Genomic DNA, 72,089 nt, shown 5'->3' with positions numbered 1-72,089 from the left:
AACTAAGCCTTTGTGATTCTTTGGAATGCCCAGGGGCTTCTCAACATAGATGAATAGTTTGGTGATCTTCCAAATAATTATTCTGGATTTCTCCAGAGTCATTGAAGGCACTTTCTTCCCTAAGGGAAAAAATCTCTAATATATACAAAAACCAGAATCCCAAGATTTTTTTTAAAAAGCCATTATTTTGCTATGTGAATCAAGTGCCTGAGATCCTTTCATTGATTTTTGTCCTTGCAAGTTTTCTTTTTTCTTTCTTTCTTTCTTTCTTTCTTTCTTTCTTTCTTTCTTTCTTTCTTTCTTTCTTTCTTTCTTTCTTTCTTTCTTTCTTTCTTTCCTTCTTTCTTTCTCTCTTTCTTTCTTTCTCCCTCTTTTTTATACCCCCCTTTTCTCCCCAGTGGGGCTCCAAAGCAGCTTACAATGTTCTTGTCTCCACTCTTTTATCCTCATAATAACCCTGTGAGGTAGGTTAGGCTGAGAGAATCTGACTTATCCAAGGTCAACATCTAGCTTCCATGGCATGACTGGGGAGCTTAACCTGGGTCTCCAACACCATTAATCACTGCACCACACTGGCATTTTAAAATGCATTTTTCCCATTTTACATAACCAGAGTGGTTACATAACAAACCACCAGTTCCAGGGACAGAAAGCAATGAAAATCACTATTACATTTTTTACAAAAGAGAGAGAGAGAGAGAGAGAGAAGGATTTTTCATCAACACAAAATAAGGATAATTTGATCCATGCATATTTGAACAATCAAGAGAATTTGACTGCAATAAACAATAAACAAATTACAAAGATCAGAAAGGGAAGATTTACACACACACACACCCTTTATAGGCTTTTGCTTTTCTGAAGTCTCTGCTACTTTGTTCATCTCCAGTGTTAAAAACAAAAGCCCTGTTCCAGCTAGGAGTCAAAAACGTGCTTCTGTGTATTGTGTGCTGTGTATTGTTCCCTAGAGCTAGTTCAAGACCTATTCCCTGTTGCAAAGACAATACTCAGGCCAGGGAATTTATGCATCCACTCCTTAGGAGACAACCAATAGCCTGAGACAATATTTAGTGTTCTATATTTTAATCTTTAAGCATCCTGAGTAGCCACACTAGCATGACCTTGTCAGAGCTGGGAAGCAAAGGAGGGTGTACCATGGTTAGTACTTAGATGGGAGACCACCAAGGAATGCCCAGGATGATATGCAGAGGCAGGCCATGGCAAACCACCTCTGCTCATCTCTTGCCTTGAAAACCTCAAGATGGGTTTCATTTCATTTTATTTAGTTTATATTGGATTGCCGTGAGTTGGTTGCTACCTGACAAGTCATTATTATTATTATTCTTTTCATAGTTGGTTTTTAAAAACTCACTTTGGATGCCTTGACAGTAAAGCAGTGTGCCAGTGCATTCAATCAACTATATGCAGACTGTGAACTGCTTGTACAAATGGTGCTGTGTATGAGGACCCTGGCCCTGCTTCAGCTTCTAGGACTATACTTGCACAGTAGACAATCAGAGACAGCACAAGTCACCTTTTCAAGGCAGGCTCTGGATTTAGCTACTTGCTTTTCCCACTCTGCATCGCACAGCTGACCTGAGGCCTTGGTTGACAAGGCTGAAGACATACTGCCCCAGCTGATGGAGGTACAAACAGTTGTATCAGAACTGTTGGCCACACTCTAGAAAGCTGAAATCCTGTGTATGCTTTCTTGGGTGTAAGCCCCACTGAACACGGTTGTACTTTTAAAGTATAAAGGCACAGGTTCAGCAATCTATCCGATTGAAAGCTACAGAAAGGAATGTGCTTGTCACTATGCTCCATCATTTTTAGGGGGATATAGTCATTACTGGTCATGATTTGTCTATTTTAACCGAGGTGAGAGAGCTTTCTGCAATCACAGTCCTCACTCTAACCCTGGGGTGCCAAACATGTGGCCCGGGGGGCCAAATCAAGCCTGGAGGGCTCCTATCAGCCCCCCCAAACAACTGACTGTCATCTGCTTCCTTCTCCCTCTCTCTTGCTTCCTTTTGCATCACAGCTTGCTTTGTCAGGCTTGCTCAATCCCACGGGAGCTACAGAGCAAAGCCTCTATTTTCTCCATTGGCTGAGGCTCCTCCCTTGGGGAGAAAGGGGGGGAGGGAGAGTTTCCTTTGCCAGGCTCTCTCAACCTCACAGCAGAGCTACTGAGCCAAGCATCTATTTCTTCTACTGGCTGAGGCTCCTCCCCCTCCTGGTCCCCTGGGGAAGGAAGGAAAGAGCCAGAGCTTCCTTTGCCTAGTTCCCTGGATCCCATGGGAGAAATACAAAGAAAGCACCTTTAAGACCGAGTGCTTATGTTTTAAGCATGTTTTAAGCATGTTTTTTTTAAAAAGTGTTTTTTTTAAAAGTGTATTTATGTCCTTTATAAAGTTTATATCTCAGCTATCTAATCTTAAATAGGTTCACACATGGCCTGGCCTGACATGGCATGGCCCGGCTCGATAAGGTCTCATTTAAGTCTGATCTGGCCCCCAATACAAATGAGTTCGACCCCTGATTAAGCAGGCAGCTTGTAATCATGCTGATGCATTAAGCCTTTAAAAAAATCAAAGGAGGATAACCAGTGATTCTTTGGATAACTGGAATCCAGTTATATCCTCTATAACCCATTCACTGTTTCTTTCTAAACTAGAAGAACTTTGCTTTGCTTCCTGATTCACTGCAATGTAAAGGACAAATCAATCCAAAGCCATTGCCTCAAAGCAAGCACGTTCCAAGGAGGGCCAGCATTTCCAGGAAAGCTGAGGAATTCTTGGCAGCCTTCCATCGATGAAAGCGTGACATTTAGTCCTGTACTTTGAAATATGTTTAAGCTGCCACATGGCACAAAGACCCCGAGGGAACCTGGGAGCTAAATGAGAATTTGATGTCACGGGTAGTCACAACCTTTTCTTCACCGTATCGGCTTAAATACAGAGCAAACAAGTTTGCATTATAGAGTCACGTCAAAGCAAAGTTTCAAAAATAAATCATAATATAGACTTAGGGCTACCCTGAGGGATGTTTCTCATACTTGCATGTGTTTGTAAAAGAAAAGTCTCTTTTTTCTGTGGGATATTTCTCTGCTACTCAGAACCTTTGTTGGCTAGGCAGACTGATGTTTTTCTTGGCTTTAAAGGGAACTTGATGGATGACAGTTCCATCAGTGCTACTAAATTAAATTACTACTATAGTATCATCAGTGGCTATTAGCTGTGATAAATGGAACCTCCTTGGTCAGCAGCAGCATACCTGTGGAAACCAGTTACCAGAATAAAGCAATATTACTGATGGTAAGGGACAAAAAAAAGGGGACTCTTTGTTTCTTTTCTTATAGGCCTTCTGGAGAATACAGTTGGAGAAAGGATGTGGAACTAGATGGACCTTTAGCCTGATCCAGCAGGGCTTTTCCTCTGGTTTACTTTGAAAATATCCATGCTACCTCTTCAGAAAACCTGCTCAAGGAGGCTTGAAAAGTAAAATACAATAAAAACATATAACACCATAGAATTATTAAAAATGAACACACTATTATAACCCAAGCATTAAAAACACAGCCAGACCATAAAATAGCATAAAACATTAATCAGCTTCAAACAAGTCTCAGGCATGACAAATGACACATAAAAGAAAACTTCTTCACCGAAAAGGTGATTAACACATGGAATTCACTGCCACAGGAGGTGGTGGCAGCTACATGCATAGATGGCTTCAAGAGGGGACTGGATAAGCATATGGAACAGAGGTCCATCAGTGGCTATTACCCACAGGGCATAGATGGAACTCTCTGTCTGGGGCAGTGATGCTCTGTATTCTTGGTGCTTGGTGCAGTGGGAGGACTTCTAGTGTCCTGGCCCCACTAGTGGACCTCCTGATGGCATCAGGTGTTTTTTTGTGACAGTGTTGGACTGGATGGGCCATTGGCCTGATCCAACATGGCTTCTCTTATGTTCTTATGATGTACAAGGATCAATTCCTTAATTAAAAGTGTAAGTAAAAATATATGCTTTGGCTTGGCACCTGAAAGATAGTAAGGCAGATACCAGGTGAGCCTCAAGGGGAAAGTCATTCCAAAGGCTTGGTGGCACCACCAAAAAAGCTTGTCTCTGCTCACCACCTGCCTCATTTCTGAAGGCAGAGGGCACAACAAGCAGGGCTAAACTTGTGGGCTGGACAAGTTTATATGTCTTTCATATAAATTCCACAAAATAAAAGCCAAAACTCCTGATTTTTTTCAGGAACTTTTGGAGGCCTGTTGGAAAATCTCACTCTTTCCCAACAATTTTTCAGCACTCCTTGAAAACAAAATTTGCCTGTTCCTTTAAACTACCCCTTTCACTCTCAGTTGATTTCATTTGTCCACAGTGGCATCATTATTTAGCTAAATTTGAATGCTGAATGGAGTGACGTGGAGTGTAATTACATCACCCCTTCCACTGTAGGATCCCTGATTGTTTGGGATCACCCAGGAAAATAATCTAGGAAGGACAAAAACTGCCACACCCTGGGAAGAATGGCACCAAAGCTATGATCACTAGGAAAAGTAAGAACGCAGAAGAAGATTGGGGGGCAGATTTCTCTCTCTCTCCAAAATGGCTACTTTTGGTCCCACAATTTTCAGCACAACCTATTTATTTATTTATTTCCTGCCCTCCTTGCCAAAGCAGGCTCACCAACAATCCAGTGGGTATAACAACTGAGTTGTCAATGCTGGACTTAGTGATACAGAGCAAATAAAACAACTGTGTGACAAAGGCGAATAAATTCTGTTGTAGAACTAAAGTCTCTTGTGATGTATTCAAAGTCAAAATCCACAACACGAACATAAAAGTACATGTTTACACTATGTCAGGAACCTCAAATGAATTATACACAATACCTTCACCAGTGTCAATAGTACTTGTCAGAAATCATAGATGAAACTCCATGAAGGATTTCATTTTTCACAATCAGAGGCTTGCTTTCAAAGTGGTCCAACAACAATGCGTTTTCATCCAGAACATCAATATACAATGCTCTCTCAATGCTAGCTTAGGGACAGCCACGTTTCACACCGCTTTTTCAAGATAGGCTATTGCGGCATTCTGTGATGTCCTAAGACTTGCTTACAGATAGAGAATTCTTTCCAATAGGCATAGTAATACAGGCTACTGTGCCTTGGGATCTCCTTGCCACTCCTCTCCTTGACCTAGGTTTTGAGCTAGAAAAGAAAGCAAATGGATAGGGGGTTTTTTATTTACACATCTGGTAATTTTTTTTGTCTCCAGAAGGCACATGGAATGCCCTGTGCTGGCCTGATTTTTCTGGTTTCCTAGTAAAGAATAGTTACCATCTTCCTGAACAGAAACATCCATTGTTTTTTGGCTGTCCTAACAGCTGTTTCTGAAGGGCTGGGCTGTAAGTCTTGGAGCTGAAAAAACATGGTGCAATTGGAAGATGAATGAAGATCTGTAATGGCAAAGGGGGTGTCTCTGCTGTCCTTGAAAAGGTTAGGCTCATGTGGATTTAACTTTCGCATTGTAAGCTACTGTTTTGCCCTGATGCGGTCAGGAACATGCTTTGAATATAGAAAGTTTCAATTGCGGACTGTGGCATCTCTGATTAAAGGGTGCCCTGACACCAAAATCAGATTTCTGTAGTTGGTTCAGAATGAGCTCTCCTTTCTAAACACTGCGGGCAGCAGCATCTAGATGTGATCATTTTATTTCATTATTTCCTTAGGGTACAGACCTGTCTTCTTGTCACCCATCAAGCACTACACACACTGATGGCACCATCTAAACAAAGAATAAATGCCCATCATGGAGTTGCCAATGAAAGTGGCAGTCACATAAGCCATGATCAAGTTCTCCCTCCTTTCCAAAAATGTGTAAACAAAAAAAAAATCACTTGGGAACCAGAGTGGTATACCAGTGAGAGTGTTAGATATGGAGTGTGGAATTCAAATTCCCACTGTAATGAAACTAACTGGGCAACTTTGAGCCAGTCAGTCTTTCGCAGAGTCACTTGACCTTACAGGGTTGTTGCATAGAGAACACAGGCAAAAACACATGTGTGCTGGCCTGGGGACAGACACAGCCATGTATGCCTCTTTAAGTTTCTTGAGGAACAGGGATGGGGAAGGGATAACAAGGTCTTGTACTGTCCAGAATGCGGCAAAAGACCTTTCATGGTGGTACAGCTGTGCCATGATGCCCACATCTGAACTGGCTTGATAAGGAGTGGGGGAGGCATCTGAGAACAGCTGATGCCTTATGATTCTTTGACTAGTAGCCGAGTACTTGAAAGGTGGGAAAGCCAGAGAGAAAAACTCAACTATCCCAGACAGGATGCTAATTGTTGAACTTGGCATCCAAAAGATTACTCACAAAGCAATTGGCCTGAGGTGTAACGTCTGGTGGGAGGTGTGTTATGGGCCATTGACTTCCTGTCAAAAGGTATTCTGCACCCATTAATTGTTAAATGACATGTGGAAAGCAAAAAAGAAATGTGAAAATAACAGGGAGGCAAGTATCCTTTTGATTGTCCAGCTGGTTAAGAGGATGACAGAGAAGGGTGGGCTGTCAGGTCAGTGCCAGAGGCTACAATGGATTCTCTCTTGAGAAGCCCCCCCTTGGGAAGAGTCTCCTGCCCACAGGGCTGGGATAGTCATTGCAGACTTAGGGGTCAGCAGAGCTGTCTGTGCTGCACTCATTTCTTTTAAAGAAAATATTCTGAAATTATCTGAAATTTAATCTAGAACAAATTATGAAGCGAATGTTAAGGGTCCTTCCTTTGGCAAACCAGAGGACAAATTCGGAGGGCTCCCCAAAGAAAGCCAGTTTGGTGTAATGGTTAAGAGCAGTGGCTCTAATCTGGGAGAGCTGGGTTAGATTCCCCACTCCTCCACAAGCAGCCAGTTGGGTGACCTTGGATCAGTCACAGTTCTCTCAGAGCTGTTCTCTAAAGAGCAGTTCTCTCAGAGCTCTCTCAGCCCCACCTACCTCACAGGGTGTCTGTTGTGGGGAGAGGAAGGGAAGGAGATTGTAAGCCACTCTGAGACTCTGGGTGAAGGGCAGGATATAAATCCAAAGCTGCTTCTAATTCTTTCGACAAGACTAGGTTTAGGATGCATTGGATCATGGATTCTGAAGCTTTAAAGGCATATGAATCTTTTATCCTTGCACATGCATAATATACCCCAGGTCATATCAGCTATTGTTTGCTATCATCAGTTTCCAGATGATGAAGTGTCACAAGTAATTTACAAGCATACAACTGATTTGGTGTGAATATTTTAAAAATATTGTGGGAATACAGGTACCGCAGGAGTGTGTGATGCTTATAGCTTGGCAGCAATAAATGCTTCTTCCTTCTTCAGAGTTAATGAGCAATGCATTCACTGGACAGCTGGTGAGTGTTAACATGGCTGCCAGAATATTTTTGGAGCAAGACTTGGAGGTACTACAAGAGGTCAAGTGGGAATGTGACCATACAGATATGTCTTGAAGGTTGCAAAAGAAGTGATAAAACTTCCTGGCTTGCTTCCTTCCGGGCTGCAGGTGAGAAAATCACATGACTTTGTGTAAACATGCTTGGCTGCCTTAAATCAAGTCAGGCCATTGGTCCATCTAGTTAAGCTTCATCTGTTCTGGCTTCCAGTGGCTCTTGTGCAAAGAAAGGTCTTCTCCAGCACCACTTACCTGAGATAATTTAACTGGAGATGCGAAAGTCCAGTCCCCACACCAGAAATTCATCCCTTTAAATGTGTGCAAACCCTGCAACTATGAGTGGAGCTTGTGCACTGAGTAGGGCTTCCATTGTATATGGCAATTTGCCTGTGGAGCTGTCCTAGGTCCTGAAGAGTTTGACCTTGGCTATCTATCATATATTTTGTCCTCCTCCAAGGAACTTACAGCAAACAGCATACATACTGTATTTCACTGTCTTCCATTTTATCTTCCCAACAACCCTATGAGTTAGGCTAAACTGAGAGTGAGGAAGCTTTGAGGTTGAGTGGGGATTTAAAGCTAGGTATCCCCATTCCTAGGCTGCTAATCCAAAGGGGGGGGGAGGACCCAGCTACAGTAGCTGAAGCTGCTAGCAACATGAATAGGTACCAGCTACTTGATGGGCCAGGCTAGCCAGATCTTGTCAGTTCTTGGAAGCTAAGCAAGGTCAGCCCTGTTTGGTATTGGGTGGGAGACCACCAAGGAAGTTCAGGGTTGCTATGCAGAGGCATGCACTGGCACGCTGCCTCTGTTCAGCTCTTGACTTCAAAACCCCACCGTGGTCACCATGAGCTGACCACAACATGACAGGACGTTCCACCAGCACACTTTTTTCAGAGTTCCCCAAACAGGGTAGTCACCTGTAGGCCTTCTTCAGCCTTTTAGGGGCTTTCAGCTTCCTACGATGAATAAAAAGTTCCTATGTGAACATAATAAGGGGAACACATATTGCCTTCCCACTCTAGAAGGAGAAAGAGGAGGGCTCATTAAACAGTAGATTAAAGCTTTGTTGAGAATGTTTCCTTCATTGATTTCCACAGCCTACTCCTTTGATCCAGCCCTGACTGACAATAATATTTTAAGAAATTCTGAGGAGAGAGGAATAGAATTCTTGCATCTCATGGCTTTCTGTCCCACTCTTGAAGACCTGGATCTACCCTGCACCAAATCAAAAGAGAGGTCCATCTAGCATAGTATCATTTACTGTAATTGGCAGCAACTCTCAGTTTTTCCCAATATCTCTGACCTGAGATCCTTTAATTGAGAATGCCAATAATAGAACCTGTGACCCTTTTTCCTCCTTTCATGCCTTGCATGGTGGTATCCAAATAATCTCTGTTCTCCTCAGCATCGTAGAGGTAAAAAAGAAAAGAAGAACTAGCAATTCATTGAAATAACCCCAGCAAAGAGCCTTAAAATTATACTGATGCTGAGGGGGAGGGGATCGATAAATATATAAGATAGGGGTAATGTATGAGTTGAATGTCTTCTTGGAAGCTAATGACAAATATCTTGCTTAAAGGGAAGATCAAAACATCGAGTAAAAATGAGATTAAATGGTTATGAATGTCCCTGAGGAGAATACATTTTGGAAAAGAACTCCCAATGGGAGTTTGGGAAATTGGCAATTATCCTTCCAACTGGAAAGATGGGGGCTTCACAAAAAAAGTTTCCATTGTTACCTCAGCATTGCTGAAACATGAGAATGGGTGGGTGCCACTTTTGACTATGTTTATGGAAACAGATGAGGACTTATTAGCAATCTCCCTATATAAACACCAGCTAAGATATTCAGCAGAAGTTCTGCATTCCCCTCCCACCTGCCTTCAGAGGTGAGGTGAATTATTACTTTTCAGTTATGATCTTTCACCCCTGGAAGCAAATGGCCAACTGATCTTCAACCAGGCTGGGAGCCAGTTTGGTGTAGTGGTTAAGCCAGTTTGGTGTAGCGGTTAACTCTTATCTGGGAGAACCCGGTTTGATTCCCCACTCCTCCACTTGCAGCTGCTGAAATGACCTTGGGTTAGCCATAGCTATCACAGGAGTTGTCCTTGAAAGGGCAGCTGCTGTGTGAGCCCTCTCAGCCCACCCACCTCACAGGGTGTCTGTTGTGAGGGGAGAAGATATAGGAGATTGTAAACTGCTCTGAGTCTCTGATTCAGAGAGAAGGGAGGGGTATAAATCTGCAGTCATCATCTTCTAGGCACTTGTGGCCACTTGGGTTTATGGTAGATTTTGGCTGGTTAGGTTGAAAGTCAGAGGTTGAGGGAACTTTACATTGGTCTCCTTTTGGCTGCCAGCGGCTCTTGACTTGATCATTTTTAACCGATTGTTCACTGATGTTTGTTGAATCTGTGGTGATTTTTACTGGTTATTTTACTGATTGCAATTAATTAGTTTTATTAGTTGTTTTAATTGATGGTTGTTTCGTTACTGGTTAGGGTAAGCTACCCTCTGAGGTCTTGGGCTAAGAGTTTGTGTAGAATATGAGTTTTTAAGTGAGTAAATATTGAGACATGTTTCTAGAAGCAAAACAAAAAGGGAAAGCATCTCAGAATTTAAAATGACAAGAACAAAAATCATGAAAGGGCTAGCATGTTTGTATTAAAATCTTCTTCAGGTGCAACTGTTATATAGTAATACACATACCTAATATTTTTAAAACTATAAAATCCATTGTTATTTGTCATTAAACTAGGCATACATTAAACTAGGCACACATTTATGGCAGGGTTGGGATCTGCACTTGCAATTTCAAATTCTCAACAAGTCGTTTCATTGAACACTGTAATTGTTACATTTCATTTCATCATTTATTTGTAGAAATGAAAAATGAGATATGCATAAATATTCCCACCGGTGATAATAATTAAATTAGAGCTTGGTTCTTTTTAAAAGTTACCAGCAACCAAGGATAGCCTGGTTAGTTCATACTGACATACTGACATCTGAAATTTGCACTGAATAGATAGAATGTTGGTGAACATTCCATGATATCACAACAGCTTGAACAACAGGAAAGGGGGGAATGTCTTTTGTGGGCACCGGGCAATGGAAAAGATAGGATAAGAAAACAGAAGAAAAACAGGATTCTTGGGACAGAAAAGTCCTGTTCTGGGGGACAGTGTTCTGCAGATTAAATTACCACTGAATCCCAAAAAGGTCATTTTCCCCCTCCCTACTCAGGGTATCCTTTTTACTTCTCTGTTCACTGACATAAATCTTCTAACAGCAACTGTGAGGCAACGCCTCCAATGTCGTCTTTGTTTGTAAGCAGAGCTGGCTCAATCCATCTCTCCCCACCCTTCTTCTGACTTATTTTAGGGTCCCAAATTTGAAATGTGTCGCGTTATGCTGCCGCCAATAAAGTTGCGCATGCCATGTTGTGACACATGGAATATTATTAATTGTCAATCACCAACTGCCATCCTTGTCAAGATGCTCTCTTTCAAACAGGCTGCTTTAGGACCTGAAGAGATTTTTAATCAAATGTTAATAACGCAGCATCTGTCAGTGGACTGTCGACATAGAGCTATAATAAAAAGTTAACATATGACATGGCAGGTTTTTTTTAACACTCTTATTTGGGGTCCTCTGCACTCAACTGCAGAACTTCTGCCAGTATGAATACATGGGGGTAGGGAGAGATACCTTGGTTATCGCCAAGATAATAATGATGGTATCTGCTCGCACATAACAAAGTGGGATTTCATTGCTTCTCCAGGAGAATGATGTTCCCCAGCCCCTCTAAGGTATGATTTCAGACCAAGACAGAAATTGTTAGAATGACCATTTTGCTATCCTTCCTCCTTCAGCTCTTAGCACCACCATACTTCTAAAGAACATAGAAAGAAATCTTCCTCAACTTCTAGCAGTCACCCATCAAGTGACTGGCTGCAAGGTTGACTTCAGGCAGGGCCTTTTTTTGTAGCAGGAACTCCTTTGCATATTAGGCTACACCCCCTGGTGTAGCCAATCCTCCTGGAGCTTACAGTAGGTCCTGTAAGAAGAGCCCTGTAACTTCTATGAAGATTGGCTACATCAGGGGGGTGTAGCCTAATATGCTAAGGAGTTCCTGCTACAAAAAAACCCCTGACAGGTATGATTTTGAGAGAATTTGTTCACTGTCCCTCAGACTGTTGGAGGGCCGGACTGCCGTTACTGTACAAGACGGTGGGCCGTCAGTTCTCCGTCTTCTGCATCTCTCTCCCTTCCCCACACCACACACCCCGGCCTGGGAACTCACCTCACCTCGGTATCACCTCACACTCTGTCTCCGCCGCCTCAGCCCAGTGCCGGAAGTGTGCGTTGCTAATGCGAGTTTAGGTCGAACGTCACTTCCGGTCTGATTTTGCCATAACCCGGCGGGCCGCATAAACGTCCTCAGTGGGCCGCATTTGGCCCATGGGCCGTAGTTTGAGGACCCCTGGTTTAGGCAGACATTGCATTCCTCTGAGCAACAGCAGAGTAAAATTCTGAATTTTTGCAGAACCTCCTGTCCTGCTCCTCCTCTCATAGTAGTTCTCTTTAATGAAAATGGAAATGCTGAGAAACATACTCTGAATTCCTAAAACTAGAAATGGAATGCTGGATTCAGGGAGAAACTGGGTAAAGAGAATTTAAGAGCATTTCTCCAAACAATATTAGAATGAAATTATACAAGGGTGCACCATTCCACTCCCCAAAGCATGTTCCCCACAACACTAAATCCCTCCCTTGCACTGAGTAGTTCATCACAACACTCTGCGGCTTGCACTTGCCTGCTCTATACATTCAATTTGAGTCTCGAGTCAGAGTTTGAATGGATTTATTGTATTGAAATGCAATTCCACAGACATAACCTCCGCTCTGACCCGTCATTACTTATAATGCTAAACTTTGCTATGTTAATTCTGCCTTATGTTTTTAGATATTTTACGACACTTGGCTTAAACATTTTTAATCTACATATCTGTTTATGTCCACCTAAATTATCATTGCTTCCGGGGGACCTTGCACACACCAGAGTGGGCAATTCATTATGCCACTCCTTTGCTTAAATGGATTTCGAAAATTTAATAAAGTTTCTAGCTCTCGCTTGCATTGTGTTCAATCAGGCTGCTGCAAACACTCATCCAGGGTGATCGGATCTTAAGCCAAGGAATGCCCTGACCTGAATAGCCCAGGCAAGCCGGATCTTGTCAGATCTCAGAAGCTAAGCAGGGTCGACTGTAGTTAGTACTTGGATGGTAGACTGTCCTTGAAATACCCAATCAGGAGTCAGGGGTAGGCTTATTCAGCCCACCTCCCTCAATATCGTTCAGGCCCCCAGTAGGCGTCAGTCACCATAGGTCAACATGACTTCAAGGTGCGCACGCACACATACACAGTCAAGGAATAAGGTTAACTTCAGAACAGAACAACCACAGTACAAAACTTCTAGAATTGTTATCTTTTATTAAAAATTTTCCTAACATCAAAATCATTCCCGTTATCACCCTTCTTCTCATTGCTGATTTGCAAAGTACAGGTCTCTCTCTGCAGATTTTTTTACCATTCAAATTTTCTTTCGTGTTTGTGATATCTCAGGCAGGCTATACTATGCTGGGAGTGAGGTGATACAACAAACATCACATTTATGAACACTCCCTTATACTTTTTTTTTTTTAAGCCTCTCTGCAAATAGAAAACTAGCAAATCAGGAACAAGTGTTTGAATCCAGTTCTTCAACCTGTTGTGCTCATTTTCTACTTGAGGAATGTACAAAAATGTGGTACAGTTTGAAGTGATGCAGTTCATTCCCCCATTCAACCTCCTTCCTTGGCCTAGACCAAGCTTTAGCTGTAACCATGGTGATTGAGCATCATGGTAGTGACATCACTGAAGCAGCCCTCCATCAGACTAGAGATGGCAAGCATATTTTCTTTTTAGAAGGTTACAGTTTTCCACTAATCCCAATACATTCCCAACTTGAATGCCCCAACACAATGTGGTCACCAGCAAGTTGGAAATATAAGAGCAGCAAAACTGTGACTGATTCGCCTGCTTTGGGTGGATCAGCCCCAGAGGCTTTTCTATTACTGTAGCAGTTCCTCAGACCAGTTGTGGCTTAGTGGAGTCTGAATCTGAGGAGGAAGGCAGGGATACCTTCCCAGGTAAAAGGGCATTCACCTTTCTGGACTTTGAGTGGGACTTCTTCCTGCCCTTTGGGGTTGTTCTAAGACTCTTTTCAGAAGCTTCAAATTCTCCCCATGATGCAGAGGAACTGATGCCCTGGTCTTTGACAACCCCTTTTAGAAGTATGCAGATGTCTAGAGGGGACAAATCACAGGGAGGGCTGTCTAGTGTGGCAGGGGAATTACACTATGGCCCAAATTCAGAGGGACTTGGGCCCAGCTTATGATGAGGTGTGGATTTCTGATCTGTGGAGGAGGTGTTCTGAATACCTCAATTCCAAAATTTGCCTCCAACACTACTACTAATACATCCCCGGTTCTCCAGCGTTAGAAGAAGAAGTCCTGTCCAAGGAAGAGTGAGCAACCCAATAACCATAACACAGGGCAGCAGTGATTGTGCTGGAAGGTGGCTTTCAATTTCAGATGCAGTTGGGACAGGGGGAAGGACTAAACTATGGGCTTGGCTGAAAGCTTGAACAGGGAGTTGATATAATAGATAGGGATTGGTGTGAACTGGTTCATGAACTGAAGTTCATAATGAATTTTGGCTGGTTCATGATTTGTGAAGTTCAACTGGCATGAACCAGAATGAACTTTCCATGAACTTTCCAACTGTTCATGGTGGATTGTGGTGATTTGTGAATGGATTTTCAGACAGACAATCTCAACTCAATCTAAATGTTTGCCAAACTTCATAGCAACACGGGGACAGCACTTGGAGGGCATTTAGAGGAGGATCTGGGAAAGAGCCTCTGCAACTTTGATACACTCTTGAAGCCCTCACCTGTCAAAATGAGCCTGACCCTCCTGAACCTGTGCCTGTCAAAACTGTGGTGGTCATTTAACAGGCTCAGGTTCAGGAGGTTCAAGAGTGCATAAAATGGATCCTATACAAGCTAGAGACACCAAACTGGTGGTCATTTATCCAGAAAGCACTTTCCTGCAGGCATCTTCTTTAGGGGCCATAATTCAGATGCCATAAATCCAATTCTTGCCAAACGCAGAGGGCAAGCAGAGGAGTGTCAGCCAGAGATCCCCTATGAGTTTGTTGTCTCTATCATGGCAGGGGGCATTCTACAAACCTCACAAACCAAACTGAACAGATTAATTTAGCACCTAAAAGTTTGTGATGGTTTATGGTTTGCAAACTGGTTTATGATTTGCAAACTGGGCATGTTACGAGCTATGAACCATGAACAGAACTGCATTTTCCCAGTTTATGTCCATCCCAAATAATGGATTATATAAAGATGAATTCACTGGGAATATAATCTGCACATGAGTTAAAACCAAATTACAGTGGTCATCATTTAACTTTGTGTTTTGCCCAAAGCAAAACATGGATGGATAATTTGACATGAAAAAACCACATTCCCAACTCAAATGCCTTTAAGTATTCTGAAGCAAAAGCTGGGGGAACTGAAATAATTCTTTCTTTATTTACAAGATTTGCACCTTTCTTTTCCACTGTCAAAGTCTTCTGACACCTGTCAATCAAAGCCTTCTGGCACCTGACAATCAGAACTTAACAGCACCACCATCATTTCAAAAAATGACTCAAAATCCAAAAAACAGGGGGATACATAGAGCAAAAGTGTAGAAACAATAATGCAGTGAATGTTAGTCGCTATTCAGAGCTCTAGTTGAAAGGATGACTGGGCTGGTATTATCATTACATATCATATTTCGTTATACCTGCCAGAGAGGAAGAACTTGTTGTCCTTGGTATTTATTTATTTACTATATTTATAGTCTACCATTCTCACTGAGACTGAAAGTGGATTATACTGTGTAAATCAATACAATGTCTCTTAAAAGACATCTAATAAGCAATGTACTAGGGCTAGGTTTATAGAAATCTGAATAAGCAAAGTATATTAGACAAAATAACATTGTATGGATACAATGCAGAAAAATGGTATTACAAGAAGAGGAGGAAGAGATTGAATTGAATTGGCTTTTACACTCTGCTTTTCTCTGCCCTAAGGAGTTTCAAAGCAGCTTACAAACTCCTTCCCTTCTACCCACAGAAAATCACCTTGTGAGGTAGCTGGGACTAAGAGAGTTCTGAGAGAGCTGAGACCTGCCCAAGGTTACCTAGCAGGCTTCATGTGAAGCAGTGGGGAATCAAAGCTATTTCTCCAAATTGGAGTTCATCACTCCTAACCACTATATCCCACTGGCTCTCATCAAGAGGCATTACCAGCAGAGGGCCCAGAATGCTGGATCCATGATTGTCAGCAGTCGGCCATTTTTGCTTGCAGTCAGCATTTTTAAAACAACAGTGAGAGGAGTTAGGAACATAGGATGGTGAGTGGAATTGCCAAATATGAGCAAAAGGAAGGAAAGCTTGGTTGTACAGACTAGCCTGACCTTCAGTGGAGGTGAAGGATGTAATTGCAACACCTACCCATTGTTTGGTTCCCATCCATCCTACTACCTCTTTCCTTCCGACTTTTCCCCTTTCGTTCTTCCATTTCCTATTTCTTTTCTTTGCAACAATGTCATGGATTTTTTCATCCTTGATGAACTTCAAAGTCTTATAATGACTCTTCATAAAAAAAATCTGAGGGGGGGCAAAGTTGAGCAAAGGAGATGATTAAAGGACCTTATTAAACGCAACCTTGTAGAATTCTCCACATGAAAGCGGGCGCCATTATGAAGGCTTATCCTTATAAATGACACTCCGCTTTTGCGAACACGCCGAAACCTGATTGGAGTGGCAACTACTGAGTGATACCACAAACCTGTTAATAACATGAAAATTAGAAGAGGCTCATGCAAAGAAGGGAGATTAATTTAGCCCGAGAACATCTCGCACAAATTGCAAAGTTGTGAATATGTTCCCGGATAATGAGCCTTCCCAACCATCAAGTCGCTTGTCATTTTCTGTAATTAATGTTAAGGAAGACTCCTTCCTGATGGTTCGTATTACTCATATACCAAGAAAATTTCTTCAGAGAAATAATTTACATTTATTATCATCGGTCTGTTTGTGTGCTTTATTTTGCGGTGGAGTAATTTATTGCGGTGCCGTTTCACTCGTGTTGATTAGTCACTTGTCAGCCTGAAATGTAATTTTTTTTCTCTCTCTCTCTCGTTCCTGATGGCGATGTCTAGGAATTGACAGCAATGCAATTCTCTCTCTCTTTTTAATCCAGGGATGTGTTTTCTTAACTTAAATAAACTTTGGGTCTGAAGAACCAGAACACTTCATGCACTGATTCCTCTGATGCTTATTTTTTTGTTTACATCTCACTTTTCTTCCTAGTAAGGACTCAAAGCAACTTTATCACATCAGTTTGCTTTCCTCCAATCCTCCCAACAACCCTGTGAGATAAGTTACTCTGGGAGAGAATGCGACTGGCATAAGGACACTCAGTGAGCTTCCATGGCAAGGATTCAGGCCCAGGATTCTCCCAAGTCCTAGTATGACACTAACCACTATGCCATCTTCCATGTTTATCCTGCTGTCTTAGTATGGGTGCTTTCACACGTGCTTAAATAATGCAGCTTCAACCCACTTCAGTGACAGTTTGCAAGTGGATTTCGCCATTCAACACAGTAAAATCCAGTTGCAAAGTGCACTGAGAGTGGATTGAAAGTGCATTATTTAGGCTGCAATCACATACACTAGATAATCCACTTTCAGTTCACTTTCAATGTACTTTCCAACTGGATTTCCCTGTCTGAACTGGCAAAATCCAGTTGGAAAGTGCATTATTTAGTGTGTGTGATAGTAGTCTCAGTGTATGTGAAAGCACCCATATGTCTTTTAGTCATTACTCAAGATCTATTGGTCAGAGGAGCTCTGAAAAGGAAAGGTTTATATTGCCCTACTTCAAGGACCCTGAGTGGCTCACAGAAGATTTGTTCCCCCACAAATAAATTTCAAAAGACTCACAATCTAAATTATTTTAAATTTTAAATTAGAAAAGGACCTGCAGGGCAAGGACAAGGTCTGACCAAGGTCAATTCCAGATGTGGTGCTGATGGTGTCTTGAAAGCTCTGCCCAGGATGCAGGCAAACCTTCATTCCCAAGTCCTTCTGAGATGCTGTACTGAGCCAAGGCATGTAACTCAGGGTGCATAGATGTGAGTATATATACGTGTTGCTTTCTTTTAGGTTCACCTAGACTCTTAAATCAGGTGTTGATTTTTAACTCTATTTTAGAAGAAGAAGAAGATATTGGATTTATATCCCGCCCTCCACTCCAAAGAGTCTCAGAGCGGCTCACAATCTCCTTTACCTTCCTCCCCCACAACAGACACCCTGTGAGGTGGGTGGGGCTTAGAAGCTGTTGTTCTTAGTTGCTGGTGGCCTCTTTTTATTATCTATGTTTTTATGCTAAGCTGGGGCTTTTAAAATACTGCATTTTAATTAATAACTTTTGATGTCTTGTTTTTATTATTTTTATTTTGTAAGCCACCTCCAGCAGGTTCCTAGAGAGATGGCATAAAAATGTTCTGAATAAACAAATATGTGTGAGTGGGTGGGTGATGTTTGAATATGTGTTTCCCTTTATTTTAATTTGAGTATATTGTTGGAAAGGCCATTTTCATCCCATCTATTTTCTTTTGGCAAGTTTCCCATTTTTGTTTGTTTTCTGGCCTTTTTATAGCACTTCATATTATACACCCCATATGCACTAGGGCAACAGAAGTCCATTTAACTGGCAATATTTCTATTACTATGGAGGGAAACGAGGGCTGCAGTTTCTCACACACACACGTGTGTGTAAAGAAACCAGCCAAGAAACATAAACTTTCAAACTGAACTGGAGTTGTCACAAAATTTGGGAACTTTCCTTATATATTTTATTTATTTTGGAGAACGTTGCAAAACTAATATCAAGTCATGATCTTGTTCTGTCTGTACTGTGTATTACACAGCAGTTCAATTTGGTAATGATGTTTGTTGCCAAAGAAGAAGAAACACAGAAAAGGTCATGCGATGCTTTTTTGATTGGATAATTTCTTTTTCTTTTTTTAGGGGGAGGGATAATTTCTGATTAAGACTGCAATTTCGAAAAGGCACATGACCATTTTCTTTTGGCTTCTGTCACAGCATAAAGCACTGTCCACACCTGATGATACCTCATAGCTATACACACACAACTGAACTAAAAAAGAAGTGCGGATGAAGTGATCAAGCTGTGAAGTGTTAAATGCCAATGCGCTACCGTATCTTTTTAAAATGCCGCATACAAAATACTGCAATAGAGTTCTGTAAGTTTGCTTACAGCACATCAAGTTTTGTCACTATGCATATGCACGTTGATAAGAGAGAGGGAGAGAGAAGATATTACTGAAGTAACAAAGCTGTGGCAAACTGCAAAGGCGAAGGTTGCCAACCTTCAGGTGGCATCTGAAAATCTCGCACTATTATAGCTGATCTCCCGATGGCCCAGATCAGTTTCCCTGCATGCATATCCACAACAGAAATCTGAGAGGCTTAGTCAGAGCAAAAGCCCAGGCAGAGGAGCACCCCTGCAGCTTTCCATTCACTCTGCAAGTACAGCTTAACATGGCAAATCACACTTAACCATGGAGCACTGCGGATGGAGGAGAAATCTGGAGATGTGTGAGATAGGACTGAGCAGCTATCAGTTTTACCTCTCCGCTTCTGAACAGGAGTAGTCTATCTGAGCAGAAAGAAGATTGTCAAACATTCTTAACTTGCTCCAATGGCTCCTGGAAGAGAGGGAGAATCCTATGCGGTGCTTGCCCTGGGTACTGAAATAACAAGATAGAGTGCTAAAATGGAGGGGGCTTTCAAATGCTTGATCCTATAGATTTCCCCAATCTCTGAGCTCTGATTCAATTTTGGGCTGTTCACAGCTGTTCCTCATTACCCGATCGCTTGCTTTGGTCCCTCAGTAGCAGGAGTGCAGGTGCTACGCACAGAAATCCACCCCACCCCCAACCCATATGGTGCAGCTGAGAAAGTCACCCCAATACAAGGTCAGCTTCCTTGCAAAGCCCTTTAAAGTTGCTATAGCTTTGTTTCTGTTTTTCTGCTTATCTTAAGAAACAACAATAGTTTGGATCTCTCATTCCCCCTCCCTCAAAACAGAGGCTACCTTTTGTTTCCTTTAACATATACAATTCTGAGAGAGCTTTCTTGGAAATCAGTCCCATTGTGTTCCAGGGGTCTTATGCACATGAAAGTGATGCACAGAGTTTCAGCTGTGGTGCCACATCTATCCTCCCCCCCCCAAAAAAAATCACTGAACTGACAAAGGAGCAGGAAACAGGTGATCAAAGCAATTAGGAAAATCTTCTGTACAAGCAAAGGCTAAAGCATTTAGGGCATTTTTGTTCCCCCTAAACATGTTTTATGTGTCAAAGCTCAAAAGCAGTACAAATTGTAAGATGGAAGGCCAAGGGCAGCCAATCCAGTAGGTGCACCAAGACAAGGCTATTAAACCCAGAAGACCTTTGAGTTGTGTGATCCCTGGGTTTTAACTCTTGTTGATGTGCATTTTTATCCCATCCTTCCTCCCGAGAGCTCAAGGTTGCACCCATGATTCTCCTCCCATCCACTTTACCATCACCAGGGCAGGTTAAGTTGCAAGAAAGATCATCCAGCAATGTTCATGGCCGAGTGAGGATTCAAACCCAGATCTCCCTTGTCTTATTCTGACACCCTCGCCATTTAACCACACTGGCTGTAATCTAGACACACAAATCTTTGAGGGTTCAGGTTTCTTTGAAGCATAGCTGTCCATTGAGGCTCAGAACTTCATTTAGAACAAGGCTTGGGCTGTCAACCATATACATGATCCTTTATTTAAGCCATTTCTTTTCCATCTTCTGTGTTAAAGCAGTTCCAAGGTATTTTAAGAAAATATAAAAAAAAATTAAGGCAACCAAAATATGGGCAACACTTACTTTCTTATCAATCCTAAACTATTGCTCTGCTTTAACAACATGAGATACACTACTTGCTGCTTAGGATATAAAATTGTACCATTTGGGATGTTTATGAAATTTATAAGTATAAATGTTTAAGATTTATACAAACAAAACTGCAGAAACACCCAATACTGTGCTGCTTCAGCATGTGTAAGAAAGGGAAGAGGGGAGAAAGAAATATTGAAAACAAAAATAATAGTTAAAAAAATAAGTAAAAGTGTGGTATTTTGGAAAGAAAGTCTCATACAGTCACGCATATTTGGATATCAAGTTAAACTGAAAACACTGAACGCTTCAACAGTATATTCTCATCATACCCATTATAGCCTATTAATAGTAGACAAAATTAGTCACTGTTACACAATAAGCATCTCTTTAAATACTGCATATGTCTACAATATACATAGCAACTATTATCTAATGCTGCAGATTGTCTTACAGCAAAATCTCTATGCTATGCCTTCTGAGTGAGTTTTTTAAAAGCATTCAACTTATTTTAAAAGCAAAAATGTTTCACAGGGTTTCCTTTTTGGGGCGTGTCCCCCAAACTTTCCAAGTTATCTATTGACAAGACTAGAGGGAGAAAGCCCTGGGAGAAAGCATTTTCCCCTTGTCGCTTTTTGCCCAGATATTCATATCTCTACCTATGAGCATCACCTGCTGGGTACATTCAATTTACTGAAGGCAGGATAAGCGGGAAGCAGTTCACAGTCCAACAAGGAACCAGGACAGCCTCTGCCTCACCTGCTCCAGCAGAAAAGGAAAAAGAAAGTCAGAAGGACTTCAGATGGAACTCTGCTGCTTGCATTTCCCAGTTCTGGGTGTCCTGCAAAACCAAGACACTAGACCCCCTTCCCCCAGCTGACCCATGGAGACAATCCTAACTCTTTAGCATGAGAGCTCCAAGACTCTTTCTCCCCACCCCCAAGATACCAATGCACAAAGCGATAAAGTGAATCGCTTGTTGGAGCAAGAATCTACATAAACCCAGTCTGACAGCTACAGTATGACAGCTGGTGATCTAGCTGCCAGGCTAGGTCACAGTGACCTGATCAGCAGACCGGCTTGAGCCGGCAGAAGCCAAGTGATGCAATCTGCTGAGTCAGCACGGCCAGGATTGGCTGCTTGGACTATATATGATCTGTGTGTGCATCACACAGGTCTCTCCCTGTGAGATGGTGGTTAGGCGAAGCACTTTGTCCGTGGAGGTGATATTGTATAGACTGCACAAGAGAGCACTTGTTGTGTATATATGTTAATACACCTTTTGGCACTAGTTGCACGTGTAAGCCTGATTTTCTTTCCTGAAGCCCTGTGTCGGGCAAGTCATCTCCCTCACTCTGCTACTCCCGCTCCGACAGGGTTATGGGCCCAGGGCGGTTCCGCTGCGCGGAGGAGAGAGTTGAGAGTTGAGCTGACTGTGAGTTTGGAAAGAGCCGGAGGCGAGGAACGCCGGTGAAGGACACAGAAGCACCACCGTTCTCTGTTTGAGAGCCAGAGGGACGTCGGCAGCCAGCTGTGAGGAGGAGTCGGCACGATGGCTCAGCAACAGCTTGGAGTAGCCGTTGAGAAGCTCACCTCAGCCAACTACGCGGTGTGGAGCCTGAGAATGCAACACTACCTCAAGCGTGAAGGGCAATGGCTGTTCGTGAGTAACCCCCCTGCTGACTTATCTCCTGCCGAGACTGTGTTATCGGATAAGGCACTGGCCAACATAGTGCTATCTATAGGAGATGACCAGCTGGTTTATGTGCGAGGGAAGGACACTCCCAAGGCTGCCTGGGACGCGTTGAGTGCGGTGCATGTTAGCACCACTGCTGGTTCCCTCATGGCCTTGACAAGGAGGATGTTCCGCACCGTTATGCCGGCTGGAGGGTGTGTGAAAGATCACATCAAACGGCTAACGGACTGTTTCGTTGAGCTGGAGGCAAGAGGCAAGACTGTAGCTCCAGACGACAGAGTGTACATTTTGCTGTCGTCGTTGCCACCTGAGTACACTCCCCTGATAACTTCTCTGGAGACGGTGGACGTAGCGACCCTGACCATGGAATACGTCTGTGCCCACCTGCTTGACTTCCAAGAGAGAATTGCGGCCGTGAGCTGTCCGGGGGTGTCGGCCGGGCAGCGTGCTGTTATCGGTGTGTCCGGGAAGACAGCCAAGAATGAGCCAGCTTTTGCTGCTGGCAGGCGTCCGAAGGTGGAGGAAGTGGAGCCGACTGCGTTTGCAGTCCGTCGCTGCTATGGATGCGGGTCGTCGCAGCACCTGCTCCGAGCTTGCCCTGAGAGGGAGAAGAGGCGGGGGCGTGTGCGGCGAGAGCGGAGGACCGCCAGCCCGTGTGAGGAAGCAACCCGGCTGGTCACGTCTGCAGTAGAGAGCACAGGGTCTGCTTGGATTTTAGACTCCGGGGCAACGAGCCATCTCTGCTGCGAGAAGGAGTTGTTGAAAAACATTGACAGTCCTGAGCATAAGTATGTGAGATTGGCTGATGGGACCACTGCCAATTCTGTTTGCTCAGGCAATGTGGAATTTCCTGCACTGAAATGTATGTTGCAAAATGTGTTGTATGTACCCTCACTGCAGTCTAACCTGTTGAGTGTTAGCACACTGTTTGACCAGGGATACCAGGTGAGATTTGAGAAAACCTGCTGCAAAATCCTGGGAGGTGGGGGAAAGTTGCTTGTGACAGGAAAGAGGGAAGGTAAACTGTATGTGGTCCAGAGTGATTGTGCCCAGGTGGCTCAGGTGTCGAATGAGCCTGTGCACAATAATTGTATACATTTGCTCCATAGGAGACTTGGGCACTGCGGATTTAGGGCGTTAAAGAAAACCCTGGAGCTTGTGCCTAGTTTGAAAGTAAATCCTTGCAAATGTTACTTGGATTGCCAGGTCTGCAAGAAGACCAAAAGCAAGGCGTGTGCTGTTGCTAAAGAAAGCTCAAGGGAAAGCACACGAGCCCTGGAACTAGTCCATTTAGACGTTATTGGCCCATTGCCAAAGAGTCTGTCGGGGAGGAGATACTGCTTGGTGGCCACCGACGACCACACGAGGTACGCGTGGGTTTTCACCATGGTGCATAAGTCTGAGGTGTATAAGACATTCACCAAGTGGGTCAAAGCAGTGGAGAGACAATTAGGGGTTAATCTCCTAGCTGTACAAACCGACAGAGGGGGGGAATTCTTATCTAACCAGATGAAACGTTGGCTGGAGAACAAGGGCATTGCCCACCGTCTGACGAACCCGGCAACGCCCCGAGAAAATGGGCATGGGGCTGTATTGCAGAATGTGATGTATTGCATGTTAGAGGATGCACAACTGCCAATGACCTATTGGGCAGAAACCATACATGCGGCTGTTTTTTTGCAAAATAGGGTTTGGTGTAATACTGTGAAAAATGTGCCTTACAGGTTACTGTTGAACAAGACCCCAGATTTGAGTTCTTTAAAAGTCTTTGGGTCACGGGCTCGGGTTGGCATCCACTCCACGAGTAGCGGGGAGGGGGATGTCCGGGCAGAGAGCCTAATTTTTCTGGGCTACAAGCCAAGGGCCAGGTGTTATCGTTTCTGCAATAGCAAAAGCAAGATAACACTTAATAAGAGTGCCCAGTTCAATGAAGAAAGCAGCTGGCCAAGGTTGCACTCCTTGCAGAAACAATTTGTCCTGCTGCCAAGTAGCGATAACGATGTTGGAGCGCAGCCCAGAACTCCAGCCCAGGAGGTGGCACCCAGTGGGGCTGGAGAAGGTGAGCCGAATGCTGGCACAGAGCCTGACGAGCAGAGTCAGGAGGCAGAGCCCCAAATGCAGGAACTGGAGGTAAAGTGTGAGAGTCAGGGGGTTCAACACCCAATTACAGGGGCAGAGCAACCAGCCCAGGAGGTGGGAACAGAGCAACCCGAAGAAGACAAAGCTGGTCCAAGCACAGGGCCACGGGTGTCTGCCAGGTCCACCAAAGGCCAACGTCCCGCTAGGTACAAGTGTCCCTATGTCACTCTGACTGTCAATCCAGACCCACCCGGATTTGAGGAAATGTTAAAAGAAAAGGCTAAGAAATGGAAAGCCTGGGTGGCAGAGTGCGAGGCAAGGGAGAAGGAGGCTGAAGCCAAGCGTCTGAAAGAGCTGGCTGAACAGGAACACGATGATGTGTTTTACAATCATGATGAGTTCCTGAACGAATTCCGGAAAGGGTTCCGAGCTACGTAAATATGAACTGTAATGTTGCTGGTGGACATGTATGTAAACTGTGTAAAGTGTTTTGGTGCACTGGGTTTAAATAGATTAGGAGGTGTGTTGGAGCAAGAATCTACATAAACCCAGTCTGACAGCTACAGTATGACAGCTGGTGATCTAGCTGCCAGGCTAGGTCACAGTGACCTGATCAGCAGACCGGCTTGAGCCGGCAGAAGCCAAGTGATGCAATCTGCTGAGTCAGCACGGCCAGGATTGGCTGCTTGGACTATATATGATCTGTGTGTGCATCACACAGGTCTCTCCCTGTGAGATGGTGGTTAGGCGAAGCACTTTGTCCGTGGAGGTGATATTGTATAGACTGCACAAGAGAGCACTTGTTGTGTATATATGTTAATACACCTTTTGGCACTAGTTGCACGTGTAAGCCTGATTTTCTTTCCTGAAGCCCTGTGTCGGGCAAGTCATCTCCCTCACTCTGCTACTCCCGCTCCGACATCGCTGACCCCTGAGCCACGAAAGAATCAAACGTCCCTGATTAGGGTTTGCAGATGGAGATAATGATTCTATTTCTTTTAATTATCAGAGGTCTTTTCCTCTTGAAGGAGTCCAGTAGAACCATCTCCACGGGCAGCACGGTTGCTTGTGCCAGTTAACGATAATCTCTCCTTATAAAACTATAGGCTGTCAGAAGGAACATGAATATTTTAAAAGCCAGGGACAAATCAAATTGGCTTTGTTGAAAGGAGTGGGGGGGAGAAAACACTCATCACATTGTTGACGTCGTTGATGGCGCTGAGACTCAAAGGGTTCTCCAGGCAGGCGCTTGTGAATTTCTGAATAACTGGGAGGGAGCCTATGGCTCCATTTTTTCCTCCTCTCTCTTAATCAAGCCTTGAATTCATCAGGAGCTCACAGGAGCAAACCTCCTCAACCTTTCTTTTCTTTTTTAAAAATATTTTATTTCAATAGAAAAATATACAAGCAAACTATAAAACATAATTGCCATGAATACCATCAACACTCTGTTACAAATCCTAAATTCACAGTTACCAACCATCTAGCTTTAGTTGCATCAAGGGAATGATATCCTTATCGCACAAAAACTCTAAAACTGGCTTCATCATACTCTGATAAGGGAACTACCGCATCAGAAACTTTGGGAACAATTTTTGATGGAATAATCCATTTTTGGGGGACTCTCATGCAGTAGATTCTGAACCTTTCTGAGGGTTCCCCCTCCTCCCCCCACCTACATACTTTGTCCACTGAATAGTAGGTGCAGCTGCACAACAATCCCTAGATGAGCTCCACGACCTATTTTTCTACAAAATGGCCCCTGCTCATAATACTCCATCTCGAAGGGTCACTTAGGCACTTGGAGATCTCCCAGAATTAAACTTTATCTCCAGACTACAAATATCAGTTCCCCTGGAGAAAATGGTCACTTTGGAGGGTGGGTTTCAGGTGCCAGCCTACTGGTGGCACCTGGAGATCTCCCACAATTGATCTTCAGATAACCAAGATCAGATCCCCTGGAGAAAATAGCTACTTTGGATGGTGGAATCCAGGGAATTATGCCCCACTGAAGTCTCTCCCCATCCTAAACTCCACCTTCCCCAGGCTCCACTCCCCAAATCTCCAGGTATTTTCCAAACCAGAGCTGGCAAACCTAGATGAACTCTACAGCATTATACCCACCTGAGGTCCCTTCCTACCCTCAACCACGCCCTCCTCAGGCCTCATCCCTAAGCGCTTCAGGAATTTCCCAGCCAGAACTGGCAACTCAACACCACGTGGAAATTCGTTGATTGTAGATTTGGAACAGGCAAGAGGGCAGGTCTCTTCCCACAACATATTGTGAATATACAGCACTCACTGCCACAAGGTGTATTGATGGCCACTAGATCAGGGGTGGCTAACGGTAGCTCTCCAAATTTTTTTTTGCCTACAACTCCCGTCAGCCCCAGCCAGCATGACCAATGGCTGGGACTGATGGGATTTGTAGGCAAAAATATCTGGAGAGCTACCGTTGGCCACCCCTGCACTAGATTAAAAGATGCTTACCAAGGCTTTTTTAAAATAAAAAAAAAAAAAGCAGGAACACGCAGGAATGCCGTTCTGGCTGGCTTGGTGCCTGGAGGTGTGGCTTAATATGCTAATGAATTCTTGCTGGGCTTTTTCTACCAAAAAGACTTGTGTGGGACAATAGTGGCATCAGGGGGTGTGGCCTAATATGCAAATGAGTTCCTGCTGGGCTTTTTCTGCCAAAAAAGCTCTGGCACTTACAATACAAATTATCATCAGCTTACCAACCTCCAGGTGTTGACTGGAGTTGTCTCACTATTATAACTGATCTCCAGACAATAGAGATCAGTTCACCTGGAGAAAATGGCTACATTGAAGGGTGGAGTCTAACGTATTATACCCCACTGAAGGCCCTCTCCACCCCAAAACCCTACAATCTCCACCTCCAAAATCTTCAGGAATTTCCCAGCATGCAGCTGGCAACTGTATCGTTACTTAAAAGTGATGCTGCAATCAGTCATGAACCAAAGGAATAATAATTTGGGGGTGTATAAAAATTCATTTTTTTTCAGTTCTTTTTGTTTTGTTTTTGTATGCTTTTGTTGTGAGCATTTTTCTTTTGCCTGATTCCTGATTCATTTCTTCCTTTACATCAGGAATATACTATAGATGATACGCCATATATAGGCAACAGGCACAACAATGTTGTTAAAAACTTTATACTGAATGACTAAAATGAGCAAGGAAAGAGAAAATGTGATAAAGAATTGTGTGCCTGATTTGCACAAGGGGAGAGTGGAAATGGAGTGGGGATTTTCAGTCACTACAAAATCCAGCAGTCTATCAATCATGGGTTAGCGTATATAGCTCCCCCTTCCTCTGGCAACAATCCTGGCTAGGCTAGAGTGAGAGAGAAGGACAAGCTCAAGATCTCCTTGTGAACTGTATATGAATCTTGGGCCTCTCACTGTTACACAACACTGGTATCTACTAGCAAGTTGCTGAGGATTCTGGGTGATGTTCCAAAGTGCAAGATTCGTGTGGGGTCTTGGTAGGGTTGCAACTTCCTCCTGGTATTATAATTGATCTCCAGACACCCAAGATCAACTCCCCTGGAGAAATGGTTGCTTTGGAGGGTGGACTCGATGACATTATACTGTCAAGCATGCCATTTCTATATGCTATTTCTAATGGTGTTCCGCAGACAAGCCAGATACAAAGCAGAACACTTTTCTTTTAAAACAATTTTATTTGGTAACATATGGTAATGATATCTATTTCTTTCATCATTAATAACTTCTTTTTATCTATCCCATATATTACTTTCTAACCTCCCTTCCCCCCGTTACTTGACCCCCGCCGGTGATAAATACTTAAAATACTAACATTTAAAGGTACCCTTAACTAATAAGAACAAAAATTAATATCCTTCTCCCTTCTAATACTTACTCATTATCAAAAATTGTCCAATGGCCTTTTATTTTCCACTCTTTTTCTACATATCTTCTGAACTTTTTCCACTCCATCTTAAAAACTTCTAAATTATAGTCTCTTAAAGTTCTGTTAACTTGTCCATTTCACTCCATGTCATAACTTTTACAAGCCAATCCCATTTCTATGGTATTTTTTCTTGCTTCCACAACTGCGCATACAATGTCCTAGCAGCTGAAAGCAAGTACCAAATTAAAGTTCTATCTTCTTTTGGAAATTTTCCCATTTGTAATCCCAACAGAAAAGTCTCTGCAACTTTCTTAAATTCATATCCCAAGATCCTAGAAATTTCTTGTTGAATCATCTGCCAATACTTTTTTGCTCTTTCACAAGTCCACCACACATGGTAGAAAGAACCTTCATATTTTTTACATTTGCAGCATCTATCTGGCATCTTATTGTTCATCTTTGCCAACTTTTTAGGAGTCATATGCCATCTGTACATCATTTTAAAACAGTTCTCTTTAATACTATGACATGTCGACAGCTTCATAGAATTCTTCCACAAATATTCCCAAGTTTCCATCTGTATTTCTTTATTTACATTAATTGCCCACTTAATCATTTGAGATTTCACTACTTCATCTTCCGTAGACCATTTTAAAAGTAATTTATATAGTTTTGAAATTAATTTTTCATTATCTCCAAGCAGAACTATTTCCATTTCTGTTTGCTCTTTTCTTATTCCTTCAGTTTTAATATCATTTTCCACCAAGCTCTTTATTTGTTGCATTTGGAACCAATCATATTTATTATTCAACTCTTCAGCAGTTTTCAATTCTATTTTGCCACTTTGTATTTTTAATAGTTGATTATATGACAACCACTTTTCTTTACCTGTCTCAGCTGTTATTTTTATTACTTCTGCTGGCACTATCCATAACGGTTTTCTCTCATCCCCATATTTCTTATATTTCATCCACATATTTAACAAATTGTTTCTTATATAATGGTGAGAAAAAAAAACATCCATCTTTTTTCCCCATAATACATATAAGCGTGCCAGCCAAATTTATTTCCATGACCTTCCAACGCTAAAAGTTTTTTGTTTAACAATGTCACCCATTCTTTTATCCACACTAAACAAACTGCTTCATGATATAATTTTAAATCTGGTAATTAGAATCCTCCTCTCTCTTTTGTATCTGTTAAAATTTTCATTTTAATCCTTGGTTTCTTCCCAGCCCACACAAACTCTGAGATTTTTCTCTGCCATCTATTAAAACGTTTACTGTCTTTCACAATCGGAATAGTTTGAAACAAATACATTATTCTTGGCAGAATATTCGTTTTAATTGCAGCTATTCTGCCCAGCAATGACAAATTGAGTTTATTCCATTTTATCATATCTTCATCCATTTTAAGGCATAGCTTCTCATAATTGTTTTTAAACAAATCAATATTCTTCATAGTTATCTCCACACCCAAATATTTTACCTTAGAGGTAACTTCACAACCCGTTAGCTTCTGCAGTTCCTTTTATTTACTTGCATATTTTTACATAAAAGTTTTGATTTTTCTTTATTAATATAAAGTCCCACCAATTCTCAATATTCTTGTATTTTAGCTAACAACAAAGGTGTAACTTGTATGGGATTTTCATTTATAAACATTATATCATCTGCAAATGCTCTATATTTAAAAGTAAAACCTTTTACTTTTAATCCTTCCATTTGTCTTCTTGGATTTGCATCAGTAAAATTTAAAGAGTCATTATAAACAACAGTGGGGAAAGGGGACAGCCTTGTCTTGTACCTTTGCTAATAATATCTTCTGTTCAGTATATATTGCTTTTATCATCCTTATAAAGTTTTCCCCCAACTCCATTTTCTCCATTACTGCAAACATAAAGTCCCAGTTTAAATTATCAAATGCTTTCTCTGCATCCGCAAAGAATAATGCTACTTCTTTTTCTGTATATCTTTCATAATATTCTACAATATTTACAACAGTTCTAATATTGTCTCTTATTTGCCTTTTGGGGAGAAACCCCGCTTGATCCTCCTTTATAAAATTTATCAGATATTGTTTAGCTCGTTCTGCCAATATTCTTGTATATATTTTATAATCATCATTTAATAGTGAAATTGGTCTATAATTTTTTACATTCGTGACATCTCTATCTTCTTTTGGAATCAACGAAATAACACCTTCCTTCCATGTATTTGGTATTTTCCCTTCTATTCTTATCATGTTCATCAATTTCTGAGGTTTCGGTGTTAATTCCTCTTTGAAGGTTTTAAAAAATTTAGCTGTATATCCATCTGCCCAGGAGTCTTTCCATTTTTCATTGCATTAATCACTGCTTCAATTTCTATTTTTTCAATTGGGTCATTCAAAACTTTTTCCATATTTTCTGTTAAGGGTGCCAAAGCAGAACACTCTTCATGTTCTCTCCATCCTTCCCCCCTGCTTTCTCCTTCTAACCAAAGGGTGCATAATAAATCCATCTGGACCCAGGATGTTTAGAGTAACCTTGTGTAGAGTGCCTCTCCCTCATATTCACACAGTCAGGTCTTATTGGTTCCCAGAGAATGTGTGAGAAAGGGAGATGTTTTTATTAGCTGACATTCCTTAGTCATAAAGAGATACTAGTGAGTAGCCTTTGAACCTTCAACTCAATTTGCATCTTTATGTTGTCCTTTTGAAGTTATCTGTAACCTTTCCTTTGAAGCATGCCTATAAGTTACTATGCAATGCTATGTATATTATTACTTCCAAGGAGTCCATCCATGGGCATGCTATGGAGTTTTAACAATAAAGCAACGTTTGATTAAAGAACAAAAGCTTGATTATTGCGAAATATTGATGCTTGACATATATCCTGCTAAGGCCCTTCTCCTCCACAAAACCTGCCCTCCCCAGACTCCAGGTGTTTCCCAACCCAGACCTGGCAACAATGATGAAGGTCCAAGCTCAGTCTTCCCTGCTTCTAGTCAAACTTTTGAACTGCTGTCGTGCACTGGTTCCTCCTTAGAATAACCGATCCAAGAAACAAAGTCCTATATGACCTGGGACCTGTCTACCTTTGGGACTGCCTTTCCCCATACATACCCCAGAGAGCACTACGTTTGGGGGCTCAGAATCTCCTTAAGATCCCTGCACCGAAAGAAGTTTGATGGTCCACCACAAGATCCAGAGCATTCTCAGTAATAGCCCCCACTCTGTGGAATGCCCTCCCCAAAAACATCAGGGCCCTACCTAATTACATATTTTATTCTTTAATATTTTATGTTTGTTTTTAACTGTTGTTAGCTGCCCTGAGCCCGTCAGGGGAGGGTGGGATATAAATCTGATAAAATAAACCAATAAATAATAAATAATAACAAATAAAAACAAAGGTGATGTAAAAGCAATGCTCAGACAGAGGCCTGATGATATATTAGGGTTGCCTGCTCTAGACTGGGAAATTCCTGGAGATTTGTGGGGGTGGATCCTGGGAAGGGTGGGGTTTGGGGAAGGGAGGGACTTCAGCAAAGTATAATGTCATAGAGACCAACTTCTAAAGCTGCCATTTTCTCCAGGGGGACTGATCTCTCCTGTGGCCTTTCAGATACCAACACCTCCCTGCAGCTGCACTTTATAGGAGGAGACTAGTAGTGGCAGCTAACTAAAGATGGCGGCCAATTCCAAGTTGCGGGAAGGGGATCCCCTGGTTTAGAGGCCCTCCTCCCACTTCTGGGTTATCAGAAAGCGGGGGGGGGGGAGGGAAATAGGATTGCCAATCCCCAGGTGGGGGCAGGGGATTCCCCAGTTTGGAGGCCTTCTCCCCACTTTAGGGTTATCAGAAAGGGAGGGAAATGTCTGCTGGGCACTCCATGATTCCCTATGGAGACTGATTCCCATAGATAGAAAATTAATCCACAGGTATCTGGGGCTCTGGGGGTAAAGGCACCAAATTTTCCACATAGCATCCAGTGCCTCTCTTCAAAACACCCTCCAAGTTTAAAAAATATTGAACCAGGGGGTCCAATTCCATGAGCCCCGAAAAAGGTGCCCTTACCTTTCATTATTTCCAATGGAAGAAAGCCATTTAAAAGGTGTGTAGACCCTTTAAATGTGATGGCCAGAACTCCCTTTGGAGTTCAATTATGCTTGTCACAACTTTGCTCTTAGTTCCCCCCCCACAAAGTCTCCTGGCTCCACCCCCAAAGTCCCCAGATATCTCTTGAATTGGACTTGACAAAGCTAGATGAAAATGTCTGCTGGGCACGCCATTATACCCTATGGAGACAAATTCCCATAAGATATAATGGAGAATTGATCTGTGGATTTCTGGGCCTTTGGGGGCTGTGTTTTGAGGCAGAAGCACCAAATTTTCAGTACAGCAAATGAACATATGAAGCTACCATACACTGAATCAGACCCTCGGTCCATCAAAGTCAGTATTGCCTACTCAGACTGGCAGTGGCTCTCCAGGGTCTCAAGCTGAGGTTTTTCATGCCTACTTGCCTGGACCCTTTTTAGCTGGAGATGCCAGAGATTGAACCTGGGAACTTCTGCTTACCAAGCAGATGCTCTACCGCTGAGCCACCGTCAGCGCCTCTCTCCAAAATACCCCCCAATTTTTTAAAATATTGGGTCAGGGGGTCAAATTCTATGGCCCCCCCCAAAAGGTGCCCCCTCCTCCATTATTTCCAGTAAAGGGAAGGCATTTTAAAAGAACACAGTTCATTTAAATGTGATTGCCAGAACTCCCTTCAGAGTTCAATCGTGCTTGTCACAACCTTTCTCCTGGCTCCATCCCCAAAGTATCCTGGCTCCAACCCCAAAGTCCCCAGATATTTCCCGAGTCTGACCTGGCAACCCTAGCCCAATACTAATACAGCATACACTTCAGAAAGAATGACCATAGAGTGTGGACCAAGAGCTCACTCAAGGCAGGGTGGGGTGTTGGCCAAACAGCCTCGAAGAAAGCCCAAAGCCTCCTTTTTACACTCTTTTCAGCCAACAGGAATCAAAGGAGGAGTCAATTTAAAATGTACCAGACCTGCCAAATACCAGCCCGTCCTAAACTGATAAGATGAACTTTTACTAATATGAACTTTTGCCCAGATATATTTTATGAACTGTGATGTCAGAAAGACTTAGAGAGATATGTTTAGGCTTTGGTGCCTGGCACTTGAGAAGGCCGTGGAATGTCAAATATGAACTTGGGCAAAAGTACATCTACAAGGCAAGACTTTAGTTTTTACGCCTACACTGCCAGGAAAGAAGCCAAGACTTCTGGGACTACAGAACCAAGTAGGAGTTAGCTATAGCAAGTCCTTACATAGTCTACAATAGAAAAGTCCCAGGCTCATTCAAGCCCAAATTCTGTCACATTTATTTCCCTTCCCAGCTCTCCTTCCTCATAAAGATCATCCACGTCAGTGAACAACATAGAATAAACCATCCACGCTTCCATTAAAAAAATCAATAGAAACAGCAGATTTTAAAAGTAATATAAACAGTAGTGAGGAAAATAAATACAACAGCATTTAAAAACAGCACTAAAATAGGTCATCCAAATTTCACAGCAATAAAGACCATTTCTCAATGTAGTAGGGAAAAGAACAGTTTAAAAAAATTTATTAAAGAGATTAAAAGCCAAGACAAATCAGAATAATCCAAACAGGGCAGCCAGTATGGCTTACCCAAAGGCTGACTGAAATTAGAATGTCTCTTGGCAAAGGCTGTGATGCCACTATGGAAAAGGTGGCATTTTGGGCCAACTCCACTCCATTGTTGTAGGTACCCAGAGCTAGGGTTGCCAGCCTCCAGGTGGGACACGGGGATCCCCCAGAATTACAACTCATGTCCAGAGTACAGAGATCAGTTCCTCTGGGGGAAACGGATGCTTTGGAGAGTGGATTCTGTGACACTGTACCCCACTGAGAAAAGGAACCCTGTGGCGCAGAGTGGCTCTCTGCTCATGACCTGAGTTTGATCCCAGCGGAAGCTGGGTTCAGGTAGCTGACTCAAGGTTGACTCAGCCTTCCATCCTTCTGAGGTCGATAAAATAAGTACCCATCTTGCTCGGGGGAAAGTGTAGATGACTGGGACAAACCACTCTGTAAAAAAGTCTGCTCTCTGAAAAACGTAATGATGTGGTCACCCCAGAGTCGGAAACAACTGGTGTTTGCACAGTTTACCTTTTTTACCCCACTGAGGTTCCTGTCCTCCCCAGGATCCATCCCCAAATCTCCAGGAGTTTCCAAGCCTGGATCTGGTAACCTACCCCCTGTTCCCCCACCAGTGGCCATGGGGGACCCAGCAGCCCTATAGAGTACAGTCTCCACAGAAGAACTCAATAAATGGACAAGACACCATGAACTTCTGTAGCCCAACAAAACTGTCAACAGGAAGGGAATACTTCACATGGCAAGCCATGGAAACACCAACAGGTTCCTGGGCCAGCGAAGAGAGGAAGCACTTAGCAAGCACCCACATCTGGCGCAGCAGTGGCCATGGGGAGACATCACACATCCACAGGAATATCAAAATGATAAAAAACTGTATTCCAAGTAGAAGGTGAGAGAGGGTTCCTGTGGATATACACCATTGTAATAAAAGGGAAACAAGCGAGGAAGAGACTGTGTTGCAAGCAAAGGGGGAAAGTGAAGGTGTAGGGAAAAAAACTTATTGGAATCAGCAGGAGTGTGAAGTTTGAAAAAAAAAAATGTCCACGACTTATCATAAGATCTCTTGGTCAGGAACAAAGACAGAGCAGACAAATGCAGGTGTAAGACCGTGCAACAGCAGTATTATGGGATGGTCTTCCCCAGGAGGTTCACCTGTCCCTCCCCTACCTTCCAGTATCTTAAAATATGTTTATTTTGGAGATCTTTCGGAGCCTGATGAGCTTCTCAGATTTACCTGCAATGCTGATCCTGATAGCATTCCTTTTTAAAAAATATATTTTATTTCTGATGCTGCTATTCAGTCACTGCTACTTCGACGAAGACTGAAGAAGACTGCAGATTTATACCCTGCCCTTCTCTCTGAATCAGAGACTCAGAGCGGCTTACAGTCTCCTAAATCTTCTCCCCCCACAACAGACACTCTGTGAGGTGGGTAAGGCTGAGAGGGCTCTCACAGCAGCTGCCCTTTCAAGGACAACCTCTGCCACAGCTATAGCTGACCCAAGGCCATTCCAACAGCTGCAAGTGGAGGAGTGGGGAATCAAACCAAGTTCTCCCAGATAAGAGTCCGCACACTTAACCGCTACACCAAACTGGCTCGACAAGTTGCTATTATTGTGCCTTATTTTCGTTGCTGATGTCATAGTGTGAACTTTTTCAAACATTCTAAACTGCCTGGAAGCCAGGATCCAGACTCACCTGGGCCCCATTTGTGACACTGCAGGGAGGGGGAGAGCGGGGGCAGCCATTGCTGCCTCGTTGCAGGGTAGAAGGGGCAGGCTAGCAGTTGTAATGTGGGAAGTTGGATGCTTGCCCACCCCTGCACCTTTCAGGCCTATGGAGTGTCTTGGGCAGAGGGCGGGGGCGCCTGTTGATTATTTAGGGCACCACACCACTGCAGACAGCAACTTAATGACGTGACCCAAAATAATAATTTCTTTGCCTCTGGATTCCTTGGACTGGAAATCCATTGGATCTCCCCATCCAGGTTCAGATCCTGCCAACTACGGATTTCATTTAGAAGTAATCACTATTAGAAAACATCTTATTTGACACACACTCACACCCCTTTCCCCTCCATCAAGTAAGTGTCGGAGGGGAGCATCAGTGGACAGGAAGGGGAAACATCCTTCCCCACAAACGGTCTCCAGGGTAATTTAAACTGTGTATTTTTCCATCCTGAACCAGGGGTGGGGGAAATAAGCCTGGGAGTCTCATGTTAAATCTATGGGTAATTATTTTGGGTCACGTCATTAAGTTGCTGTCTGCTCTGCTGGATTATGGATGTGGTAGCAATGGTAAACCACCCCATAAAAAGTCTGCTGTGAAAACGTTGTGAAAGCAACGTCACCCCAGAGTCGAAAATGACTGGGGCTAGCACAGGGGACTACCTTTACCTTTAGTAGTGTTTTGGGAAAGGAGGAACTGCACTCACTGACTGTCTTTTCTGAATTTAGGCCAGCATGCCCTCAAAACTGCTTGCACAGTGGCTGACAGCAGCCTTCTTTGCAGCTACAGCAGAACATTTATCACTTTGATGCCCTCCCCTCCTTCAGGTAGGTAGGTAGGTAGACACAGACAGACAGACAGATTTATAGGCAGTATGTTGATGAAGGGCTGGAGAATGTGGAAGGAGGTTTCTGTGGAAACTATGTAGCACACCTTTGGTGATCTGATTATGACAATCTCACAAACAATTACACAAGAATACTGATTATGGCAATCGCACAAACAACGTTCTCAAAAAGTTAGATTCACCCTGCTTGCATTGCCCACTTCCACTTGGTTCATGAACCACCAAAGTTTGCTTTGGTGACCGGTTTGCAATTCAGAATGAGTGCTTGTTCTGTGTATTTGCATCTATGCAATTGACAGCATTCATCAACACATAAGCAGCTGAGCCCTGACCTGGATAGCCCAGGCAAGCCCAACCTCATCAGATTTTAGAAGCTAAGTAGGGTTGGCTTTGGTAAGTTCTTGGATGGGAGACCTCATTGACATACCAGTAGTTGGGAGGACAGGGGCAGGCTTTATTCAGCCACCTCTCTGAATGTCCTCCAGGCCCTGAGTAGGGATTCAGCTTCTGAGAGCATATCATTCCCATTTTGTGATCTTTTCTTTAGCCTCAAATGCATTTCTGGGTTCAGCTTAAGGTGCTGGCGCTTACCTTGAAAACCCTTCACAGCCAGGAACACTCATACTTGAAGTATGATCTTGAGCACAGACATGTTTTCTTTGCACCCTCTCATTAACACACTAAGGTGAATTCAGCCACAGTCTGATAGGGGGGGATTTTTAGTTAGTGGCCCCTGTCTTCTGGAATAACGTTCTGAATGAAGTGAGGAAAGCACCAATCTTGACATCATTCCAGAAAGGGTACAAGAATGGAAGGCATTTGGCATCGTTTAAGAGGACACATGGTAAAAAGGGCCCTGACATGGATGACCCAGGCTAGCCTGATCTTGTCAGATCTCAGAAGTTAAGCAGGGTCAGCCCTGGTTAGTACTTGGATGGAAGATCACCAAGAAAGCCCACGGCTGCTCTACAGAGGCATGCAATGAACAAACCACCTCTGGATGTCTTTTGTATTGAAAATGCTGTGTGGTTGCCATAAATTGACTGCAGCCTGATGGCCCTTTCCCCCACACCAACACCATGGTAAGGAGGACTGTGATAGTCTATAAGACCAATCCTAACAAAGTCTACACAGAAGTAAATGCTATTTAATGCAAGGGACTTCCTTCCAGGCAAGTATGTTTAGGATTGCAGTTTGTGTGTTCTGTTGGATAACTGTCTTCAGGAGGGAATCGTAATCCATGAATTTGTGTTTTGCTGACTTTCTTATTTATTTGGATATTACCTTAAGGTATTTTGACTGACAATGTGGATTGCTTTATTTTGTTACCCACTTTGAATCTCAGTTTTGAGCGGAGGAGATGGGAGAAAAGTGGGTTTGTACATTTTAAAAATAAAGTATAAATAAAATGCCTTCTTAGGTATTTATTTTCATCCTGTCTGATACAAATGATGACTTTGGTAAGGCCAGTTCAATGAGGAGATGAAATACATCTGCTAAAAAAAGGAATAGATTTTACCAGGAAGGCAATCCTATCAATTCTGACTCAAAAGCAGTAATTGCAGGAGACAATCTGAATACAGGCTGTGATGAAACAGTGGAACTGTTAAAATGGAAAGAGAAGCTGCTGAGATTTGCGGCAGCAATTCAGTTATCTTTGGTTTTTTATATATATAAAAAATGTCTAGCTAGTCATCTTGGCTAGGGCTCAAATGCAATGATGCCAAAACCAAACGGTATTTTCCAATTCCCAGTACATTTTAAAATTCCAATATTATTGTAGATTTGGCATTGCTAGGAATACTATTAAATAGTGTGACTCTTAATTTGAGCATAGCTAGGCACCTGCAGATGGACCATTATACTGCCCACTGACATGTTTCATATTCCCTTGGGATGTTTGCATAGGCACTTATGCACGGCAGGGGATCAGCATTGCCTGGTGCCAGGCTCCTCCCTCGCTGACCCTGCCCTCCCACTTCCTGCCATGTTGGCCCACACTGGGGAAAGCTCTTCCAGGTCTCACAATGGAAAGGAAAGGAGGCTTCAGCACCTTCATCCTCTTCGACAGGTGCCTCCCTTCCAGCAGGTAGCCCTGTCCTTACCTTTCTCCCCCCCCCCCCCATCACCCAGTGTTCTACACCCAAGGCTAGCACGAGGTTTTTGTGGGACTTTGAGCCCTGATCCCACTCACATACACATTAGTGGAGCCACAACTCCACCTGATCATGGGCATCTTATCCTTCTTCCTTCTCAGTCTACCCATGCCGACCATGTAATCAGTGCCACGACATGAGAGAGAGAAACTATCCTCAGTTTCTTCCATATCAGAGCAATAGAAATGGCTCCCAAGGACTGATGATCATGGTGGCTTCTGAGACAGGGTCTCATTCCCTGAGTGTCTGACGGCAATGAAGGGAACGGCATGTGAGCCTTCCAGATTTGCTTCTTTCATTACCAAACAACTCTCATACTGGGAATCAAGAGGTTGCACCAGCAATCTTGAACAGCTTGACAGGGTATCTGAACAACATGACCTGGTAGTTATGGGTGTCTTCAACTTCCCTGATGTCACACATTTCTGACCTGTCTGGCTGACAACTTTCTTCATCAAAGGGTGGAGGAAGCTACGAGGGGCTTGGCCATACTCAACTTAATATTGACCAACAGGCAAGAGAAGATAGATGGGAAGCAGATTTTGGGGACCTTAAGGGGAAGTGACCATGACCTGCTAGAATTCCTTTTGCTATGGGGGATCAAGAAAGCTTGTAGCCACATGTGTATGTAAGATTTCAGTAGGGCAGACTATAATTAACTCAGAGGCATGATGAGAATCATTCCATGGGCAAGACTGCTGGAAGGGAAAGGAGCAAGTGAGGGGCTTTCCTAAAAAAAGAATTTTTGCAAGCTCAAGCCATTGCTATTTCAACAAAAAGGTTCTGGGCCTGGTACTTTTCAATATTTGATCTGGATGAGGGTGTGGAGAGGCTATTCATTAAATCCACAGATGACATCAAATTGGGGGGAACAGTGAACACACCAGAAGAGAAGAGATAGAATTCAATGAGATCTGAACATGCTGGGGAAGTGTTTGGAAGAGAACAAGATGAAATTTAACAAGGATAAGTGCTGAGTTCTACATCTAGGTAATAGAAATTAGGAACACTAATACTGGATTGAAGATAGGCTTCTGGGTAGCAGTGTGTGTGTGACCGACATCTTGGGGTTTCGGGTGGGCCATAAGTTAAATATAAGCAGCAACAAAAAAGGCTAATACAATCTTGGAGTGTATCGACAGAGGTATAACATTCAAGTAACAAGATCTCATCGTTCCACTGGACACTGCATTGGTCAGGCCACACTTGGAGTATTGTGTGTAGTTTTGAAGGCCTCATTTCAAGAAGGATGTGGACAGAATGGAGCAGGTGCAGAGGAGAGCAACAAGGGTGATCAGAGGCCTGGAGACCAAGCCCTATGAGGAAAGGCTGAGGGACTTGGTAATCTCATTGCTAATGAGACAGGAAACCTAAATCTTGATTCAGTCCAGGGGGATGCATTGTCTTTAGCTTCATTATCAGTTGCAATTCAGAAGTCTCTCTTTCTAATCTCCCTCTCAAATTCCTTGCTGTAGGTCCTTCAGGTGAGCATCCATAGTCAAGCCCTATGCTATAGTCTCATCTGTTCCAACCCTTCTGGTGAGGTAACTGTCTGATACCTAGGGACAGCTGGCTACAAGGAAAGCCCAAAGAAAACAACAACAGAACGAAGGGCACTGAGGGGGCCAAACTTTTGTTTACAGACAGCCTGCTAACCTAAAACAGCTTCTCACCGAGATCTGCAACAAACCAAGATGCCAACTTTGCTCTTATATAGATCCTAGCAAAACCATCACGGGACCCAGCTACATCAGCCATACAGTCTCAGGTTCCTACTCCAGCTCATCCTCTAATGTGATTTATGCTATCATGTGTCAGCAATGCCCTTCCACTCTCTAAATTGGACAAGCAGGCTAGTCTGTATGACAAAGAATAAATGGACACATGCCTGACATGAGAAATCACAACATTCAAAACCCAGGACATTCAGTTGCTGACCTAAGATTTTGGAAAGCAAGAGCCCACCCAGTAGATTAGGATGGCATGTCTCTCCTGACCTCCTTCTGACTCATGGTTTCCTACTCTTGCCTCAGAGATTGGCTTATAAGTAATTATATTTGCCTGGAAATATATTAACAATGCTGTCAGGTACATTAATGTTGCCCATTGGGTAATTTTGACTTTAGGATCAAACTGACACCTTTTTAGCTGTGAGAACCCCCTTATTAGTTTTCATTTTGATGGCTTTTCCTGGAACAACTCATAAATTATGTTTATTTGTTATAATTCCTCTCCTGTCAGGAGTTATAAATAACCAGGTCATATTGAAATTATGAGGAAGGCCGCTCTACGCACACAATGCTGAAATATAACGTTTTAGTGGTGCAGAACGGAGAGTGGGGCATTTACTAATGAGTTGTCTGTATAGTTTGGTGTGTGGCCCTTTGGAGAGGAATCCAAGGGTGAAAATGTGTTTGGGTGCATTCTTCTTGCATCAGGGTTTTGTTGCTTTAAATACCAGCCGCTCTATTGTATTTGCCTCCCTCCCCCCCATATAACATTTTTCATACGCTGTATCTCAGAGCACTTTACAAGGCAATTAATTACCTGCAGTGGAGTGACGGAATGAAGGCAGATATGACGGCCATTATATACTCAGCAACATCCCGCACTCAGTTCTCTAGGAACATTTGCATTCATGGCATTTAATTTGTGGTGGCATTAATGGGGAGAGGGAGAGAAGGGGGAAAGGAGAAGGAGAAGTCAGCTTTCGCTACTGTTGTCTCTCCTGCACAGGCCTGCCCTCTTCCAGCCAAGCTGAGTATTATAGAAAGCCTGCTGGCCTGTGATGAGACATCATGAATCAGTAGTGGATACTGAGCACAGGTTCCAGGAAACACAGTGAAGATGTTCAGTACCAGGGACAGATCCCAAGGAGGACAGGCGTTGCTCCAACAGGTGGTAGGAGTTCAGCAGAGCAGCCAGTTCGCATAGCAAGCCGCAATGAGTGGCCAAGCCACACTCCTTAGCCAATAGCATCAGGGGGTGTGGCCTAATATGCAAACAAGTTCCTGCTGGGCTTTTTCTACAAAAAAAGCCCTGTGTGAAACAATGATAACATCAGAGGGTGTGGCTGAATATGCAAATGAGTTCCTGCTGGGCTTTTTCTACCAACCCCCCCCCTACCTGTATGTATATAAGATCTGTCTCTGATACTGAACATCATCACTTAGTTTCCTGGAACCTGTGTTCATATATATGTTTGTGTGTGTCACATTCTCAGGGTGCAGGCAGGCAGGAGTCCAAAGCCAGTCCAAGGTCAAAGTCCAGGAAGTCAAGCAGGAGCCAAGTCACCAACGCAGAATCACAAACGGGAATAAAAAGTCAATGTCCAAAAGCCAAAAGGTCAGGGTGCCAAGGAAATCAAGCAGGTCACGATCAGGAATGAGGAAGGATGCAAGACAGAGAATAGACTTGTTGCTTCCACAAGGATACCAGGTCCTGGATAAGAGCTATACAGGAGAATCAGTGGCTCCCTGGGTGGCAATAACTCTGCTAGAACTCAGGGCTGAGAGATCTGAAGCATCGGCGTGCCTCATGTCTTCACTCTGAAAGTTCTTTCCGGAGCCTGCTTTGAACGCTTGAGATGGGAGGAGGAGAGCTTAGAGGAGATTGATCATCAACAGCTGACACTGGTGCCTGGAAAGTGATTAATGGACCAGCTGCTGTTTGTTCAGCTGAGGAACTGGCTGGCAACTCTTCCAGGTCTGTTAACCCTTCCAGCTCCTCCTCATCAGGGCTCATAACAGTGTGTGTGTGTATGTGTTCTACACACAAAATATATATATATATATATTCCAGCTGGCTGCCTAACTTATCCCAGAGCTGGGGAAGACAGTGCCAAGAAGAACCCATGAAGCTAATCTCTAGCCAGAAATATCACTGACAGGGGAAATAACATCATGATCAACCATTGCAGAATGACTGCTATGATGACTGACAAGGGAGAGGAGAGGAGGGCCCAAGCCTTTCTTTATCATTGGTCAGTACAGGAAAATAGAGTGACAGGACTATTTTTTTTCGCTTGTCAATCATTGTACTTTTCCTATTAGGAATGTATGAAGGCATACTTTTTTCTATTATATGTGTGTGGGAGGGGAGTCGTCATTTCATCCAGTTATTGATATTGGTATTTCCAAAAAGTTTGTTTTTTAATATCCTTTTTACACAATTTACATACAACTGACTCACTGGCATACACTCAGTCACTCTCTCACACACACACACAGTTCAGCTTGCATGGGAAGAGAGAAAATGTCATAAGGTAACAAAACCAAATTAATTTTGTTTAAAAAAAACTGAAAAATTCAATTTGAATAAAGGAGAAACAAAATCAAAATGGTAGCTTTCAAACTGAAACAGTGGGGATGAGGTATTTAGAACCATCCCTCTTTCCCACACGTTGGCCAACATTTCTGTCTTCTCCAGCTCAGGCCACCTGTATTTGTACTGGCCATGATAAACTGCCAGGCACTAGGAGTTATTATTTTACCATCTTGGTCACCCTAGAAAATGCCAGCTGTTGTTCCCTCCATCTCAGCAGAGGACAATCTGGTGTGAGAACCGATAGATGCCATTGGTCTAAATATAGCTACAATGGAGTACTACCCGTCCATGATACAGGCAATAAAATCACTCCATCTGCTGACAATGGCTTGCAAGGAAGATTAGGCTAACTCATCCTTGTGGTCTATAAACATCAGTGGGGCACAAGAAGAAACATCCTGTAGTGGTTCACAGTAGAAGCAAACTGATCCACAAGAACAGATTTCGCCCATTCCATTTCCATAGTTACAAGGATTCATTCTGCCCTGCTTCTTCTCTAATTGAGTGAATTTCTAATATTCCATCTGCAATTAGATCATGCACAGCATGCTGCAGGTTTCAGTTCCCTCTGTTCATTTGCATCTTTTCTCCTCTCTGTTACTGATGAGCACATGTGCATGTTTCAGTACATCAAGATTGTTTTTATCTGTGCACATGTGCAGCTGCTGAGTAAAAAGAAACTTAAAAAAGAACAAATTTTGAGTCCAGGGGAACCTTTAAGACCAACAAAGTTTTATTCAAGGTGTGATAAGTGTCTGAGAAAGTGCATGTGAACACAAAAGCTCACGCCTTGTATAAAACTTTGTTGGTTTTAAAGGTGCCCCTGGACTCTGACTTTGCTCTACTGCTTCAGACTTGGGCTTCCAAGCCCCCAGTCTGGGTGGGGGTTCCTCTGCCCAGGAGGTTCCCAACTCACCAGCCGACATTGGGCTGGCAGGGGGAACCTTCCCCGACATCAGCACAGTAACGTCACCCCGAAGTGACGTCATTGTGCCAACGACATTACATGGCAGCCACTCTAGGCGTTTCCAGGAAAACTCTATTGTTTTCCTGGACGCTCTAGCCATTCGGGAGGGGAAACTCTATGGTACAATAGGTACCATAGAGTTTCCCCTCCCGAATGGCTAGAGCGTCCAGGAAAACAATAGTTTTCCCGGAAACACCAAGAGCAGCCACAAGCGATACTGCTGGCATGATGATGTCACTTCCGGTTGACGTCATTGCATCACATGCGCACTCTGTGCGTGCGTGAAAGTCCCCCGCCGGGCAACACTGGGGACTTGGCAACCCTACTTCAGACCAGCACAGCTGCCCACCTGGACCTACTTACATAAGAATATAAAAGCAGCTCTTATGGTACAATTCTCTCATGACAGTCACATCAAGATGGTTTTTGGTCTTGTTTTACAATGCGCATGTACACGCGGGTGAGATAGAAGGGAAAGAAGGTTCAAATGAACTGAAAGGACTAAACATTGTGGCTACTTGTATAAAATGCTACACATGCGCAACAGAACAATGGAAGTTTCCTAATATGTTTATTCCACCATGAAAGCAAGACCAGTTCATTCCTAAATCCTGGGAGAAATTTTGAGCAAGGGAATTTTAGAAGCATCTCAAGGAGGTGCTAAGATACATAGATATTGATTCATGCAAAAATCACTATGTACTATGCATAGAATCAGACTAACAGCCCTCTGAATCCAAGAGGCAAACATTACAGATGCATTTAACTTGAAACGGATGGCATTTCAGCATGCTTCATTTTGAATGAATGGTGCTGGCCTAGAGTAAATCTAGAATCCCGTAGTATGGCTTCAAACTCCCACATTTTACAGGGATAATTCCAAATTTCTAATCCCGCTTGTTCTGACATAGTACAGACCAATCTCATCAGATCTCAGAAGCTAAGCAGGGTCAGTTCTAGTTAGTACTTTGATAGGAGACCTCCAAGGAAGACTGCAGAGGAGGGCAATAGCAAACCACTTCTGCTTATCTCCTGCTTTGAAAGCCCCTTGCTGGGTTATCATAAATCAGCTGCAATTTGATGGCACTTCACACACACATGGCATTTTACACAGCCCCTTCATACAAAAATAATTAGGAATGGGCTCATCCCTCATGAACTTGAGTCCATGAACTGGCTCATGAACTAGAGTCCATGATAACTTTTGGCTGCTTCAAGGTTCGTGACCTCAAATTTGTGGCAGGTCAACCAATATGAACTTTCCACGAATTTTCAAGCAGTTTGTGAATGAATATCTTTCCAGACAGAGTCAATCAAAATGTTTACCAAACTTCAAGAGGGGGAACATGCATGTTTGTCAATGGGGGAGGGGGAGAACTTGAAGGGCATGTAGAGGAGCATTTCAAGGAGGTTCCCTGTGAGTCTGATGTCTCTAGCTTGCACAGGGTCAGTTCTATACACTCCAGAACCTCCAAAACCTGTGATTGTCATTTCCCCAGAAAGCATTTTCCTGCTGTAACTCAGACCCTGTAAATTCAATCCTCACCAAACTTGAAAGGCAGGTAGAGAAGCATCAGCTGAAGATCCCCTGTGAGTTTGGTGTCTCTAGCATGCAGAGAGGCTATTCTTCCACATCACAGACCTCACAAACTGAACCAGTTTATTTGTAGCTTAAACGTTTGTGACAATTCACAGCTCATGAACCAGGTATGCCACAAACCACAAAACAAAATAAACTGCATTTTCCTGGTTTGTGCCCATCCTGAAAAATAATTATTCCCTGAACTAGCATGTAAGGAATTAGATTTCATGTTGTCTTGATATGACAGGGTTGCCCTCCTCCAATTGGGGACTGGAAATTTCCCAGATGACAGAGATCAGTTCTCCTGGAGAACATTGTGGCTTTAGGAAGGACTCTATGGCATTATGCCCTGTTGAGCTCCTTCTCCTCTCCAAATCCTGTCTTCAGGCTCCACCCCTCAAAATCTCCAGGAATTTCCCAATCTGGAGTCAGCAACCCTAGAAACATTATCGGGGGGGGGGGGAGCTCCATCTGAAGTCACATGTGATACAATCCAGACAGAGAGTGAAAAGCAGGAACATTAACCTCTCAAGAAATTTACTGTATCAAAAATGAATGCTGGAACCAGACTAGGTTGGAAATATGGCCACATTGTTAAGTTGTACTGGCTGCTGGTGGTGCATAGGCCTGGCCTTCGAGGACAGCCAGTTTGGTGTACAGGTTAAGTGCACAGACTCTGGGAGAACCGAGTTTGATTCCCCTCTCTTCCACACACACCAGCTGAGTGACCTTGGGTCAGTCTCAAATTCTCAAAAGAACTGTTCTCAAGAGCAATTTTTGAAAAAGCTCTCTCAGCCCCACCTACCTCACAGGGTGTCTGTTGAGTGGAGGGGAAGGGAAAGGAGATTGTAAGCCGCTCTGAGACTCCAAGTAAAGATCAGGGTATAAATCCAATCTCTTCTTCTTATTCTTCCTTTTCCTTCTCCTCCTTACGAAACACACAAAGCTGCAGAATGACTTGGAGAACCAGGGGAACCAAGAACACCTTATCACAGGATCATACACATATGCAAAGACACATGAAGCAACTTTCTACTGAGTTAGATCTTTGGTCTATCAAGGCACTGTGGTCTATTGACCACCAGTGTCTCTCCATGCTCTGAAGTAGAGGTCTTTTGCATGAAAGAGCCTTTGGTTTGCACACAGAAGGTCCTAGGTTCAATCCCCAGCATCTCCAGTAAAATACAAGGATCAGGCAATAGGAGATTTAGGGGAGGGACGGTGGCTCAGTGGTAGAGCATCCATTTGGTAAGCAGAAGGTCCCAGGTTCAATCTCTGGCATCTCCAAATAAAAAGGGTCCAGGCAAAAGTAAGCATGAAAAACCTCAGCTTGAGACCCTGGAGAGCCACTGCCAGTCTGAGTAGACAATACTGACTTTGATGGACTGAGGGTCTGAGTCAGTATAAGGCAGCTTCATATGTTCATATATGTCGTCAAGTTGGGAAACACCTCTGTCTGAGACCCTGGAGAACAGCTGGCCATCTGAGTAGACAATACTGACCATGATAGACTGAGGAACTGATTTGGTACAAGGTAGCTCCATGACTTCAATGAAGGTTTTGAAGACTGAACCTCTGACCTTCTGCAGGCAAAGCTGATGTCATACTCCCGCAGCAGGGACCCTCATAATATAAGAAAGCAAGCTATAGAAAAAAACTACAAATTGGTTGAAAAGAGAAAGGAGGGAAGGAGGGAAATGGGAGGAGATGGCCAGATTTTAAAACTGGCAGCAAAGAAAGAAAAAGCTATCCCTAAAATGAAAAAAATGCCATTGTGTTTCTTCATCAAGGAAAGAAAAATCATTAATTTTTAAAAAGGAGAAGAAGATATACCTTCCTGTTAGCGAGACGAGGGTGTAAAACCAAACTGGGTCCCCCATTGCTTTCTTTTCCTATAACTCAAGTTATATTCATCAGAGGCATATATTTAAATCATAGCTTACTTTGCTTTTGTGTCCTGAAATTTATTAGCCTACTACTTAAATGTTTTATTCATTAGGCCATGTAAATAATGCATGCATGTTTCCATGGTAATTTAACCCTTGCTCTCCAGGAAAAGCACCCTCGATTTTGCATTGCTTGCTTTCCCTTTTAATTGCAGGGATCGGCTGCTGCTCTCTCCCTGTCAAGATATGGTCTGTCCACCCCTCCCCCACTCTGCTTCAGTCAAATTCATTAAGAATCAACTTTTAGCTGACAAATGTGACACAGCTGGGCACCATCAGATGAAGGAAGATAGCCATTCTTGTGCCAGAATCCAAAAAAGCGAGCATTTTTTAAACCCCCAAAGGAGAGAAGGATAAAATACATTGTTTCTCACAAACACACTCAGGCTCACTAACACAATCTAAGGCTTGGTCACGAATTGGTACATTCATAAGGATTACCTCATTATGAATAAGATGTGTTACCAGATATCATGTTTATGAACATGCATGTTTGGCAACAGGGTAAATGAAAACTAGGGCCATGTTCGTAAAACTAGCTCACCCTGGGGGGCAAATCTGTCACTAAGCACAACCAAGGGATTCTGAAGTCAGCTGCTCCTGCCATTCCCATCTCCCCATCTTCTCAAATTAGCCATTTCTTTAGGCCTAAGAAGAGAAGAGGGGGAGCAGCGTGGTTGCTAGGCAGCCTCAGAATATATTCCCCCAACCACCTCCTGATTCAATGAGACTACAACTTCCAAGATGCACCAGGAGGTGTAGGAGGCAATCACACTGAATATTTATTTATTTATTTTATTATTTATATCCCGCCCTTCCCAGCAAGTGGCTCAGGGCGGCTCACAACATAGAATCTCACATAAATAAGGTTTAAGCATATAAACAGTTAAAATAATTAAAACATTTAAAACATTAAGAACAGCAGAAATCTAGTAAAACCACACTTAGTTTCTTGTGCCAGCTAGTTATAGGCCAGGCGGAAGAGGGTTGTCTTACAGGCCCTGCGGAACTGAGCAAGGTCCCGCAGGGCCCTCACCTCTTCCGGCAGCTGGTTCCACCAGGAAGGGGCCATAACAGAAAAGGCCCGGTCCCTGGTAGATTTTAAACGGGCTTCTTTTGGCCCGGGGATAACAAGGAGGTTTTGAGTTCCCGATCTCATAGGGTGTATGAGGCCATTGTTTCCTGAACGTAAAGGAAAGTGCTTTCATAAAAGCATTGCCAAATAACTGTCTTGCTCTATCAGGAATTGACATTCATATTGCCCAGAGACCAAAGGATGGACATTAGTCATTTGAACTTGCTGTGGATTATAGCTGGTGATGACACCCTGTTCGCTGAGGTAAAGTTAGTGGGCACTCATGACAGGGTCTTCTCACTCATTGCCCCTCTGTTGCTCCACATTGCCTATTGGTTACTTAGACCCTTAACTTTTGGCCTAGCATACTATGAAGATTTATTGGTTCTAGGATGTTGCAGGTGAGCTATTGATGTGTCACATGAAGCTGCCTTGGCCTATTAGTCTATCGACATCAGTATTGTCTCTTCAGGCTGGCAGCAGCTCTCCATGGTCTTAGGCAGGGGTCTTTCTCATCACCTATCATCAAATCCATTAATTGGAGATGCCAGGGATTGAACCTAGGACCTTCTGCATGCCAAGCAGATGCTCTACCGCAGAGCCATAGCCCTTCCCACCTCCCAGACCCTCCCACATCATTCTTTTCATCCCAACCTACCTCACTGGGTGGCTGTTGTGAGATTAAAGTGGTGGAATGGAGAATGATGTTGTAAGCCACTTTGGGTCCCTATCTGGGAGAAAAGCCCAGTATCAATAAATAAAGAAAAAATGGAATTGCTCCTTATTCATATTTATGCTGAGTACTGGAGGGTGTTTTTTTTTCTTTCTGGGTTATTTTTAATGCTATAGTTTTGTCTCATAAGTCCACCTGGGTGTTTGGCTTTGAGGCAGAAAGGCAGGGTAGGGTTAAAATGCCTAAATAAGTAAATAAATGAGGCTGGGGTGTGGGGGAGGCAAATGCTTCTGTGCTAGCAAACACAGGCAAAGTAAAAGTCAGATGCACAAAATCATGGACCTCAGCAGAGACAATCCATCAGCAGGGCTAGCACAGATGAGAGTTGGGGGAAATACAGCTGCAAAAGCCTACCGAGACTTGTAGATCTGTCCAACAGCGCTTCTAGTTGCTGATGAATAGTAAGAGAGACTTGCTGTTCTCCCTCGGCGTTGGCTTGGACTTAATTTGCACTTGGTGTGGAAAGACAGAAACAAAGGAAAGGGTGATTTGCCAGCAGCCAGCATTCTTATGGAATCTAATATGCAGTCCTGCAAAGTCGATGACAACAGACCCGCCTTTCTGGGGCCAAAATGGCAACAGTGCCAGAGTTCATGTCAGTGACATTGCGAACACAGGCTGCAGTCCAATCAACCTCAAGGCTCTGAGGTTCAGAAAGAGTTCCATGCTCTTCATTTCCTCCTGTGAGTCAGGGAACACCCACTGCACACCTTAGAACTATCCATTGCCTGTTCAGAGCATTCTCCAATGCACAGCAAGGAAATAAAAGTGCTAGGGTTGCCAACCTCCAGCTGGAGCCTGAAGCATTGCAGAAATCACAACTAATCTCCAGATATACAGAGATCAGTTTCCTTGGAAGAGATTGCATCCCATCGCTGGCTTTGGAGGGTGGCATTATACCCTGCCGAAGTCCCTCATCTCCCCAAACTCTACCCTCCTCAGGCTGTACTCCCCTCCCCAGTCTCCAGGAATTTCTCTACCTGGAGCCAGCAACCCTAATTGGTACAAGGTATGGATATAGATGTACTGAAACAGATGCTATAGTGATTTCAGCATTGCTCTTTTATTAGTGAAAACACACACTACTAGCTGCAACTATATACACAGAAACTGCACCCAAAACACACTTCCAGCAATAAACAAGCTAATAGAAAAACAGGCGCTCGGAACCTTCATTTGTATGGGCTTTATTCAAATGGATATTACCTAATTGGTTGGCTCAGCAAGGATGGCCAATCTGAGTGTAGCTGCTAGGAGCTTCTCAAACAATGGGCTTCATTCAAATGGATATTACCTGGTTGGCTGACTCAGCAAGGGCAACCAATCTGAATGCATTCAGCTTACATGTGTAATCAAGAACTTCTAGATAAGGAATATCCAGCAAACTAGTAACATTACAGATTGGTACTCCCTACATAATTTGGATTATTGTTTATATGGGTGCCCCATAATTCTAAATTTGGTGTTTTGAACATGCAAATAAAGGTTCTGAAACCTGGAATGGTGTATCTCACTTGTTAAGCAGTAACCCCTTGGTGCACCTAATTGACTCATGCCAGGAGATGGTGCTTTAATGACCCTCAAGGTTTTTTTTTAACAAGCCACGCATGGGAGAACAAGAGGAACCCTGCTGGATCAGACCAAATAATCCAGCATCCTCTTTCCCACAATGGCCAAGCAGATACCCCTGGAAGGCTCACAGGTAGGGGCACAGAAGCCAACAGCACCCCCTGTTTGTGTTGCTTCTAGCTACTGACATTCAGAGAAATGCAGCCTCTGAATACAGAGGGTGCATTTAGTCATCATAGATCATAGCAGCTGAGAGACGTGTTCTCCTCCAGGAACAAGTCTGATCTCCATCTAAACCAGCAGCCATCATTTCTTCCAGTGGCAGTGAGTTCCACAAGCAGGGGCAGATCGGGGGGGGCAGAAGGGGCACTTGCTTTGGGCGCTGCCGGGGTGTGTGTGCCAATTTGGGTGTGGAGTCCATTCTATTCATGGGCCCATAAAATAGAATGGGCCTGTATGGGGGCTTCATTTTTAATCCCCCTCCCCCTAAAAAATGTAGATCCAGTCCTGTCCATAAGTGCTACTGGGGATTTAAAAGAGGATTGCATACATGCAAGGAGAGGAGGATGTTCATCATTCATTAATTCCACTTAGGGCTTTTTTCTGGAAAAATAAGTGCTGGAAATGAAGGAGAAACACACAGGTGTCCCTCATTAACCTCTAAACATTTTTTGAGCATTTTGTATGCCCACTCTGCCATGGAAACTTGCTGGATTACCTTGGACCAGTCACACATTCTCAGACTTGCCTACCTCACAGGGTGCTTGTTGTGAGGATAGAATGGAGTAGGGGAAACAACGTCATAGGTGGCTTTGTGAAGAAAAATGGGGGATCAGTATCTAAACTGAATAAATAAAAAAGAGGACAAAACCCACAGTAAATAGGAACTGTCCCTAGTCAACAGAGACATCTGGAAAGCACAGAATCCCTCCCTTCCCCATTTACTTGAGACACCAACTCTGGCTGAAAAAAATTCTGAAACAATTTGGATGGGGGGAAACAAGCATTGCGAGAGAGGGTTAATAGTTTATTCTATTTTTTTTCTAAGTGATTTTATCACTGTCATTAGAACATTCATTGAACTAAGTGAGAAATCCATCAAGACATGACAGCTATGTGCAGACTAATGGCTCTTCGACGGTAATAATTTTTAATATGATTTTTATTTCACTTAATTTCATATGTGCTCGACAAAAGGTCCTGTGTCACTAGGGAGCTGTGTGGAATTGGTAGCACACTGGTGGGGAGGTCGATTACCCCAAAGGAGTTGAAGGATATCTATTTCTCGGCAGGTAGGCAGAAATTTTGGGGGAAAGGGAATCTAACTTCAGAAATACAGAGGAAAACTCTTTCTTGGCAAGAAATCAAGAAGACAGCAGGAAGAATTCATTTGCGCTGCCAACACTGAGGAACCAAATTATCCCCTCAAATTTATTACACCTCTGTTTTGGCCTTCAAAGACTTCTCTCTCCAGAGGCAGGACAACTTGCCCTCCAATTGTATCAACAAAATGGGACAGCACCTATTTTCTTGGCATTCCAACTGTTAAGGTGCCAAAAGCAACACTATCCTGTCCAGCTGATGGCTTTCAGAACATCATCATCATCATCATCATTGTTGTGTCCTTAATGTATATCACATTTGACAAAGTACAAGAAGACCAGGGATTGATCCTGGAAGTCTGTTCCACTAGCTAAACACTTTTCCTCCCAGATACAAGTTATATTTGCTAGTGGAATGGATTGATGGGGATTGGGATTCATCCCCAAATCCCTGCTCTGAGGGGCTTACAATCTAAAAATTGCCCATGTGCTTCTTCAGTGGGCCAGTAGTACCCCCAATTATCATTATACAATAGGGGGAATCGCACCACAGTCATGGTCTGAATAGGACACTGTGCACACAGGAATGAAGGAAAGCCCAGAAACTATGTCAACCTGTTAGCCAGGACACAGGGTGAGGACCCTGGACCCAACCTGTGCTCTCCATAATGGGTTAACTCTCAGAAAGAGAGAGACAGAGACAGAAAGAGACTGAGACAGAAAGAGACAGAGAGAGAGAAAGTTCACGGAACAAAGGGAGGGAGGAATAAACAGGGGAAGAAAATCGATCACATTTTATCCTATCCTTCCTCCAACGAGCTCAGGGCAACATATCTGTTTCTCCCCTCACAACAACCCTAAGGTGGAGATAAACAGTGAAGTTCACGACTGAGGAAACATGTGAACCCAGGTCTACCCAATCCCAGTCCCACACTCTTATCACAATACTGCACAGGCTCACCCTGTGTGATTCCAGTTTTCCATGCTAAGCATGAGTAGAGAAGGTTGGTATTGGACCTCAGACAATTGCTAACAGGGATAATGCAAAACCTCCCAAGTATATTTGGGGGTGGGGGGATACTACATCCAGTTTACGTCCATATGAAACTGCTTTGTATTAAGTCTGCCCATTGGTCCCTCTATTCTAGAATTGTCTGCTATGAATGGCAGAAACTGTCCAGGGTCTCGGCAGAGAAAGGCTTTTCCTGGTACCCTTTGGCTGGACATGCTAGAGGCTGAAACTGAAACTTTTGGGATGCAAAGCCCTGAAGCTATCCCCCCTCTCCACAGGCAGAGATATAGACAAGCACAGCCTAGGTATCAGATTGGTTGTAAAACGAAATAATGCCAAACAAATATATATTTTTTAAAATCACACCCTCCTTCCCTTGTGCGAATTATCTGGGCGAAGAAGCAGCAGGTTGCTGGAGCTGTCTGTTCACAGCTCCCTGGGAGTTATCTGTTCTAACCTAAGAAAATCTTGCCTTCAACATCCACCAGCTCTGCCCACAGCAATGATGCTGTCAAGGGATCAGCATCTCTGGAAATCAAGCCTACTTCAAGCTCTTCAGCTCCAAAGGAGCCCAGACATAACAAGAAATCCCTGCGCATGTCTTCCTAATGCTCCCCCAAGAGTGCATGAGAGGTCTTTTCGAAACCTGTCAGAGAAAAACATTTCCCCTGCTCTCACTTTCACTCTGTTCCCCCTCCCGATGCAATCAGAGAAGAGCCGGTTGTGTAGCTTGTCGGGACCGGTTCAGTTTTGCAAGGAATGCCAGTGTCTGCAGAGAGGCGGTGGGAGGACAGGCTTGCAATCCATCGCTACCTTGCAAGGCGAAGAGTGGCAGGTACAGGAAGCCATAGCTCAGACTGGAAAAGCCTACACCGTTCTAAATCTGGTGCTCTTTCTGTATTCCAGGAGCATGACAGGAGAGAGAGTGAGACTTCTGGTTCAGAAAAGGTCACAGAGAAATAGACTTTAGTCAACATGAGTACATCTGCATTACCGATTGAGCTATCCCTGTTGCTTTGAAAAATCAGACCTGTACAATTTCTCAGCAAAGCAGAGCTACTATACATACATTTGGCAGCTGGAGAAATTTCAGTCTCTACCTCCGTGCTTCACCCATAGCATTAGGATGCCCCTGAGTTCTGCCTATAACAATGTTCCGGGTGAAATTCTGAGGCTTGCTAAAAGGCAGCTTTGCTCTGAAAGAGGATATGTGACTTACTAGGATCTGAAGCATCTTTGTCAGATCTGCTCATGCTCTGTAACTTCAAGCAAGAGATTAATGTGCAAAAATGAGTGACACTTTATTTTTTGTTGTTCAGGAGGTTCAGGAGTAGACAGAATGGACCCTGTGCAAGCTAGAGACATCAAACTCACAGGGGACCTCCCCCTGATGCTCCTCTACATACCTGCAAAGTGATGTGCAGATTTAGGGGGTCTGAGTTATGGTCCCCCACCCCCCAAGAAGATGCTTCTAATAAAGTGCTTTTGAGGGAAATGTCAGGTGCAGGTTCAAAAGTGTAAGCCTAACCTGAATAACCCCAGCAAGCCTGATCTCATCAAATCTCAGAAACTTAGTAGGGCCAACCCTGGCAAGTATTTAGATAGGGAACCACCAAGGAATACCAGAGACAGGAGGAAGAGGCAGGCTATCAAGCCTCTTCTCCGAACATCTTCCATGCCCCTGTAGGAGTTGCGGAAGGTCTCCATGATTTTGAGACATAAGCACACAGACACAAAAAAATTGCAAATAAAAGTGTATAGAATGGACCCTGCAAGCTACACACACCAAACACACAGAGAACCTCATCCTGCCTCCCCCCCTTGTTGCTTTGAAGTTTGATAAGCATTTTGATTGCGTGGAGACAGTCTGTCTGGAAATGTGTCCATTCATGAACTGCCACAAACTGCCACAACCCACTTGAAAGTTCATGGAAAGTTCATGCTGGTTGACCTGCCATGAACTTTAATTTGCAGACCACGAACTAGCCAAAATTTGTCACGAACTTTATCACGTGTGCAGGTTTGTGTCCATTCCTAGCCATAAGTCAGAAGCGATTTGACAGCACTCAACACATATGCACTTCTCCATGTGAGAGTGTGGACTGAAGATTCTCAGCCAAACATATGAAGCAGTTCTTTAAAAAAAAAAAAAAGTAATTGAAAGCTTAAATTTTTAAAAGGAAAATCTAGATTAAAGTTTTATATATTCTAGCTGAAAGTCTAAATGTTGAGGTGAGATGAAAATCTATTGTGACAAATCAAGCACCCCTTACTGGATGGGATTATGTGATGCTGAGCTTCGACGAACCTTCAGTAGGGACGAACAAATCAGGCCTTTTTTCTTACATTTCTTAATATCATCACGAGTCTGTTTCATTCCATTGGTTTATGCTGCTTTTGTTTCTTATTCATTAGTGGGGGGAGTTAACATCATTTTATGCTCTACGCTATGCCTAAGCAGTTGATCCAAGAACCGTTGACAGTGTGTTCACTACACAGGGAAAGTTTGCCAAAAGTTTGTAGCAGAAACTCCTTTGCATATTAAGCCACACAACCCTGATGTAAGCAATCCTTCTGGAGCTTACAGTAGACCTTGTACTGTAAGCTATTGCAGGATTGGCTACATCAGGGTGGTGTAGCCTAATATGCAAAGGAGCTCTTGGTGAAAAAAAAAAAAAAGCCCTGGTCACAAGTATACAGAAAACAATGCCGAAAGGAAGAATTAAAGTTTGAATCACATAAAGAAAAAGCAAAACTGAAAAGGGGATTTTTTAAAAATAAATGTAGTCAAACCAGTAAAAGTGGGGATGGTGTAGTGATGAACTTGTCTGTCCAGACATGGAGACATCTACATTCAAACCTTAAATCTATCAAGAAACTTGCTGGGTGACCTTGCCCCAATCACTATCTTTCAGCCTAACCTCCCTCACATGGCTATTGTGAGGATCAAATGGGGAGGGAAAACCAGGGATGCCACTTTACAAGGAAGGATAAGCAAGTGGATAAACAGATCACCAGAAGGAATGACTCTGCAATCACGCACCCTAGCACACAGGGGCTCAGAACGAGCAGGGGGAAATGTCCTGGCCCGACTGACTCCGCTCATTCATTGGAGTGGGGGAACCTTCTTGCAACAAAGCTTGTGATCTTCTCCTCCCCCTGAACCACCACCATCTTGCTTGAAAGAATCCTCAGAGGATGAATAAATGTCCCTGATCATTGGGAGCCAGAAGGGGGAGAGTTGGGGGGCTGTGGATTTTACACAAGATGACACTGGTTTCAAGGAAGTAATATTCCCCCATTGCTTAATGCAATCGAGAGAGCCAGAGGTGCCGGGGAAGGAAATGGTAATTCTATTGCGACTGAACTTGAAGATCGCTGTCAAATATGAGTGTGAATGTGGCAGTTACTTTAGGTCTGTTTGTAATCTTTTGAGGCGTTTTGTCAAGAAGGCCCCTGTGATATTAGTAAGAGTGCAGGAAGGCACGCCAGTGGTGTCATGCACAATTAATGTCCCCAGGTAGCAACTCCATTAGTCTTATGAAGTGAGCTCACAAATGCGAATACTAATGGGGATTTGCCTGTAGGGTACATGCGCTGTGCTTACAGCGACTCGACGGCAGACCCTTGAAGCTCAGCACCAAATTTACCAAGAAAGGAATCGCTTCGGGTTGTTTTTCTTCTGCAGAGGCATAGCTGCGAAAGCAGCAACATGACATTTTCCAGCCTTCCCTGGACCTTCCCCAGATCCAGAGGAGAAAAGGAGTTGCCCGCAAAATCTCAGCCTTCCCCTCTGAGATGGGACTCAGCCATGATGGTGGGGTGGGGGGAGCAATCTTCATCTATGTTGAAGGATGCCCTCGTCTGGCAACTGTGCCGATATGTGCAGGCAAGAGTCTGAGTGGCCAAGACCATCCGGGATCAGTTCATACAGAAGCATAGGGAAGATTCTGCAGAAAAGTGCAGGTCTCCTCAAGCCACTTGAAGCACAAGGTAAGGTGGGATATAAAAGCTTGAACAAATAAAAATCAATCAATAAATGTTTACCATCTCTTTCATACTTATGGGAATTTGGCTCATTCGGAATATACACGAAGTCCTAGAAAACACGGGGTAGGTGCATCATTCGTGCTGAAAGATTTGCTTCATCATGTGCTGAATGATTTGCACGGACTACTCATTTGCTTCCAGGCACAATTTGAAGTGCTGGCTCTTATTTTCAAAGGCCTAAAGGACTTGGAGCCAGGGTACCTGAAGGTCTGTCTTCTCCCATACTATCCAGCCTATGAGACTGCCTCTCAAGCCCTGCTCCCTGTGCCTCTGTCTTCAGAGGTAAAGCAGGTGGTGACTACAGACAGAGCATTTTCAGTGGTGGCACCTTGTCTATGGAGCACCCTCTCCACTGAGGCTCTCCTGGCTCCTACTTAAGTCTCCTTTAGGCATCAGGCCAAAACATAGCTTTTTAACCTAGGCTTTTAATTAGGAGTTTATCGTTTCAACTTTTTAATGGTCTGCTTCTGGTCTGTTCTATGGATTGTTGTCCCTGGATTTATTTCAATGGATTTATTTTTTTTTATATTGATATGTTTTAATTGTAAGCTGCCTTGAGCAAGGCATACAAATCGCCTAAATAAATTTAATACAAGGCTATGCCCAGGCCATGATTTTGCAGAGAAAAGCATAGAAAATAATCTATGAATCTAGCTTCCCAATTTCCATTACATTTTTAACAGGCATGTTCCTAGTTCTCATGGCTCTGGGGATATGCTTGGAAATATACGGGCAGTCCCTGCTGAAATTGCAGAAGCTGAAGAGGTGTATATGCAGATTAGTTAAAAATGTGTAGCTATGTATGCAAAATTAGTCTATTTGGATAGAACTTTTTGTTACTTCAGACCTTTGAACAGTGATGGTCAGACATCCCCACGATCAACCCCAAAACCATGCATTTTTACAAGCACCATTGGCAAATGTTCATCAACGCAACAGCATGCATGCCACAGGTGTTGTGGTGGCTCCTAGTCTTGATGGCTTTATTGCAAGATAGCTATTAGCTTGGATGGGAATTAGGCAACTTTGTTGAGGGTATGCTGAAGACTGCAATGGCCTTTTTTTTTATTCAGACTGGGCCTTCACCATGGCCGGTCCACATTTCACCCTATGGAGAGAGAGGAATTTTTATATGCCATCAATTATCTGGAGGATGCTGTTGTTTATCTATTATTGTTACTTGCTATTAACTTTATTTATTGTATATTTTGGGCTTATTCTATGTTTTGAAATAAGATGTACACCAACCTGACCGCCTTCAAGGGAGGGCGGTCTATAAACGTTATTATTACTGATGATGATGATGTCCATCATGGGGACTAAATAGAGCCTCCATATTCAAAAGCACTTTACTGCTGTATACCAGTTCCTCAGCAGCAGCAACAGGAAGGAACATTGGCCCTGCTGTGGGCCTTCCTTGGTATCTGGTCCTTCATTTCAGGAAGCAGGATGCTTGACTAGATGGATTGTTGATTTGCCGTAGTAGGTCTGTTCTTGTGTTTTTAAAATGCACCCAAAGAATTGTTCATGCAGTGGAGCAACCTGGGCAATTTAGATTAGACGCTTCTGAAAATAATTCCTAATGCAAATGTATTTGAAAGCATCTCTAGTAGAGGCAACATCTGAACCTGGAACTTCCTGCTGTGCTGTTCAACAGGGGTGGACTGAGAATTTAAGTTACAGAGATAGTTCCTGGAGGGTCACTGCCCTGAAGAGCCACTGGCCATCAGGAGAAAACAGAGCCACGCTCCTATAGCTTCAGTAGAGCAACAAGGGTCATTCAGCTCAGTGTTGATGCAGCTGATCTGACACCCGTTGTCAGGGGTGGAATTCTAGCAGGAGCTCCTTTGCGTATTAGGTCATACATTCTAATGTAGCCAATCCTCCAGAGCTCACATGGCTCTTTTTGTAAGCTCTTGGAGGATTGGCTACATCAGGAGGGTGTGGCCTAATATGCAAAGGAGCTCCTACTAGAATTCCACCCCTGCCCATTGTTAGCCAATGCTGGAGCCGTGGCCCTATCACACGGTCTCATGGCACTCAACTTGGGGTGTTCCTGGACCATGTTAACCTCCCGGTCTGTTCCTGCAGTTCAGTCACTAGCTACTGCAGCACACCAGCTCGACTACCACGGTTTGTTACTGCAAGGCAAATGATACAAAAATGCCAGGGACATGGTGTGTGAAATACACAGGTTCCATGGGATGTTTTCAAGTTTCATTTTAAAATGTTCAACAGTATGCAACAGTATGGCACAGCATCGGGCAGGGAGTGCAACCTGTACCCTGGGTCTGTGCGTGTGCACATGCAGATGTTCTCTTGTGTACATTTGCAGCAGAGACCAAGAGCTGGGATGTTCACAAGAACATAACCACCTCCGCCTGAGATTCATCAGCCGAGACCATAAACCAAAATGACTCCAGCGGAACCCAGAGGAACAGAACTGTTTGGTGGAGAAATATGGCTATGGGAAAATTACATGTTCTCAAAGCCCCAAGGCTGAAAGAAATAAAAAGCATTTTAAATGGAGTGTAGGATTCATATTCCTCAGTCACTACCAATAAATAAATCTTTAGCATTCCCCCGCTTTTGTGAACACTGGTAACATTTTGCTTTCCATTGTCTTTGAGTTGAATATTCCACTCACAGAGAATCAAGGCTTTGTTTTACTATAATAAAAGGTCTTGTTCTTTGGGAGGCGTTCCTTCAGCTTGCTAGTATTCATATTGGTACCGAAGCACCGCTGATGCTCCTTCTCAATAGTTCATTTTCTTTTTGTGTGTCTCAAAACATCCCACACACATCAAAAATGGTATCATATCAAATATATGTCTTCTTTGGGGGGGGGGGGGCTTCTGCTCCACCAACACAGTTTTTAAAAAAAAAACATTATTTCTTTCCAGCTTTTATATTAAGCAGGAAAGACCTGGGATTGCACAAAACTGCAGCTATGAAGTCTGATCCTGTAGAAAGCTAGCTTGCCATGGAGAAAGCTTGGCTATTGTACATCTCCTTGACAGGCCAGCTTTCTATGTGCGGGAATGATTCCCCCCCCCTTCAAAATAACCTTCCTTTCCATTTTTATATTCCAAAGAATAGAATGTGTTGAATAATAAACAAATATATGAAAAAATCTTAATAAACAGTTTGCATTACCAAACAAAGGGAATGAATGAAGCAGCATTATCAGACAACCTTGTATTTTATAACAACCTTACAATAAGTGGTCATGGATTCCATTAAAGAGATTTCCTACCCACCATTCCAAACTACAGCTTAGATGGGAATATCCACACAGCCAGTCCATGGGCAACCCAACCAGGGAAAACAAGGGAAGGGGTCTTTTGTCTTGTAGATCTTAAATCAGGCTAGAACCATATCCAATCACTGTTCAGTAATCTTTCAGCTTCATTTCCCATCTGAATATGGGAAGTAATCATGGGCTGCATCCAAGTGGTTTAATATAACGTTGATCACAACGTCCCAAAATGCTATCATCAGGACAGTCAGGATTCTAAGATCTCAAGAATTCCATGTCCCTTCCCAGACTTCTCTGGCAAAAGCGATTTTGCAACCCCTGCTAATTGAAGTCTTAAAACTGCAGCGCAGAAGAATTTGCCTTTAGCTAGCGGCGTTGATTTATGGGTGAGCAAATAATGAACTTGGCAAACAGTAAATAATAAAGAGGAAAATCTCACTGTTTTAATTAGCCAAAAATAAATGACCCGGTATGGCAGGGATGAATCTGGGGAAACTCGTCTTCCATGTTCTCAGGGTGCTGAGCAGCTCAACTAATTACAAAACAGGCCACAAATATGGAAGCCCATAGAGAACGTCGGGACTCAGATCGTCATGAGCGGAGAAGGAGGCCTCCCTGGAAACCTCCCTTGATGCTGATCTTGCTGGCCAGAGCTATAAGGCAGGCCTGGGTGGATTCCAGATTAGTTTTGCAAGTGCAGAAAGAATCCATTAACCAGTGAATTTTCTGCTTTAATTTAAAGAAGGGTCTCAAGTTTCTAAGACCTATGGCTGTAGAATAGGGCTGCTAAGCCACCACTGGAGAGAAGAAATACACAAAAAAGAACCAAGAACATAATGTCACTTCCATGTATGGTTGCCAGCCCCAGGTCCCAGCAGAGGATCCTTTGGTTTCAGGGGCTTCTCCCCACTGTGGACAAGCTGGCCAGTGGGGGAAACCCCTATGATAAACAGGGATATTTCTGCATCACTCCCTGACACAATGACATAACCCGAAGTGATGTCATCGCATTGGGATGTCACATGGGGACACTGATTTTTAAGCAAACTCTACGGTTTAAACCCAATTTAACTATTATTGAGCAGCCCAATTTAACCATAGAGTTTACTCAAAAACCAGAGCATCCCCAGTGTAATGTCCCCAATACAATGGCATCACTTCCAGGTGATGTCATCTCATCAGGGACATCATGCCATGTCCCTGCCCACCCAGGAATATCCCCCAAATCTTCCCACCCAGTAGGGTTGCCAGGTATCCTGCCAGACCAGTAAGGGGATCTGGCAACCCTTCTTCCAGGTTGAGCAATTTCTGGAGAATTGGGGAGGGCAGAGTTGCGGGGAGGAGAGCTCAGCAGAGATGTGATACAAAAGTGTCCTCCCTCCAAAGCTACCATTTTCTCCAGGGGAATAGACATTGCAGTTTGGAGATCAGTGTTGTGGGCCTGCCTGCCAATACCTCTTTGGAAGAGGAAGAGATGGAGGAAGTTGGCCCCAGCCTTCAGATGCTGCGAGAGGACCCACCAGACAAAGTGGAGACTGCAGGAGGACCAACCAGACAAGGTGGAGATTCAGATGCATGCAGATGGGGAGTTTAATCCTGCAGCCAACAAGCCATGCCCTCAATCCTGCAGCCCAGGATCAGAAGCTGAACCAGAGGTCCTGAGCTGCAGACCTCACCCTCGGGGTCATCAGAGCCCCTGGAACACCCGAGAAGGGAGGCCTGGAGGGACACAATCAGTGTAGTGGGCCTGCCTGCTAATACCTCCTTGGAAGAGGAAGAGATGGAGGAAGTTGGCCCCAGCCTTCAGATGCTGAGAGAGGACCCACCAGACAAGGTGGAGACTCTGCAGGAGGACCAACCAGACAAGGTGGAGATTCAGATGCACGCAGACAGGGAGTCTCATCCTGTAGCCAGCAAGCCATGCCCTCAATCCTGCAGCCCAGGATCAGAAGCTGAACCAGAGGTCCTGAGCTGCAGACCTCACCCTCGGGGTCATCAGAGCCCCTGGAACGCCCGAGAAGGGGGGCCTGGAGGGATACACAGGAGTGGCACTGGGTTGTCATCCTAGCACCAGGCAACCTCTACCTATGAGTTGGAGTCATTGCAGGATCAGAGCTAACAGTACTGTAGGCTGCTCAGCCTTTGAGCATTTGCACCTGTCCATGGATGACTCATCAAGTTGAGGAGTTACACCTGACCTTCTGACTTCTGACATTAGCATTACCACATCCCCCAGCCCGACCCTCAGACATATACTGCCCATGAACATGGAGGTACCATTTTGCTATCATGACTGATAACACTAATTGATGTCTCCTCCATAATCCCTTTTTAAGAGCCCCTGTTGGAGCTGCATCTAGTAGCCATCACCGTTTCCCAAGGCAGGAAGTTGTACAAGTTACTGGCATGTTGAGTGAAAAAGCACTTAATTTTGTCTGACCTGAATCTACTACCCATCAGTGTTATGGGTCTAATATTTTTGCGAAGGAACAAAAAGTTCTGCCCAGGCCAGGCCTGATTTATAACTGTTTATAGGGCTTTTTTTTTTAGCAGGAATGCAAAGGAACACAGTTCCAGTAGGCCTGGTGTCAGGGGGTGTGGCCTAATAGGCAAATGAGGTCTGCTGAGCTTTTTCTACAAAAAAAGCCCTGGCTGTTTATCATGTTCACTTTGCCATCATTCAATCTAACGAAAAGGTGCCAAACTCTTCACCCTCTTGATCATTTTGGTTGCCCTTTTTCAGATCTACCTCCCCCCCCCCCCGCCCCCAGACAGGGCAATGAGAACTGTACCTGATATTTGAGATGTAAAAGTTAATTGTTTCTAATGTTAAAATCAAGGAAAAATATATCTCAACTTTTTGAAATTTGTGAAACATTCTAAATCTTCAAGGAACAGCTCTTTGTGCCATCAAGATGGACTGGAATGAAGCCAGGAAATTTCCCAAACTTTTTTTGTGCTGGATGGGGAGAAGGAACATCATAACTACAGAGTTATTGAGCATCACGATGCTGCAGCTCATGTGGAAAATCCACGGGATTTGCCAAGAATCCAGCCTAGTCTTTAACTATTACATTAAGCATCTGTCGCGGCTGCCATTTATGGATCAGATAGCATTTTACTCCTGAGATATTTGATTTTATTACCTTCTAGGGAGAGAGCCAAACAAGTGTTCTTATTGATTTTCACATTAAATATATTAGTAATAAAACAACATCTCTGTAAACCAATTGGAAAATCAATATTAATTGGTACCAAAATATCACAAGGAGTTGAATTACAATTAAGCCTTCAGAGGTCTGCTGATAACCCAAGAGGCGTGGCTCGTCAAACGCCACATCTGAGAATGAGAGGAGGGTTCTAGATAATTAGAACCTCCTTCAGGAAACCAAGCAAAAATATAAAGGAAAAACCAGTTTAATGGTATGCATAACTGTGTAATGTTGGCATGAAGGAAGCCATTAGGGTGACATATCCAAAACAGAACTTATGATGCCTAGAGATGATGCCAATTGGATTGGACTCACAAACTACCCACTCTTTAGAGATCTTGCCATTGGGCCTCAGCTCTATAGCCCATTGCTCCCATTGCTGTTCTGTACTGTAAGCTCCACGGGGCAGGAACCTAATAATAGTAATTAGCAGCAACTGGTGTTTTCAGTTGTCCAGGTGTTTTACATGCATTATCTTTAAGCACCTTTAAAGGGGGATTGAATTGATTCAGGGAGGATAGGTCTATCAGTGGTTACTAGCCAAGGTAACAGGGGAACCTCCACATTCAGAGGCACTAAACCTCCGAATCCCAGAGCCGGGAGGCAACATCAGGGGGAGGTCTCAGCCCCTACGCTCTGTCATTGGCCCTCCAGAGGAACTGGTTGGCCACTGTATGAGACAGGATGCTGGACCTGATGGACCATTGTTCTAATGTTATCTTGTTGTAATTATTACAACAGCCCTCTAAAACAGATAGATAACATTCCCCCCACATCATGAAGTTACTGAAAAAGAGCAGATGACTTAAAAGCTCTTAGCAAATTCATGGCAGAAATGAAATGTGTATCAAAGTCCTTCAGAGTAACAGCTCATCCCCTTAGTCAGTATGTTGTCATACCACTTCACAAAAGTCCAAATACTCCTACATTAAAAGACCAGTTTTGCTGTTATTCTGTATATTGAAATGCTTCCAAAATGCTCCTCATCCACATTTCTCCTCATATTTCAGAGGTCCAAATTATGTGGTCTTGTTTCTAAAGCAGAACCAATGTGTTATGAATCCTCCAGTGTTTATACATGCAGAACTGATGTGTTAGGAAACCTCCACAGCTGGCCATAGCTTTTAGCTCTTTATGATCGTGTGTGAGCCTGGGCAGATCATGAGAGGAAGGGCAGGAAGTTTTTTTATAAGTGCTTAGTCCTCATGGCCCTTTCACACACACACAGCAAAATGCTGATCACCACTTTGGGTCAGGAAACAATTTTCTCCAGGCCAGTTTGGCCAGAGATCCTGGAGGTTTTTTGCCATCTTATTGGCATGGAGCAGGGGTCATTGGGTGTCTTTGGGGGAGTATTTGTGAATTTCCTGCATTGTGCAGGGGGTCAGACTAGAAGACATTGGAAGTCCCTCCTGACTCTTATGATTCCATATGCAACTTACTTGCTGTGTTCCCAATACACAAAAGTGCACAGTTAAAAAATGATAAGGGATGCTGGAAATCTCATGGAGGTTCAGCAGGTGAGCCTGCTGTGGACAGTAGTGTCAACTACCCACGGGCCAAGTCTCAGATCTCTCCACCTCAGCATGGTTGCCTCAGGCAACTGCTGATAAGCTAGGAGGAAGGGACACAAAGACCTCATGAGAGAGGGCATCTCCTAGGCCACCAGTAAGGGAGTGGCAAGGGAAAAAAGTGAGCACCCATAAGCTCTCTAGTTGTCCTGATGGGGGTCCAGGTGCTTTCTCCTTTGGCTGAAGAAGGAGGAAGAGCAGCTAGATGCATCAAGATTGTGCCAGGGCAACCAGAGCCAGAGGAGAGCCAGAGGAAGCTAGAAGCCCACACAAGCCATCCCTCTTGGGTGATCTCATGGCTGATTTCCAATGCCTCCCTTCTCTGACTGAGGACCAGGACACCCCTCAGTGGACTGCAGGTGAGCAAAGCCACAGGGACATGTGTGTGGAAACCTGCCAATTTGTAAGGGGGAGGCCAACAGACATAGCTGGATGCCTTTTGGGTAGCATAACAGCACTCTGAGTGGTCAGCTTGCTGCTCTGGTCTTTCTGTCTGTGATTTAATCTTATACTACTGTGCTGCTGCTGCTCAAGACAGGCAGGAAGGGTGTTGGCTAAGCATGTTTGAGCATCCCTAGTGGAAGGGCTTTTTGTGTAGCAAGAACTGCTTTGCATATTAGGGCACACACCCCTGATGTAGCCAATCCTCCAAGAGCTTGCAGTAGGCCCTGTACTAAGAGCCCTGTGAACTCCTGGAGACTACATCAGGGGTGTGTGCCCTAATATGCAAAGGAGTTCCTGCTACAAACGAAGCCCTGCCTAATGCTGATGAGTATCTCTACAGTTCTGCTAAGATTTGTGGCGTGTGGTCCTTTAATGGTGTATATGCTTTAACAGTGCATGGGACGCAAGCGCTTAGCAATAAAGCACAGCACAAGAAGGAACTGGATGCAATCACACATAACAATCATGCCGACACTGCATTGTTTTACAATGTTTTTTAATCAGCATGCATGTGCGCATTGGTAAGGTAAAGGGGGAGAGAAATGCAAAAGCTTTGAAGGGAAATGTTGTTTGCCGCAAACTACATACAGTATGATCCAATTCCAGAAATCACTTAAGAATTTTTCCTACTTCTGTCCAAATGAAGGAGGACTTCACTGATGGGCAGAGAAAAATTCTGGAACAAGAAAGGAATGAATGAACTGGGCCATGCCCTATGGGTGCCATAGCAAAGACTAAATTTAGAGTGCCCAGAACCGAGAGCAATTGTATTTCTCAGAAACGACTCATTCTTTGGACATCGTACTATGACGCCGGAGGTCTGTAGGCACTGGTTCCTATTGCTATTCCAGACTGTAAACTTTGAAGTGCAGAGACTGGTCTTTTTGTCACTGCTCCATAAAGCAATGTCCGTATTGAGGGCACCGTGTAAATAAATGCAAATAAATAAATACATGTAAATGAACATTAATAAATAAATGGCATAAGGACTAAATAACCAATAAGACTGATTGCTACAATGCTCCCCAATAAACAAAATTCTTTGTAAGCCGAGAATCAGCATGCTGGGGGGGAAAGAGTCAATTTAGTCTTCTCCCCAGTAAGCTATTTTATTTCGTTCACTCTCGCTCGGGGCCAAACCACAAGTGCAGCGCCATCCTAAGCAGAGTTATGCTCTTCTAAGCCTATCGAGGTAAACAAGCTTTGAAGGGTTTAGGACTGCACTGATGATGCTGAAAATCTGAGAAAAGAATTCCAGATGCATTGTTTGGACCATAAATCAGCCATGGGGGGCAATTTGGATCAGAGCCAGAAATAGGCAAGGGGAGCCTGTACACCAGTCCTGTGATGGAAAATCTAACATCTCCCCCCACACCCCAGCAACTGCTTTAAACTCTGATAGAGGAAAGAATATGGATATCTTTCATTTTGGCCTACCAAACTGGGCCTTTCTGCAGATGTTCTTCCAATCCAAATAACACACCTGGAACTTCAAGATCCTATGGTGTTCTGTTACTTGTGAAGTTCCAGTGCTTATGGCGAGTCATCGTAGATACTCCTCTCATGTAAATATTATGGGCTTTGAGCCAAGCATCCCGTCTGGCTGAGGGATACTGTAAATGCTTGGATCTCTGCATTGACATTCAGCCCTTGGGGTTAGATCAACACAGGTAGTCATGCTAGTCTGCCTAAGAGAGCAAAAATCCAGTAGCACATTAAAAATTAACAAAAGTCATGACAGGGTAGGAGCTTTCATGAGCCAAAGCTCCTACCACAAAATTTGTTAGTCTTTAAGGTGCTACTGGACTCTAGCCCTTGGGGGGGAAATCCATAGAGCAGCTGTGGAAAAGTACTTTTACGCTTGAACCTAGTTGAAAACGGGAAGGAGGGGTAGAGAAATAAGAATAATTTATGTTTGAGCAGCAAAATCCAACAGATTTCCCAAGTGCTCGAGCACTTACCTCACCTATTGGAGCATGAATAACTACTTCTCCATGTGGTTAGTAATTTACGTCCGCTAGTAATAGAGTAGTGGACTACAAATTTTGCTGAGAACCTGATTTCCTCTCCCACCATGTCTCTGGAGAGATATAAGTAAAGAAGCTGTGTTGGCACCCACTGCCGATTTATGGACACCTTCAAGATGTCAATCTGTCCTGTCCATTAGAAAAGACTGAAGTGGAAAAAGTAGGTTACTGCCAACACCACTGCTATGTGAGGTCTCCTTGCTTGAGCGTGTCCTAGTTGGATTGACATGATTTGGTATGAGACGTCTCACCTGTGTCTTCAGAGGAAGAACTAAATTTTTGGTGAATAAGGCAAGAATAAATGGGGACAGGCTATATTCTGCTTGGGATGTTCAGCCATCTGCTGTACTGCCAATATCTGCCCAGCTCCAGTTCTGAGGCACTGGCATATGCTGTCCTCTGCCAACACTAGTTGGTCATGTGCCACCTCTTCATGCTCAGGAAGCACCTGGTGAATTTCTGAGTGATTTTCAGAGTCTGACCTTCTGAGTTTAGGACTGCCAAGTCGAGAAATCTCCACACATTTGTCGACTTGGAGGTGGCACCTGGGGTGGGTGGAGTTTGAGAAGGTAGAGGCCTCACTACCACAGAGTCCATCCTCATAAGCAGCCATTTTCTCCAGGGAAACTGATCTCTGGAGATAAGTTGTAATTAAAGCCTCACTTGGAAGTTGGCAACTCTTTCTGGGTTGCTCAAACCAGTGGCGTAGGGAGGGGGAGGCGGGGGGGCGGATCGCCCCAGGTCTGGGGGATCTGGGGGGCCCCCGCATTGCCAAGGGGGGTCCCTCCCCTCCCCGGCAGGGCTCCGGAGCGTCGCGCAGACCTTCCGGCCACAGTCCCAGCTCGGGGCGGGGGAAGCGGCGTCCGACCCTCGCCTGCTCGAGGCTTCTCCTGCTGCTCCACGTGCCGCGGGCAGCAGCAGGAAGCAGAAGGCGGCGGCGGGCAGCAGGAGGAGGAGGAGGCGGCGGCGGCGTTGCGCGCCCAGTGGCCGCATCCCCACGCTCGGCAGCAGCGCCCCGGAGCTCTCCGGCCCCCTCAACTCCCAGGCGCCGACGACTCAGCCGCTCCTGGCCCCGGCCACGGCGGTGCGCCAGAAAGAGGAACTTCGGGCGTGCGTGAGGCAGGCTGCGGGGGCGGAGGGATGTGGGGAGGGCCGCACGCCGCTCGGCGTCTTAAGGCAGGGAAGCCCCTCCTCTCCCCTCCGCCACACACATAGAAGGGCCCACATAAATCTTGCGCCCCAGGCCCCCGAAGCCCTAGCTACGCCCCTGGCTCAAACACAGTGGAAAGTTCTGCGTAAATTGGCTGTATGAACGTAATCATCTCTTGTGAGCTTTTTGTGCCCCATGAAAACAGGTTCACAGAGCAGGCTCTTTCCATTCACTGCCCAAACAAATGACCCAACAGTCTCAGCCAGGGCTTTTTTTTTTAGCAGGAGCGCACAGGAATGCAGTTCCAGCTGACTTGGTGTCAGGGGGTGTGGCCTAATATGCAAATGAGTTCCTGCTGGGCTTTTTCTACAAAAAAAGGCCTTGGTCCCAACCAACTCTTAGCCACTCAGTCACAGTCTGCAACCCATTTGCAGAAATTCATCGGCAAATAGCCTTGAATAATTAATAGAATTGGGAGAAGGCAACAGCAAAAGCCATCACAATCTGTTCCCATGAAGAAAAAGGGGGGGAAAGACAAACACATAAATGAGTTGGAATTATTTATCCCCTCCCCCAGTTAAGGAACTTTAGACAAGCTCCTCCCTTCATATTTCCCCTCCTGTTGGTCTCTCACCAAACAAACTCCCCTTTTCACTTCTTAGGAGTGACTCTGCCTTGAATTTTTTTTTTCCAAATGTTTAATTCAGCGACATTATATTTTATTTACTTTTTTTGCTCCAGGGCTTGCTGAAAAGCGTCATTAATGATTTGCGGCTTTGATAAATAATTACAAGGGGCCATTGTACTTGAAAGCATATTCGGGGAGAAGTGCATTCATAAATAAAATGTATTTTTTAACAAAAAAAATTTCTCTCCCTGACTTTTAAAACGGTGACAACTCCTGTCTTGGGGAGAGAGGGAGGGAGGGAGTGGGGTTGTGGCTAGGAACTAGAACAACAAAATTCCAGTCTTTGGGATCTTTTTTGCTTGTTCTATAAGAGCGAATTTATGGAGGCCCTTAGCTCTTGAGGTCTAGAATACCTGGTACACTTACACAGTTTATAGAATCATAGACGACTCAATTGCATGAGCTCTCTTATTGAAGTGAGTGTCATCTCTTGCCTGCAGTGGCTCTTGTTTTATTGTAAAGTGCACTGCAGTGCCTTGCTAGGGCTGCCAGCTCTGGATTGGAAATACCTGGAAATTGTTGGGGGTGGAGCCTGAGCAGGGCAGGGCTGAGGAGGGGAAGGACTTTAATGGGGTATAATGCTATACAGTCTACTTTCCAAAGCAGCCATTCTCTCCAGGTGAACTGTTACTTGCAGTTCAGTTGTAATAGCAGGAGATCTGCAGCCACTACCTGGAGGTTGGCAACTTGATGCCTTGCCTTTTGCATTAAAAAAATCCATGCAATTATAAAAGAAAGAAAACACGTCGGACGTATTTGGGTTTCAGACCAATAAACTGCCCCCTGACCAAACTAAATAAGATTAATCCTACCATTGAACCTTGCTGTAGAAAGGCACGTGGAGAGAAGGCCAACTTTATACATGGTTGGTGACGATGCAGGTATATATTTAATTTCTGGCAACAAATTAAGAAGATGAAGAAGATATTGGATTTATATCCCACCCTCCACTCCAAAGAGTCTCAGAGCGGCTCACAATCTCCTTTACCTTCCTTCCCGACAACAGACACCCTGTGAGGTGGGTGGGGCTGGAGAGGGCTCTCACAGCAGCTGCCCTTTCAAGGACAACCCCTGCCAGAGCTATGGCTGACCCAAGGCCATGCTAGCAGGTGCAAGTGGAGGAGTGGGGAATCAAACCCGGTTCTCCCAGATAAGAGTCCGCACACTTAACCACTACACCAAACTGGCTCTCCAAATTAACAACCATATAAAAATATTACCCACTTAGATTTACCCCTGCAACTGGACATTTTTTTACTACATAATTGAAAAGACCCAGAAATTAGCTCAAGCCTAGGAGAACTAACCAATATCTTAATTGCCACAGCAAGATTAGTTATAGCATCCAAATGGGTTAACAAATCTACAACCACCATTGAATTTTGGTTTCAAAGAGTTTGGGAAATGTTTATACTATGTAAGATAGCCTATAATTCTTATGATATTACTTTAGACCGGTATGAACGTCATGTAATTTCTGTGTGGTATCCTTTAGTTACATATTTCTCAGAGAACAACATGGTCCCTAGAAATCTATATTATAAGAAATTTATTTTTGAAAGACTGATTTATTTATATTAATGTAGAACTATTATTTCTGTTATTTTTGCATACTGACCAGGAATACCACCGGTGAGTTTGTATCCTTGCGTGGACTATATATGTTCCAACTATATGTATTGTCTTCTTGATTTATCAATAAAGGTTCCCCAGGAAGGTTGGCTAAAATATATCCGAACTACTCAAATAAATGCTGGAAATGTAAGAAAATTAAGGGGTCACTATATCACATATGGTGGCAGTGCGAACATGCCAAAAAATACTGGACCCAGATTAATATCTGGAGCCAAAATTTTTAAAAAATAAGGTTCCAACACTTACCGGAACTGTATTTATTGAGTATCTGTAAAGAGAGTATTCCCAAAACGGAGAAAAAACTATTACTTCATATAATCACGGTCGCTAGAATTTTATATGCAAAATACTGGAAAGTTGTTAAAATACCTGATAGAGAAGAATTTTTACTAAAATTATTTGAAGCCGCTGAAATGGATACATTGACTACAAGGTTACGAGATGGAAACTTGCAAGAATGTAGAAAGACATGGGAACCAATATATGTTTGGGTCAGGAACATGGGAATTGATATGAGAAAATAGAAATTGTATAATACCCTTTAAGCTCCTTGTATGGATGGATGGAAGGGTGGTAGGTGTGAGTGTAGGAGTTAGAAGATGTATGTTGTATATTATGTAAGAATCATGTTGTTATGTATGTATGTTATGTTTGGAACAATAAACTTTTAAAACGGTTGATTTATCAATAAAAATATTTTAATTTTTTAAAAATTCTCTTGGTTACATTTTTGGCTTGTTTGAATTTGCTGTCAGTACCTTACTGTTGCTTTAGAGAGTTACTGCCAGGCAGAAGATCAAGTCAGAAGTGACCCATTGGGTTGGGCATTGTCCAGGGTCTCAGGCAGAGAAAGGCCTTTTTCGACAAGCCATGACCTCTC

The sequence above is a fragment of the Heteronotia binoei genome, chromosome 12 (assembly GCF_032191835.1).
Source record: "Heteronotia binoei isolate CCM8104 ecotype False Entrance Well chromosome 12, APGP_CSIRO_Hbin_v1, whole genome shotgun sequence".
NCBI classification, from domain to species: domain Eukaryota; kingdom Metazoa; phylum Chordata; class Lepidosauria; order Squamata; family Gekkonidae; genus Heteronotia; species Heteronotia binoei.
This window is presented reverse-complemented; position numbering follows the sequence as displayed.